General features: G+C 40.0%; 1 protein-coding gene across 1 annotated transcript; it reads left to right on the top strand.

Annotated features, from left to right (window-relative positions):
• Nucleotides 1–1,433: 1,433 nt before the first annotated feature.
• LOC118829929 (ragulator complex protein LAMTOR3-like) lies at nt 1,434–50,631 on the top strand. Its single transcript, XM_036736742.1, has 2 exons — nt 1,434–1,579; nt 50,247–50,631. Exons 1-2 carry the CDS (start codon nt 1,434–1,436, stop codon nt 50,629–50,631), a joined length of 531 nt encoding a protein of 176 aa, XP_036592637.1.
• Nucleotides 50,632–72,089: the final 21,458 nt, after the last annotated feature.

A 72,089-nucleotide genomic window follows, 5' to 3' on the forward strand; every position in this document is an offset into this window, starting at 1 on the left:
AAATGAATAATTCTGATTACATTAAATTCAAAATGTTTTGTACGAATAAAACAAACATAGCCAAGATTAGAAGGAAAGCAGAAAATTAGGGAGGAATTTTATAGACAGTTTCTCAGATAAAGGTCTCACAAATTAAGTATTTTTCTTCCCAAATTCAATCTTTGGCTTTATTAATTTCCTTGCCTCCAAGTCACCTATTTCTTCTTATTTGATCAAAGTCATCACGTCCTCTCTTGCCCCTTCTCTCACAGGATTATCCCACAGAAGCTTGAAGCTGAGTAAGATACGATATTTCTGACTACCTTAAGAGAGTCATCATTACATCATTTACCTGTACCTCATTGAATTTCTTCACTTGGGCATTCAGAGCACAGAGTAGACATTACATCTTGCCAACAACCCAGTATTTTAAGAGGCTTTGATTTAATTAAACAGTCAAAGTTCCTAGGACTGCTCTAGTTTTAAGTCAGCTCCTATGTAGGATGTCCTGGGGTTTGGGGAGGGACTTTGTAGGAAGGCCACCGTAAACAGTCATAGAAAGCAAATCACAGGGGAGGGCTGTGCTCTTAGCAAGGGGTAAGGAGACTGGGGAAGGGAAGGCAAAAGAGATAAACCTTTCCCATGGCCTCCCTGAGACTTCCCATGTCCCCATTTGTAACAACAATGCTACTTACAGCTGCTGTGGGAGTATAAGACCAACAACATCAGCACACAGAAGGGCCACTACCACAGGTTTTTGGATCTGCTTTTCTAAAGGAAAGCAACTTTAAAGGGGTCAACAATCTTACTTTAATTGAACATGTATATCATTCACTTAGTTCAGGGGAAAAGTCAGCACCCTGAACTCCAGAGAAAATACAGACACAACCCCAATTGCCCTGCCTTTCCATCCCCCCCCCAAAAAGAAAATACAAACAGAAATTACAAGCAGAAATTACAAATAGAGAAATAAAGACCAACAGAAAGGGCAAAAGCAATACATACATAGTTAACCAGAGAGAGAAGCACCAACATCTGGATTTTTCAAAGTTGGGAGGAGGCTTGTTAATGGTTACCCAGAGTCTCATCTGGCTAAATCATACCAACACTCTTCCAGTGAGTGAACCCCAAACCAAAATGCTAACCTCAGAGTATATATACACTTCTTCAGGGTCAGAGGGCATCACAACCCTCATGACCCAGGCTCATGTGCCTCAAACTCATGTGACTTAGGCTTCCATGTGACTTAAGTAGGTCACATGGGCCTATTAATGGGAAAGATCTTCCCATTAAGGAAAAATACATTAACAATACACCATTGAAGCTAGCACAATCCTCAGGAAATGCCCAGTTCACATCCACAACCACATCCTGGCACTACTGTCAGGTCCTGAGTACCTAACTCTGAAAAGGTTAAATGGCATCAAAGAGGCCAAATATTAGAAGCCTAGCACATGGTAGCCAAGAACAACCTAGTCACCACAAGACCAGTAAAGTCATCTGGCAGAGTCAATGCAATGGAAACACCTTTCCCAGAAAAGATGACGGGCCCAGTAGAAGACAACAGAGAGCAGAATGATGACATCATCAAAGAACATAAGTAGCTTTGAAGGCGTAGAAGGTATGAGTTCCCTGGTCATGTGTGGAATGTCCTCCATGGGAGTACCCTGGCCACACTGTGGGTTCCCTTCATGAGTGCTAGAGTAGTAGCCTATGGGAGAGTATGCCCCGTGTCTTGTCATTTTATTTGCTGTGATACTTTCAATTTCCTCATTTGTAAACTGAGCTGGAGGAGGAAATGGCAAATCATTCCAGTATCTTTGCCAAGAAAACCCTAAATGAGATCATGGATAGTAGAACACAACTGAAATGACTGAACAATAAAAACTGCCTTACGTGCCTTTTGTGTTGAATGAAGGTGTCCTCTGGTTGTCTGGATGGGGAGTCATGAGCTAGACTTTGAGTGAGTGCCTCCCCCCGGGGGCTTTTCTTGTGGCCCATATGTGAGGGCAATCCTCAGCGCTGTAGTTGAATGGACACCCAAATCATTTTTTTTGCAGGGGAATTTTCTCACATTAAGTTAATTGCTTGGAGTCGTGGTCTTGGTGTATGAGAACTAGAGATGAAAGCACTGGAACTGACTGAGTTGGGCTGAGAGGTGTTGGGGGTTGAAGGAAAATTTTAACTTTCAATTCTTTTATAGATGTTATCATAAATGTATTTTTTTGGTCAAGACCCAGCTGACATTTGATGTTTTATGAGTTAAGATTGAGGGCCACAAATTTTACTTGCTCAATGAACTTTTGTTTCTAAAGTAATTTCATAAGGAATGAAGTTTAAAGATAGAATTTGTATACTGGCAAATATCACCAGAAGTTGTAAATCCATTTTAAATTCTCCTAAACCCCAACCTACTCACTTGTTGCCTGAACCAGGGCAACAGCCTCCTTAAAAGACCCATCTTCCCTGATGTGGGTGCTTTCCCCCATTCTTCTTTTAAATAGTGGTTCTGCCAATCCAGCCTATTTCTCATACTCCAATTCACCGCTGAATTCCCACTGCCATCCAGAACAAATAAGCATGAGTTGCTCGATTTCCCAGCAGAGACAGATGGTGGGTAACTGAACCTAATGAGGGGAATAAGTTAGATCACAGTGGCTATGTCAAAGGGGAGATTAAAGGATGTCTGGTTCATGCATGCAGAGAGGGTTAGTTTCTGACAGCCCAGAGCTTTTCATCTTGTGTCTTTGGATCATCATTCCCCACTGCTTCCCTTGACAATTTTTCTCCCTCATCAGCTGGCCCAGACATAGGAAGGGCAAGGGAAGCACCATATGTACAACTTGGTGTGTATGGTTACTGGTGTTCAGGACCAAGAGGTGATGAAAAATAAATATTTATGCCTGGGTTGGTCTGGGCATACCAATGAAATACCTGTCTGGAGATGGTGTTAAGACCATTTACTTCTTATACTGGAGCTAAGGAATTGTCTATTGCTCATTCCCATCTTCTATCTCTCTTCTTTCAATACACAATTACCTTCCTGCCCACCTTTGTCTCTCAATTCCATTGTCAAATATTTATTGAGAGACAGTGTGCCATAATGGATAGAGAGCCAGACTTGGAGCCAGAAGGCCCTGGGATCAAGTTTCGCTTCTGACACATGTTGGCTATGTGATTGTGGGCAAGTCAATGACTTCTCAGCACTCTGGACAACTCTATAAGACTCTAAGTGAAAGAGTGTGGTAAAAGAAATTTTCTTATCTGGAAATGAAATCATAGGTCACACAGAACAGTGTGCTAGGTACTTTACTGTTCGCCATTTTGGATGAGGATCGGCCTGCTTGTAAACAACCTGAAGTCCTAGCCTTGATGATCCACCATGAAGTGTCAGAAGCAGAATTTCCTTTATTCAATCTACGTAGAATTTGCTTCTGGAGACCCTCCCTCGTACTCCTCAAGGTAGCTCCTAGCCACTGTTCCCTTCAAAGAACTGATATTTATGTATTTGTATTTCTTAACATTACATGCCTGGACGTGATCTTGGTCATGTTTTGAGCAGTCTTTTTGGGCCCCAAAAGGAGTGCTGAGACAAACACCCCAAGAAAAAAATGGGTTGGAACCTATTCCTTGAAGCCTTTGAGAATGGTATGCCTCTATTCTCTTAGATCAGAGAAATCTGATATATTATCCAGATGTACAAGCAAGCGTTACCGGTTTGGGTACTATGGTGGTGGAAGGGGTATGGACAGCTTTTTGGAACTAGTGGGCAGAGTGATGCTTTACCACTTAAATGCAATTTATTTATTTAACATATTTGGTTTTCAGCATTGATTATCACACTTAGAAGGGTACATGGAGTGTGGAAAACACTGGATTTGGAGTCAGAGAACCTAGGTTCAAATATTGCCTCTGTCACTGTGTGTGAACTTGTCGAGTCTCTTCCCTTCTCTGGGAATCAGTTCTCTCCTCTTCTCTGTAAAATGAGAGATGGAAGTAGATATTCCTTCTGGATCTCAATCTGCAATCTGCAAACCTCTGCTCTTAGACAGAAGGATGTGGACTTTTCATTTGTGGAAGTATGTGTAATGAAGTGAGGCTTTCTTTGGGAACAGAAACTAAGGTTGAAATTGACATGAAAAAGGCCTTTTTCTGATGGCCCTGGAGTCCCTGAGAAGATGCTTCTGCTTCCTACTTCCTAAGTTTACGAGGCTCAAGATAACGTATGTGAGAGTACTTTGTACGCTAGAAAGTACTACAGAATTGCAAGCATTATTGAACAAAAGGTCTGGCTTACACATATAGGCTCCAGTCTTAGAGGCTCAGCACATCTCTGGCCCATTTACTCTGCCCTAAGAACATCAAAATTGGACTCATGCCTAGATTTTTATCGAAAAGAAAAAGTTCCCTTTGCTCCAATGTATGAACTCAAGATAATAAAATACCAAAAAAGGGTGGACTTGATTTATATTGATCCTTAATCTACCTTCCCTTCATAAAAACCACGAAGGACTTACATCTGAGGCTATGATCGTTAAGCCAACTCTTTCCCCCTTTACTTCCTAAAGACCAATGTAGTATTCTAGACTTTCCCTTAAGTGGGGTAGCTAGAGACAAAGAAATCCATCCCTCCTACCTCCTAGGGACTGATACCATCCTTCAGAACAGTATTACTTTGAGAGTGGCCCTTTAACAAGGAGAAAGAATTAAGGGTCAATAAAAAAGTGAGCTCCTACTGTCTCGGACCTTTACTATTCATAAAATTCATCATGCCAGTGAAGGACATACTTAGGGTTTACTTCTCTTCACAATGGCTCCATCCCTTGCTTATCTCAGTTCTTGGACCTCCTGCTTGGCCAAGGAACTGTTTCGCTAGATCCAGGAACTGATTTTCTGGGCTGAGGAATTCCTTGGGTCATTCTGTCACTCCACTCCACTACAGCTATAGCCTTTTGTTGTTCAGTTGTTTTCGGTCACGTCTGACTCTTCGTGACTTTTCTTGGCAAAGATACCAGAGTGGTTCGGCATTTCCTTCTCCAGTTCATTTTACAGATGAGGAAACCGAGGCAAATAGGGTTAAGTGACTTGCACAGGGTCACACAGCTAGTGAGTGTCTGAGGCCAAATTTGAGCTCAGATCTTCCTGACTCCAGGCCCAATGCTCTACCCACTGAGCCGCCTAGCTGCCTCCATTCTTATGTTACCCTTTTTGATACGATATATCCTAACATATATCCTTTTTCATATGAAAAGATGGCATGTTTTAGTGGAAGGAGTCTTGGATTTGGAGTCTGGAGAGACTTGGTTTCTTATGCTACCTTTAACATGTACTAGCTGAATATAAGTAAAACATTTAGCCCCACTGTGCCTCAGTTTTTCCACCTCTAAACATGGGGATAATTCCTTTAGTACATACTTTCTATGATTATTATGAGGGTCTATTGTATACAAAAAGCTTTTTATGAATATCAGTTATTCTTTTTATAAATACCGATGTTGCTGATTGTAAGCTCCTAGAAGGAATTGACTCAGTAAATAGTATTGCATCACGCATAATTGCACATTTACTGTAATTAAATTACAGGGAATGAAGGTAGAGCTGATGCCTTCCGGGAACGAAACTTCAGATACTATGTATCTTTGTGATGTCAATTTGGGTGCATGAGCCCTATTACCCTGAAGAAGCTTGTATGTGACACAATGAAGCTCTGTTACACACAACTTGTATTTTTAAAGTGCATATTAAGTTTAATGCTGTAGTGCTAGGGGCATTTAGGTGGTGCAATGGACTTCCCCTCAATTTCCAATTTTTTGCTGCCAAAAGAGAACTGCTATAAGTATTTTGATACACATAGGCCTTCCCACCTCCCCTTTTTTTAATCTCTTGGTGAAACAGACCTAGAAGTGGTATTGCTGGATCAAAGGGTATGCACAGCTTGGTTACCCTTTGGGCATAGTTCCAAATTGCTCTCCAGAACGGTTGGATCAGTTCACAACTTCGCCAATAGTACAAGAGTGTCCCAGTTTTCCCACATGCCCTGCAACATTTATCATTTTCCTTTTTTGTCATATTAGCTAATCTCTTCAGCGTATTTTAAAAATGTTCCATTAATGCTCTTTGATGCCTTATCTCAGTTTTACTTTGGTATTTGGTATCACCACTCTTCTCTCATATTTCTCCCTCCCTCAAAAATCAAATCAAAACAAAACAAACACGTAACTCCGTTGTAAGAAATTAGTCAAGAGAAATAAATTTATACACTGGTTGTGAATGAAAATGTAACTCATTCTGTACCTCTAGGTCAGCATAATTCATCACTTGTCTTTTGGAGTTGTGGTTGTTCATTGCCTTGATTATAATTCTTAAATACTTCACAATTGTTTTTCTTTCAAATGTTATAGTCATTTTATAAATAGTTCTCCTTATTTTGTGCATTCTGCACTGCATCATTTCACACAAGGCCTCCTAAATGTCTTTATATCACATTCCTTTACATCCATATGCCATAATTTGTTCAACCATTCTCCAACTGATGGACACACACTCTGTTTCAAATTTTATCCTATAATAAAAAAATTTTGTTATAAATATTTTCCTACATAAGAGTCCTTTCTTTTTTCCTTTGGAGTAAAGGCCTAACAGTGGAATTGCTGAATCAAAGGCTGAATATGTGGGTTAGTGACTTTTTTGATATAGCGCTAAATTACTTTCCGGAATGGTTGGCTCAACTCATAGCTATACCAGAAGTTCATTAGTATGCTTATCCCCCCACAGCCCCTGAAACAATGTCATTTTTATAGAGTGACTACATTGATGGCAACCACTGCCAACACTTGTGACTCCTCCCAGCTCTGTCCCAGGCATGGAAGTTTGTAAGTCCACCCTGGTACGAGCTCCCGCAGCATAGTCCCAGCTCTGTGGTCAGTTTCGGGGAAAGGGACATGGTAAATTAAGAGCTTGCACTTCAGATAGCCATGAAAGGTGCTGCATTTTCACAGTCATAGGAGAGTTATTCGTCCTGATGATCGTTGAGAGAGCAGGAATCAGTTGCTATTGCTCCCAACAGGAACAGGATGAGGTCTGCTCATGTTCTGAAAAAATGTGAATGCATCAAGTCCCAAAGCAGGCATGGAGGCAAAGCTCATGTCTTAATAGTGCCAGCTACAATCATTATCAAAAATCTATAACATAAGTGGAAAATTCAGGCTCTCAGTATCTCAAATCTAACTCAACATGGCACAGGGATAAATCTCCAGGCATTTCCTCATCACCACCACCCACACACTATTTCTTCTTTTCCAAACCTCCGTCTCTTGAGGCATCTTGAGGCAGCTAGGTGGCGTAGTAGATTGAGCGTAGGACTTGGAGACAGGAACACCTGAGTTCAAATGCGGCCTCAGAGACTTACTAGCCGCGTCACTTTGGGCATCACTTAGTCTCTGTTTGCTTCAGTTTCCTATCTCCAAAGATGGTTGGGAAGATGAAATGATCGTTGTAAAGCACTGAGCACAATGCCTGGAACACGGTACGTGCTATAGAAATGTTAGTTTTTGTTGTTGTTGCTGCCATTATCTTTCTAAGCGATATCATACCCTGCTGTGCCTGTACAGAATTCTTGGGCATATAGTTCCCAGAAGAATACATCATCTCTCAAGCTGGGGACATGCCTACCCTCCTTACATCTAGTTTAGCCCTGAATTTGTCATGACCACATGAACTTCTCTCTCTCTCTCTCTCTCTCTCTCTCTCTGACAGGTTTTAGTTTCACCTTTATTTCCCTACTTATAATGGTTAGCATTGCTAGCAAGCATAGGCCAAGAATTTACAATAAATGTTCTTATTGCCAGATAATCCCCTCCCACTCTTGGTAAAGGTAAGAGGTTGAAGATATTTTATGGAAAATACTCCGTTAGCTAAATATTTCTGATAAAGTTGCTTTTACTTCCTTCTCTCCTTATTTTGAAAGGATTTTGGGCTTCATAGATGAATTTCATAGAACAGTGATTCATTATGAATGAAACAAGAGTACTTCCCTTAAGGCAAAGATAAGGACAGACAAGATTTAGAAAGAAAACAGATCACTTAAAAAATACTTCTCCATGATGAGAATGATGCAGGATGAGGAACCCAAAATTCAGCCCCTCACCTCTACTTAGGACCTCACTCAAGCCTTTTTGCTAAAGCTGTTATGACAAGGTGTCCCAAAAGGTCTTAGTGCAGTTTTAAGCTATTAAAGCCTAAAACTACACTAAGACTTTTGGAACACTCTGTTCACATGGAGGGGGCTTCTGTTCCTAAATAAGTTATTCTTTCTTTGACTATAATTTATCACAGCATTTCAGAGTAAGGGATACAATCACAATCTGTTTCATTAATTGTGCAACATGCTACCAGGGTGTATACACCTGGGATTTCCACTGACCTTTTGCACAAAGGTGGTTCTATGCCTAAAGCGCAATGACTCTGATCATTTTCATTTTCTTGGGCTCTTGCCTTTGTTTCTGTCCATGGTGGGGAATTTTAATGAAATGTGAGCTTGATTCTATAGTGAAATTTATTAAGCCCTTTGCCCTTCCCTGTTCTATCCATTTAACATGCATGCCGTGTGTGATCACAGATTTAGAGTTGTACAGGGACCTCTCTATTTATTTTACTCATTTATTTTACAGATGAAGAGCCTGAGGCCCATAGAGATTTAGTAACTTGCTGAATGCCATACAGGTAATGAATGTAGTCACCAAGAAAGGATTTGAACCTAGGTCCTCTGGGTTCCAGAGCCAGTACTCTTTTTACTCTCCCATGATGCCTTCATCATGTTTCTTCTTACCAGATGTAATGAATCATCTCTTTGTAAACTTTTTCTAATTCTTGTGTCTTTCTAGAGAGAGACTTTCCACTGAATTTGAATTTGTTATACAAGGTGACTCTCTCCCTGATTGGAGTTTAAGGTACCAAATGAGATGTTATTATTATACTCACCTCTCTTCTTAGTCGCCTAAGTATTTTATTTATTGGTTCCATAGAATCACTTGCCAAGGAATAAGGTGCTGTATCCCAATAAAAGCCTGAACACTTGATGGACTTAATGCTATTGTCTTAGCTCAGGAGTTCTTAAGCTAGGTTATGTATAGCACCAGGGGATGTGAGAAACTTGTCAGGGGGGTAGTCTTTGGCAAATGACTGTTTTTCAAGTTGAAATATTCCAAAAGTAGTAATGGTAATGAAAAAAATTGCAGATTGGAGAGAGAATTTTGAGCAAGTGGGGGTAGGGTGGGAACATTACACTGTATCTGGAAAACTGGAGTCAGTTAAAGGAATAAATCCCTGTTGACTAAGACCAAATGGATGAGGTTTGGATGGGAAATCATTTTCATATTGAGCTAGGAAAAATTTTAGTAAACAAGACTCAGTAAAAAAAATAAACCAATTAATCTCCACAATAATCAGAAACTTTAAGTTGATTTCCAGCTGATAAGGTTTCAAAATTTTTGTTGTACACTTGGAGAAGTATCTCCCAGTCTTACTAAATTTGTTCACAAGACTTTCTTCTGTTCATGTGCTCTTATCTCTGTGAATCAGGGTTCTCTTTCCTGTTCTCAACAAAATAAATCTAAATGAATAAACAAACTGGTAGCTTTAACAATGATATATGTACTTCTCTTTCAAGGACAATCCTGAGAAGAAAACTATAGGTTTACAAGAAACAGAATCAAGGGTCTCATTAACTTGATTGGCTGTTCTGATAAACATTTAACAATGATGTTAAAAATAATTTTACCTACAAAATAAAGCTTGTTAAATGAAAACCTAATTAATCTATTTAAAGTATTTCTTATGTGCATATGTACACCAAACTCTCCAATTTCACCTCCTATCCAATAGGGGGGACAGGAAGATTTGCAGAAAGCCAGGGGAAACAGAGACAACAGAAGTTTGGGAGCCTTTGCCTTAAATGAACATCACCTCCTTTCAGATTAGCCTTCTGATTTCACCTGGTTTCCTTCTGGTTTCCGCCGGATTTGAACTCAGGTCCTCCTGACTCCAGGGCTGGTGCTCTACTCACTGCGCCACCTAGCTGCCCTTCCTCATCTTGACTCATATATGTGGGGATGTCACAACCTCATGTTATCTTATCATCTAGGTTGTTGATACCCAGGACACCTAAGTAGCTTACCATTGGACTAGGAGTGAAGAAAAGCTGAGTTTTATTCTTGCCTCAGACTCTTACTGGCTGTGTGACTCTGGACAATCCACTTAACCTCTACTCTCCTTGGTGTTCTCTTCTGTAAAATGGGGATAATAATACTATTTACCTCTCAGGGTTATTGTGAGGATCAAGTGAGATAAAATAAGGCCCTTTCACACCATGACGTGCTATAGTATTGAAGTATTATTGTATGATTACTACTATTATTAAAGCTCCATGTTATTAGTATTACTGAATTATTAATATTATTATTAAAGTACGATATTATTAATAATAGTCTTGAATTATTATTATTGAAGTATTATTATTATTATTATGTATATGACAATTTGTTACTAAACTAACTCAGTTTGAAACTGAATCTCAAGCTCTGTGCCTAGAGAATGGTGATCATAACACTGCTTATAAACCTCTCCACCTCTAGGGAGCAATTTCCTGCTTGTAATATTTTCTTAACTTGTTAGATCTTTCTCTAGAGGGGAACAGGCCTCATTTAAAATGATATTATACCTTTCCCCTTCCTTTTAACGGATGAAATGAGCAAGCATCTTAGAAGTGATTTTTCAGTTTGAAAATCTTGACTAGAGCCCTGTCAAGTAGTGTTCTCTGTCACATAATGCCTTCCCTCAGAGGCAACATGACCTAATGGAGAGCTAGCTAGCTTCAGATTCAGGAAGACCTAGGTTTAAGTATGGCCTTTTATATACACTAGCTGTATGATCCCAGGAAAGTCACTTATTGAAATATGAAATCGTGACCAATACCTGCTCTGGTATTGGCACAGTATATGGTGGGAGGGGGAGAGGGGAAAAGGGACAGCAGAAAAGCCAACATATCATACCAGCAATAGATGAAGGATTTGAGCATTAAAGTCCCTGGCAATCCTCTAAGACTCTAGGTTGTAGAGAAAGTACAATCTGCATTGATAGAAGAAATTCCTCACTAGGAATTCTATATGCTGATGAAATTACATCTGGTTTAGAAAAACAGAGTCTTCCCCATACTAAAAAACTGATATTTGAAGAAATGCTTGGGGTTTTGTGACCTTTTAGAAAAATGACCATCCCAAAGGCATAACTATGATGTTCACTGCCCCTTAAAAATAATTTCCAAATTGAGTTGTTTTAGTATGTTTAGACATCCAAGTGGGGCCTTCAAAAACAGATACAGCCCTTAGGCTTAAAACCATATATACGAAATATGACTATAGCTTAATAATAAATAAAATAATTAAAATATATATTAAAATTATCACAGTTTATTCATAATTCATAAACTGTTCTGATGGACAGAGGGCACAATAGAAATAGATTTCCCATCTGTCTCTCATCACTCCATGTTTCATTTGTTTGGTTCTAATCCTTTCATTCTAATCCTCAGTAGGATGACAGCTAAGTCCAGAACTACAGGCCTGAATCAAGTAGCCTAGTGAGGTAGCGTTTTACACTTAGAGGCAGACAAAGAAAAGGTAGTATACTTCCAAAAGGCACCAGGCTGGGGCAGGGCAATTTTTGCATATGCACAGTAATACCCATTACATGCGAGCCAGAAGAAATGTATATGAAATTATATGGTACTACAGTTTTGGTGCTATGTGGCTCCAATCAGGCGTATTTGGCTGCCGTTGCTGCCAAATCTGCTTTCCCCTCTCTCCCTCCTTCTTCCATAGAGTGAAAGATTTCGGGGCCTGAATTCGTGTCAATGCCCTAGACGGTAAGAGAGCAAAATACTGTGACCATCTAAAGACACACTGGTCAAGAGAAAGAAGTATGGCTGACACACATAAAAAAGGAATGTCATGCATTGAGTTCCCTGAGAATGGCAAAACTGTTAGTGTGTGAATGTGTGTGTTGGTAACCAAAATGGGCTCCTTAGCACTTAGTTCAACAAGTGCCCTTGAATAGTTTGGCTTTTGTTCCATTTGAGTAATTCAGTGTATTTCATTTGAGCCTTACTAGGTGCTAAGCCCCAGGCCCAAACCCCTATTAGGTGTAAAACCTTAGTGGGTGTGGATTGGCAACTAAGGTGGGGCCCAAGGTGGGGCTAACTCCAGGGAGGGCCTAGTTTACATGTCTGGGAGAGCAGAGGCTCTTAGACCACGTGGGTTTAAGTCTGCCTCTCTGACGATTCTAGGTCACGGGTGAGTCGCATGTGTGACTCACCCCTGATGCTGAAAAAGATATAAAAACCAGGAGCTGGCTGTCTGTTCCTTGGAGCTCTTTGATGCAGCAGTGCTGGTGCACGTGACTCTGGGCCAGCCCTTGTTCTGAGCTCCCAGGCTGAACCTAGATGTTGGTAACTATGAATTGTATTGGGTCTGTCTGTTGATGTTTGTAATTTGTTTGTATTTTGTTATGAAGTTCAGGGTCCTGACTTTTTCCCCTGAGCTAAGTGAATGCTGTCTGTATCCTGGATTAAAGTAAACTTGTCAACCCCTTCACCTTGCTTTCCTTATTAAGGCAGATCAAAAGAACCTGTGCTGTTGGCAGCTTTCTGGGTGCTGGTTGTGGGTGGATCTTACACCCCCACAGAAGCTGCTAGCCGGATTGTGGAAACAATGTGTTGCTCCAACTCATCTGTTACCTGGTAACTAACCTCCAGTCATGTCCTGATTTGGCTCAGTGTTGCCCACATTGGTTATATCTGGATCAATTTGTCTATTACCACGTGAATGAGAAGACAACACTCCTACCCACTACCGACTGCTAATTCCCTAGCTTAGCATTTATTTCCTCTTATTTGTTTTCTTAGCTCAACCCTCCCTCAGCTCCCACTAAACAGTCATAATAGCAATGCTCCAGTCCTTCATCTATCGCTGGTACGACGTGTTGGCTTTTCAGCTGTCCCTTCTCCCTCTCCCACCATATACTATGCTAATACCATATTAGGTATTAGTCATGATTTCATATTTCAACAAACGTTATTTTAATTGCCTACAACGTGCAAAGCACTGTTAGGTGCTGTGGATACAAGGATGAAAAAAGACAGTCCCTGCCTTTAAGGAGCTTACATTCCGATGGTTGTTGGGATAAGCTTCTATTAACACATAAGCAAGATACCCAATAGAATTTGACAGAGGCAAAGGAGAAATCCAGAAAAATAATATAGGAAAATTAAAAATGGGAACAGAGATTTTCATCTGCGGAGGGGGAGGATGAGGGAGGCTTCATGGAGAAAGTGGTCTTTGAGTCAGGCTATGAAGGACAAAAAGGATTTTAACAGGTGGACAGAAGGTGGATACATCCTAGGCTGGGGGAACAGCTTGTGTGGATACATGGTGGGGGAAGAGAATAGAATAAGATTAGAGAGCAGTCAGTAATTCTGTTTGACTGGAACACAGAGTACACAAAGGGGAGCAGTGAGAAACAAGTCTGGAGAGGGAGGTTGGAGCCAGATAGTTGAGGATCTTGAGTGACAGACCAAGAAATTTGTATTTTATCCTATCAACAAACCATTAAAGGTTTTTGAGCAAGGAAGTTTCATAATCAGATTTGCCCCTCAGGAAAATAATTTAGGAGCTTTTGTGAACCATGTGTTAGAGAAGGAAGAGATCTGAGGCAGGGAGACCCATTAAGAAGCTATTACAATAGTCCAGGAGAGAGGTGATGAGTGTCTGAATTAGGTAGTAAAGCAAGTGGAGACAGCTGATAATAATGGTTTATACCGATAATAGTAATTTACAATTTACAAATTGTCTTCCTTTAAAAAAATGTCAAGAGGTTGGTTAGATTTATCGAATTAGGTTTTATTTTGTCTTTTTTTTCCTATTCAGGGATTATTGTTTTGCAGCAGCAGCCCTGGTTTTGGATGCTTAGGAAGATCTAGTTGACAGAAAACAACTTCGTATTGTAGTTTTAGAAACATCTGAATTTCACTTTCACTTACTGAAGGGATCAGGGCTAGTAATTAAGAAATGGCAAAAAGTCTCCTAGGAAAGAAGAAAAATTAAAAGTGTATTCTAACCCTAACCCTAACGCACTACTTTTCTGATGGACTGTGTATTGCCATCCGTTAATTCTAGGGTCAGCAATGACAGGGCAGCTTGGCAGTGGAGAGAGCATTGGTTCTGAAGTCAGAGAACTTGCCTTTAAATCCCACTTCTGATGCTTTTTCTCTCTGTAACTGAGAGAAGTCACTTAACTTCTCTGTTATTTAACCTCAGTTTCCTCATCTGTAAAAAGAAGGATTTGGACTAGACAGTCTCTGAGGTCTCTAGCCTTATGGTCCAATGTGGTGTAGTCCCACAAGGTATTGAGGACTGGCAACAGAGAAGGCAAGTAGCAGCCTGGAATCCACTTTTATAAATATCAGATGATCCAATAATCTTGTAAGATTTAGCCTGTTGAGAGACCTTGGAGGTCATCTAGATTAACTCCTTTATGGTATTGATGAGAAAACCAAGACTCAGGGAAATTAAATGACTTGTCCGAAGACTCATATAGGCAATCTCCCATGCATGGAGTGCATTCCCACCTCATCTCTGCTGGCTTATATTTTCTAATTTCCTTCCAAGTTTACCTCAAATGTCTTCCTAAGACCTTTCCCGAATATCCCAACCCCGCCCCCTCCCACCCATTACTGCCTTTCTCTGCAAATTATTTTGTCTTTATTTTGCATATACTTATATGAAGATGTGTGGTATAATAGAAAGTCAGCCTTGGAACCAGGAAAGACCCGAGTTCTGATACTGATACATAACGGCTATCTGATTCTGAACAAGGCATTTGACCTCCTAGGACTCTTGACAGCTCCCTAAGACAGAGAGTTGCAGAGAAGATGCTTTCGGACTTTGATAGAGGAAGTTTCTTCATTTGGGAATTCCCTATAAAAATGAACCCATAGCTCTACCCTTTATATCTCAGATGGAAATGATACTTGACTACCTCTTTCACTGGGTGGTTGTGAGAATCAAATGAGATCATGTTTAAATAAGAAAATTGTGCCTGGAAGGGACTTGTGCTCTGAAATTGTAAACGTCTTTATAAATGTGAGTTATTATTATTTAAGAGAATAACGTGAAATGAGATCAATGGAGTGGAAGCAATGAAACAAGCTGGTAGATTGTCCATGAACATTGAGTTTAGATTTGGACAAGAGAACCTCAAGGTCTCTTCTAACTCAAAAATGTTATGGCTTAATGACTTTAGGCAATGGAGAATTATGGTTGTTTGAGCTAGAAAGTAGAGTTGGACTTTGCATTTATATTAGCATTTTGGATGGGAGAGTAGCTGGCACAACTAATCCAGGTAGTAGATGAAGTGGACCTAACTTAGGTCTGTAAATGGTGAGATACTGTGGGGAAAAATTAGAAGAGTTTGCTAATGGACTAGTTGTGAATAGTGAAGGAGAAAGTTGTAACAAGCGTAAGGTGAGCACACTTGCATAAACCTGAAGGATGCAGAAAAAAACTAAAATATACATCTACTATCCCAAGCATGCCATACTATAAGAATCAGGGAAAGAGGTACAATTTTGTATTCTAGCATTGGGCAGAGAAGGAGTTAGTTAGAATGCTGGTAAAAGGCTAGTTATAGTGCTAGGGTGGCTAGGTGGCACAGTGGATAGAATGCTGGGCCTGGAGTCAGGAGGACCTGAATTCAGTCTGGCTTCAAACACTTACTAGCTATGTGACCCTGAGCAAGTCACTTAACCCTGTTTGCCACAGTTTCATCATCCGTAAAATGAGAAGGAAATGGCAAAGCACTTTAGTATCTTTGCCAAGAAAACCCCAAACGGGGTCAGGGAGAGTCAGATGCTATTGAAATGACTGAACAAAACAACAAAAAGGCATAAAGGATTAGAAAAGTATTCCAAAAGTCTTGTGCTTGGACGGGAGAGGTCAAGACTAGGGAAAGAAATCTGAGAATAATCTGTAGCTAAAATGGTATTTGAAAACACTTAAGAGGCTGACTTTAACATAGGGAATACTCAAATAGAGGATAAAATTATCAGTACCCTGAATATAATGCAATATTATGGCTCCATAAGAAACAATGAATATGAGTAATTTAAAGAAGCATGAGAATTGGTTCAGGGAGAAATAAGCAGAACTAGTAATGTACAAAAAGACTACAAGAACGGAAATGGAACGAACAGAATGATGAAATGCCCCAAACTGAATGCGTTGTAATCTTATGCACTTGTTTCAGTCATGTCCAACTCTCTGTGACCCCATTTGGGGTTTTCTTGGCAAAGATACTGGAGCAGTTTGCCATTTCCTTCTCCAGCTCATTTTACAGGTGAGGAAAATGAGGCAAACAGGATTAAGTGACTTGCCCAGGGTCACACAATTAGTAAGTGTCTGAAGGCAGATTTGAACTCAGAAAGATGAGTCTTCCTGACCCCAGGACCAGCCCTCTATCCACTGCAACACCTAGCTGCCCATGCATTGTAATAATAACTAAACTTGTCCTCAAAAAGGCATAAGAAATTCACCCCCTTTCCTTCTTTGCAGAGGCGGAATACTATGGATATGGAACATCAGACTGTTGATGTGTTGCTTACATTTCCTGAAATGTTTTTTCTTCTGTTTCTTTTTTGTTAAAAGCTTTTGCTTTTGCCCAGTCCCACCCCCACCCCTGCCAAGCTTAGACTTCCACCTCTTAGAGCCCCTTATTGCCTCATCCCAGTTGCCACCTTCCAAACAGAACCTTTCTTGATCCTATAAATTACTTTGCATTTGCCGTGTGTATGTGTGTGTGTGTGTGTGTGTGTGTGTTTTGTATTTACTTCTCTATGCACATGTTATCTTCTTACTTCTCCACTTTGCACAGCCCTCCCTCCCTTAAATCCAATTCACTTGCAAATCATGATGTCACCTTCCTGACGTCAGGGTCCTCTTTGAGAACAAAGCGCAAACAACAAACAACTTGCCCAGTAGAGTGTAAGCTCCTTAGGAGAGGAAAGGAGAGACCTTTTCACTTTTATTCTGCTATTCCTAGGTTTAGCAGAGTGCACAGCACACAGTAGGTGCTTAGTAAATGCTTATTGAATTGAGTTGATCCAACGAAGAACTATTTTGGAATGAGGCATGACAAACCAAAGCGGCTTTCAGACTAGCTTCTAACTTCTTCACTAATCCTAGAAATTAGCCAATTCCAGGGATCCCAAATACTTCACGTTCTTTTTCGTCATCCAGGCTTTAGTTAAATGCAAGAATACATGCCCAACCGCTACTGTATACAAGATCTAGCCTAAAGTGGTGTGAGTATTTTATTTGCAAAGATTTGGAACCCATCTATAGCTGACTTCAAGGGATTTAGCTAATACCAAATCAATTCGGAAGAAAACCACTCTATCCGCATAACAGCTACATTGGAAGGAGCCTACAGGGAAATTGACTTGACAACATCGAGAAGTGCACTGAAGGCATTAAGGTCAAGAGATATTTTTAAAAGTTATGTCTTTTGGTCAATGGTCTAATGTGATGATTGGGGAAAAAGTATTTGATGGTTGATGCAGAAAATATTAATGGAAAGCAGCTCAGATTTCTTTGGCACTAGAAAGATGAGCAGCTCATGTCTTTTCCCAGAGGCAAGGCTTGATGAGAAATGACCTTGATAAACTACTTTTTCGGCATTGTAGCTATGAAATGGACTGGGCTTTCAGCTCCTGAGTAACACATTTCGCTTTGTTCACTGTACTCTGGACTGTCCTACTTTGGTTAGTAAAGGGGACCAGCCAGAAGCTACATTGAAAGAAGCATCAGAATGTAAATCATGATTATTTAGAGAGAGTGGGAGTTATAAGTGGATATAAGTTATAAGTATAGTTGTTGTACGTACCTTCAGAACTGATTTAATGTGTTGATGAAATAGATTCAATTTCAAAGGGCCAGTAAGACCCCATTTGCCCACCAAATATCTCTCCTATTGGGTGGCTGATGTATGATATTCCAACTTTTTTTATTCCTTTGGCTGGAAGTTTTCACAGAATCTCAGAGTTAGGAGGGACCATGGAGGCCATCTGGTCTAATCTATAGTTGGTACAGTAGATAAAGAATTAGCCATGGAGTCTCACTAGCTGTGTGACTAACAAGTCACTTAAGCTCTGCCTGCCTCAGTTTCTTCACCTGTAAAATGGGGATAATGTTAGTATATAATACACAGGGTTGCTGTAAGGATAGATAGATAGATAGATAGAAAGAATGATAGATGGATAGATAGATAGGAAGAATGATAGATGGATAGATAGACAGACAGACAATATAAGCTCTGGACTTGGAGTCAGGAAGACCTGAGTTCACTTCTAGCCCTGATACTTACTTGCTGTGTGACCTGGTGTATTAGGAGGGCAGAGTTTATAATCTCAAAGAGGATCATAAACATGTCTGAAAGGTTCGGAACTGCCGGATATAAGAAACTCTCAAAGTAGAAGGCAGAAGAATCAAAACATATATTTAGGCTCCACAGTAACCAACCCATGAACCAGCAACCCCATTTTGATATATTGATCAAAAGCTTCCAGGCCCAATAAGTATGCCTTGAAAGAGTAACCATGAGGCTACAGAGAAGCATGATTGCATAAAGCAAAATTATGCTTCCCCCTCTATGGTAAAAAGATTACCCACTGGCCTGAAGTCCTTGTTCAGCTTCCTCCCGTAGGTCAGCTCTGCCACTGGCAGCTCCTGCTTCAGCTGTGGCTGTGACTGTGGCTGTGGCTATAGCAGCCTCTGGCTCCAACGGGAGCTGCTTTTAACCATCCGGCTTCTGCAGGGGTGTAAGGTACACTGGGGAAAGCACAGGTTCTTTCAATCTGCTTAAGCAAGGTGAAGGGGTTGACCAGGAAAGCACAGGTTCTTTCCATCAGCTTAAGCAAGGTGAAAGGGTTGACCGGGAAAGCACAGGTTCTTTCCATCAGCTTAAGCAAGGGAAGCAAGGTAAAGGGGCCGACAAGCTTACTCCAGTCCAACATACAAACAGTATTCAGTTCAGGGGAAAAAGCCAAACTAGTCAAGGGCACTTGTTGACTAAGTGCTAAGGAGCCCATTTTTGGTTGCCAACACACCTGGGCAAGTTACTTAAACTCTGTCAGCCTTAGTTTCCTAAAGTGTAAAATGGAGATCATAATAGCACCTATATCCTAGGGTTATTGTGTGGATCAAATGAGATAATATTTATAAAGTGCTTTGCAAACATTAAAATGCTGTATAAATGCTAGCTAGCTATTATTAAGCATATAACTTAAGAGCCTCTCTGATTGGAATGCAAATGAATTTAAGGCAAGAACTTGCAGAATATATATGCTTCGGGATGGACAGAGAACATAATCTAGTACCTTTCCTTTCTTAGCCGGAGGAAATGAAGGTCTGATTATGGGTTGAGTGAATAAATGAATTAGAATAGCCTCTTTTTCCCCTCAGTCACTGTGGCTAATACAACTTACACTTTGGTGATTTGTAGATGGCAAAAAACATCCTTCGTTTGTTTTATGTGGGTGTTTTCTGTAACCCAAATAAAATTTAAGTTCCTTGGGGGTAGAAATAGGCCTTCCTTCTATAAGAAGAAGCATAGGGTAGTGGGGTGCACACTGGAGTAGGGAGAGACATGGGTTTGCATTCTGTCTCTGATAGATGCTAGCTGTATGACTCTAGGTAAGTTACAACTTCTCTGAGATTGCATTTCTTCAGCTGTATGTAGAAAGGCAGTGTGGGCAAAGGGAAACTAAAGAGGACTACAGAGGCTTTCTTCTAAAAAAAACCACATGCTTATTTACATACAGATACAAATACATATGTAAAGTTGTATGAATATATGTAGGAGTGTGCCCTTCACCAAGAGGGTGGAAGGCAGGGCCTTTGACTTCTTCACTTAGCTGTGATTCTTGACTTAACTTATTTGTATGCCAAACATAGAAGATGTTGAGGGTGTAGCCCATTTCAGCTCACCAACCTCCACATGGCTTTTGTGGGAGTTTTAAGCAGAAATCATAGACCTGAAATAGGTTTTAAGGACATGGCTCACAGACAGAGAAGTTAAAAAGAGTTAAAGGACTGACTAATCTTAAGTCAGACAGTGGTCTGGGACTATAGACCTCAAATCAGTACAAGCTGTTAAAAGAATAGATTTAATCTTAGCCTGAGGAATTTTGCTAGGTTTTGCTGATTTCTGCTTTGCTGGTTTTGATGGTTCACAGCTTTTGGCTTTACACTAAATGAGCTGTAGCTCTGTGTGTCAGAGAGAGGATTTCTAGCTACTGTACCCAAGCCAAGAGAAGAGCTGGTAGCATAGAACAGCAACTGGCCCTGAAAAGGCTAAATAGTTGAGGTCTAGCAAAGGACAGTCCAACAATCAAATGCCCAATGGAAACACCCAGCAGAGAGCCACACAAAAATGTAATACCCAGCAGAGATGATGTGTCCAACAGTGATGACACTTCTAACAGTAAGGTAAAGACTTCACTTAGAGGACATAGGCAACAGGTCTGAAGCATTTGAGGTATGAGTTGCATGTCCCTTGGCTGCATGGGCTCCTGAAGTATTCCCCTTCATGCATGCTCTCTGCCTATCCATGTATCCTGCCTGTGGTCTTCATATATGTTTACTTACCGACAGCATGGTAATCTATGGGAGTGTGTGCACACAGGGGACTTTTTTTTGCCACTTTATTTGCTATGTTGTTTGATTAAAAGACCTTGCTTTGAATTAATGCATCTTTGGGTTATCTGTTAAAGAAAACATATCAATGGGGACTTGGAAGCAATGGTTTGGAATGTTTGCTTATGCACAGAATGCCTGGAAGCTGAGATAGAATTTGTAGGGGCTCATGTCTGAAAGGATGCTACAGGCGCTCTTTGAGAAACGGGAATAGTAATACCTGTACTGCCTCACTTCCCAGGATTGTCATAAGTTCTGAATGGTGTATGCAAGTGAGCTTGTGATCTCACCAATGTGATAATGTGTGGAAATTGCTGTATAGGTCTAAAAGCACTATATACCTTTCAGCTATTATATTCTTAGGTCATTTATACCTTTTAGCAACTGCTAATAACAGTAGGTGCTCAAAAATATTAGTGAGCAAGTGGTCTACCATTTAGTTCATTCTCTGTACAGTTCACAAGTAAAGAAAACAGAAAACTGCACATATTGAGAGAATGGCATCTACTTTCTTTCTAATTTTATAAGTACAAACACATGCCAGAGGTTCAGATGTTGAAAAATCTGCATGACCCAATCTATTGCCAGCAGAGACTAAATAAAGATCAGAAACCTAGCAAGAGGCATCAGAGGAAATCCAAATGAATCCTTTTCATTGCCTTTTTTTTGGTTCTTCTTCCCCCTCAGCCATCAAGAAATGTTTGAGCCTGACTGTGAAAACAGCTTTGCTCTTTTTAATCCTCACAGTTCTGGAGTCTAAGGACAGACTCACTGCAGATGGCCCTCCTTCCACCCATCACCCCTCTTTGCTGCAAATACTTTTGCTTAAATGGAACACTTTAAAAAAATTCTGCTGTTACTTTTAGGTAAGACCTCGGGTAAATCACTTCTCTGAGTCTCAGTTTCCTCACCTGTAAAATGAAAGTGTTAGATGATCTCTACAATCCCTTCCAATTCTAAGGTTCTCGATTTCTATGAGTGACCTAATCATTACAGCTGGTGAGCAGAACTCAGCCTCTCCTCAGGGATGACATTAATTTCTTAATTGATCCCTTCTCTGCTGTGCAGAACTGTACTATATTTGGACATGGCAAGTCATAATATGTCAGGCTGCAGAAGGGGAGTGAGTTTATGGATGGGAATGGAACTATTCCATTGCTGAAACCTTTTAGTTTAAGATAAACGCTCACTCAGGAGCCCAGGACCATAGATTTAGAGCTGGAAAGGATCTTGGAAGTCACCTTGTCTGATCCCCACATTTTTCAAATAAAGGGAAGGGGAAAGGGACATGAATTACATAAGTTCCTACTATGAGCCAGGTATAGCACTAAATACCTTATAAATATTACCTTGTTTGATCCTCACAACAACCTGGGAGGTAAGTGCTTGTATCATCCCTATTTTACCATTGAGAAACTGAGGCAGACAAAGAGTAAGTGACTTGCCCAGGGTCATACAGTCAATAAGGTTGGATTTGAACTCAGGTCTTCCTGACTCCAGGTCCAGAGCTCTATCTACTGAGCCTCCTAACTGAGACCCAGCAAAGTCAAATGTCTTATTCAAAGTCACACAAAGTGGCCTAAGTCAGATGTAAATTCAGGTCCTTGGACTCCAAACCTAGGGTTCTTTTCACTGTATCATGTTGCCTCCATTTTTTTTTTATTATCATGGTAGAATGGTAGAGAATAAGAGAGAAAAACAAAAACAAAGGAACTGGAAAAGAGGATCTCCGGGTTTTCTGTCCAAAGCAACTATTGCTTTGTGAAATGACACTGAACCAGTTCTAACTTTACTTGAACCCTTATGAAGTATAGGGTGAGTTCAGTCCCTGTGCCCTTCACTGCTTCACTGAAATGCCCAACCCCTTCTTACTCTGTGATCCAAACCGTACCCATGCTTCAAGGCCAACCTCAAGTCCCATCTTCTCCTAACAATTCCACCAACACTGATCTCCACCTTTCTTGGACTCTGCTAATACCCATTATCTATGTCAAATGTCTTAACACCTTAACTACATTCTTCTTCATATTTCCTCATTGGTTATATATTGCAACCTGTTCCCACTTACTATGTGCCTCTCTGTGGGTATTCACTTTTAATTTTCTGGAGACAGTTGTATTTCATGCTTCGTTACCACAGAGCAATGCCAGTGGAACGTTGGTACTGACGAGACAGGTCTTTGCTATCATGGGGAGATTTGGGTTAGTAAAGGTGATCTGAAATTTCCTGGAGACAATCTAGTTCACCCCGCTTATCTTATTCAAATCTAGGCCTAAGCTACTGGCTATCTATACTGTGGGTCCTAGATGTGCATACCAATAGACAAGTTCTATAGGTTGTCTGTCAAATGTATGCTGAAATCTGAGAAATAGACATTCTCTATCCATTTGGTCTTTCCTGTGTGGATGGTCAATCCAAATTGGAGTGATTTCAGATCTCTTCCAAGAGGCTCTGCAACATTCTGGGGACTTGATGCAACTAGTACAATAGCACTTATAAATAGGAGTGCCTGGAGGACCTCACCATATAGAGATAATTCCTATTTGACCTGAACTCTGGGTTAGATCTCCTCCATGGCAGTCGCAAATACCTTGGGTGAGCAGACATCTCCCGTTTATCAGAAGTTCATTAAACAGATGACCAACCCCACTTGTATCTCTGAAATAGTAAAAGAGCCAGTCTCTAACATGTTGGGTTGATCCTTTATGAATTAATGAATTAATTAATGAATTAATGATATATAGACTAGAGTCACGTAGTATGAGGTGAGGAAGGTTTTTCTAGGGGAAGGGATGCCCAGACCAGATCACAGATGCACCTAAATATCAAGGTAAGGCTTGCCTCTGCAACCTAAAAAGTTCTTTTTTCTTGATCCAATAACCATACAATATACTTCTGAATTTCCTGCACCTTCTGGCTCCATGCTCTGTATTCTCAGTTTACTCAGATGAGGCTCAATCTTGAGAAGGGAGGAATGCCAAAAAACATCTCTATTAAGATTATGTTCCTATCTAGAGTTTTCTCTGGGGATGTCAGAATATAGCTTCAGTTCAGGTTTCTATAGATGTGAATAAAAAGGCTCTCATTTTTTATGCAAACTCTCAATTCAGCCATGATATCAGGTTTTGGGTAACATTTACTTCAATCAACAAGCATTTATTAAATACTTACTGCGTGCCAGGTTTTTTTTGCAGGACATCCAACTCTCCATGATGCCATCTTGGGGTTTTCTTGGCAAAGATACTAGAGTGGTTTGCCATTTCCTTCTCTAACTTATTTTACAGATCAGAAAACTAAGGTAAACAGGGTTAAGTGACTTGCCCAGGATCACACAGCCAGCAAGTGTCAGAGGCTAGATTTGAACTCAGGAAGATGAGTCTTCCGGATTCCAGGCTCTGTGCTCTATCCGCTGTGCCACCTAGCTGCCCTATGTACTAGGTACTAGAGCTACGAATATAAAAGTGGGACAGTCTCTGCCTCAAGAAGTGTGTATTCTACTCAGAGATAACAAAATGTTTCCAGACAGGTAAATATAGGATATAAATAAAATTAACCTAAAGTGGTTGTGGCAGAGAGGAGCACCAATAAGTGGGGAAACTGGGTAAGGCCTCTTGTAGAATGTTGCACATAAGCTGAGCCTTGGAGAAAACAAAAGGTTCCAAGAGGCAGAGGTGAGAAAGGGAAGTATCCTTCATGGAGACCAGAGATGGAATAGTGTGCATGGAGATACTGGGCCAGTTCAAGTGGAGCATAGAGTACATTAGGGGGAGAAATAGATGATTAGTCTGGAAAGAGAAGACAACTTTATCTTATGGGCAATGGTGAGCCATCAAAGCTTCTTGAGCAGGAGAGTGGCATGGTTAGATAGCAGTCATTTTGGCAGCCTTGTGAAAGATGGACCAAAGAGATGCAAGGCTAAATTTAAGGAGTTTGATAAGGTGGCTATTGTAATAATCCAAGTGAGAGATAATGAAAGCTGGAGTTCTCCTAGGGCCGGGCTTGTGTGAGTGGAGAGAAGGGATGTAGGTAAAAGATGTTGTAATGATAGAATCAATAAGATTAGACAAGTGGTTGGATTTCAGGGGTGAGGGAAAGTGAGGATCTGAGAATGATCTAAGTCTGTGAATTTATACTCTTAGAGCTATGGTGGGGCCCTCCCAGAAACTGGGATACTACTAAATCAATCATCCTTAATAACATATATTATTGGAATGTAGGCCCAGGAAATGTGATCAATTCTCTCAGTAAGCCAACATAAAAAATGGACACGTCCACATCTACCATAGAGAAATGCAGTCAAATTTCTAAACATCTTACCTTCCTAAAATTTCATCACCTAATTAACCTTCTATACTGGAATTGCCTGGCACAGAGGTGTCAAGTACATGGCCCTTCCCAAGGGCAGTCCAAGCCAGATTAAAATATAATTGGAAAATATTTAACAAAATAAGTAAAGGTAAAATAGAACATAGATCATGTTAATGCCTGGTTTTAAAAAGTCTGTATGTGGCCTGTAGGGGTCTCTCTCTATGTATATATATATACAGACACACATATATTTATTTATGTGTGTATATGTATATATGTGTGTATATATGTCTATATCTGTGTACATATATATATATACATGTGTATATACATATACACACATATGTCTATGCACAGATACACACAAGTTTATTGACTTAGCATAGTGCTGGATGGTTGTTGTCCTTCCTTCTTGAAGAAGACCAAAATGATCACTATATTGGGGTCAAGCTACAGTGGGTCAGACTGTGGCTGATCAGACCAATACCAGCTCAGGTAGAGCGCAAATAGTCCAAGAGAACATTTGGAGTGGAGATGTTTCTAAATTTGTTCATCTCAGTGCTGGATACATTGTAGGTGCTAGAGGGATTTTGTTGAATGAATGAATGAAAAAATAAACATTGTCAAATACAGTGACACACTCTTGTATTCTTTGCTGCTGGGGAGGCTGAAGCTGATGGATCACTTGGAAGTTCTGAGCTGCTATGGGATTAAAGCCAATCTGGTATCCCCTCTACAGTCAGCAACAATACAGGGAACTTCCTCTAGGGGAGGACTACTAGGCTGACTAAGGAGGGGTTAACCAGCACAGGTCAGAAAAAATGGAGCAGTGGGGCAGCTAGGTGGCACAGTGAGTAGAGCACCAGCCCTGGAGTCAGGAGGACCTGAATTCAAATCCAGCCTCAGACGCTTCACATACTTACTAGCTGTGTGACCTTGGGCAAGTCACTTAACCCCAATTGCCCTACCTTCCCCCCTCCAAAAAAAAAGGAAAAATGGAGAGATCAGGCCCATTAGTGGTTGCTGTACTTCTAACCTAAGGAAGGTAGGGAGACCTGGTTCCTTCCTCACTGTTTAAATTATAGGTATAGATTATTTATAAGGGTCTATACATCTATCTATATCTAACTACCTGCCAGAGAAGTTGCAAATTAAAGATGGGAATGATGTAATAGAAAAATCTCAAACTTGAAGTCACAGACTCATATAAGATTGAGCTAAAAAGCCCTAGAAATAGTACAAATCCTTGATTTTCCAAACAAAAAAAAATTAAGACTTCAAGAAATTAAGTGCCTTCTTCAATGTTGTACAAATATTCAAGAGCATAATTGGGATTCAAACCCAGGCCCAGGGTTCTTTCTACTGGCTTATTACTTATTGGCTACTTATCATTACTATTTAGCAGCTGTATTTCTTTAGGCAAATCACTTTGCTACTGTGGTCTTCAGTTTCTTTTCTGTAAAATTATGTTGATTTATATTCAGAGGTTTTTAATCTGGGGTTAGTGAACTTAAAAAAAATTTGAGAACTATTTCAGTATAGTTTCCTAATTCTATGTATTCTATTGTATGCACTTAAAAACATTCTGAGAAGAGCTCCATATCCCTCATCAGACTGACAAAGGGATCCATGACACAAAAAAAGTTTAAGAATCCTGGAAGATGATCTCCAAAGTTCCTTAAGGCTCTAATTTTGATTCTATGACAGTGGATGAATTAAAGAAGAAAACCAAGTATGATCGGTGTGCTTGAAAAAGAAGCAGTAAGACTGGTAGAGGAGAGTTAGACAAAAAAGGATTCAGTGGAGGAAGGGAAGAGATAAGAAAAAAGGGGGCATTTGTTGCCAGTTATGAAGCGGCTAGAACTTTGGCCAAATTTGGTTATTAAAAATACATTTAGGAGGAGGTGGAGGCATTTGCCAGTGTTAAATTCCAGTGCTAGTAATGGCTTGTCGCCTTGGTGCATATCTCTGATGATTGTGTAAGGCACCATCTCTCTTGTCTTGTTCTTTAAATAGCTGGGTTTTGGCATTGCTGGGGGCGGGGGGGGGGGGGGGGGGGGCGGGGCAGGGGTGCAGAACAGGCATGAATGAAGAGGAGATAAGCCAGCATTAACCTGTAGTTTTTGTTAAATAATGAGTTCTTGCCTTAATAGCTTGGATTTTGGGGTTTATCAAACACTACCGTACTCATTTGTTTCTGTATATTATGTACCTAATCTGTTCCAACAATTAACCTCTCTATTTCTTATTCGGTGCCAAATTGTTTTGATGATCGTGACTCCATAGTACAGCCCTAGATTTGATCATTCTAGGTTTCCTTCTTTCCAACTTTTTTCCTTTAATTATCTTCATATCCTTGACTTTTTCTTCCTCTAGATGAATTTTATTACGATTTTGCTAGATTTATAAAGTAATCCTTTGGTAGTTTGGTTGGTATAGCACTGAGTAAGTAAATTAATTTAGGTAGTTTTGTCATTTTTATTATATTGGCTCAGCCTAACCATGAACAATTAATCTCTCTCCAATTATTTAGATCTGTCTTTATTTGTGTAAAGAGTGTTTTGTAATTGTGTTCACATAGACAGCCTGTGCTGCTTTGGACAAAAGAGCTGGGGACTCCAGCTTTGGTCTTTTTAGACCAGTCTCAGACCCATCTGTTCCACTTGAGAGACTGTGGGATGGTTCCATTCTGGGCAGGGGAAAGAACTTACAGTATGAAGGAGAGGATTAAAAATCTTTCTTTAATTCTCCTCCCCCTCCTTTCCCCAAAGTTTTAGTCACTTGTTCACAACTGCTATGAAAACGCAAAGGTCAGTCTAGACCTGGACCCAATACACTTTAACACACACACACATACACGTGCATGTTTCTATGTGTCATGGCTGGTAGACTCCTAAGTATTTTATGCTACCTGTAGTTATTTTAAATGGAATCTCTCTTTCTATCTCTTCCTACTGAATTTTGTTGGAAATATACAGAAACGCTGGTGATTTGTGTGGGTTTATTTTATATCCTGCCACTTGGCTGAAAATGTTAATTATTTCCATTAGTTTTCAGTTGATTCTCTATGGTTCTCCCACATTGACTGTTCTTAGCCTTTGTCATGTTTAAGCACCTCCCCCTCCATTCTTAAAATACTTTCACTCATCTTAGAGAACCCCTCAAACTACTGGTCTATACCCCTCCTCTTCTTCCCTGTCAAACTTGTAGAAGGAACTCTCCATAATTACCTCCCTCATAGCCTTGCCACCCACTCACTTTTCAACCCCTTGCAATATGGTTTCTGATCTAATCACTCCATTGAAAAGACTCTTTCCAAGGTTATCATCAATCTGTTAACTGCTAAATCAATGGGTTTTTTTTTTCTTAGACTTCATTGCCCTAGATTGTTCTGCAGCTTTTGAAACTGTCACCCACCTCTTCTCCTCTTCCTTGGTCTCCGCCATACTGTTCTTTCCCAGTTTCCCTGTCTAATTGCTCCTCAGTCTCCTTTGCTATCCATCTCCCACCCCCTTAGCAATCTCAGTCTCTCTCTTTTTCTCCCTATACTCTCCCTTGAAATCTTATCAGTACCCAAGTATTCAAATATCGTCTTTATGCCAAAGTGATATTTCTAAAGCATGGATCATTCTACTCAGGAAGCTTCCATGATTCCCTGTTTCCTCTAGAACAAAATATGGAGTCCTCTGTTGGGCATTAAAGCCCTTCACATGGCTCCAGCCTACTTACTATATATTACTTATTACATATTACTCCCTTTTATGCCATCTATGTTCCACCTAATTGGCCTATTTGATGTTCCTTAGAAAGAACAATCATTCTCCCATCTCAAATGAGATAGTATTTGTAGTAAATGGCAGATTCAGGAAGTGAACCTAGGTCTTCTGACTTCAAGTCCAGTTAACTATCACTACACTAAGCTACATCCTAATCCCCTCATTTCTCAGGTAAGGAAACTGCAGGGCCTGGAGAGGTGATATGATTCCCCTCAAGGTCTCAGTGCAGCTAGTGGTAGAGCTGCGAACAGAACACAGGTTTCTTAATTCCTTATTCACTACTCTTTCTACTATATTTATGCTTCCTTTCCTTCCAGAGATTGGATACAGGCTTGGGGAACCTGCAGCCTTGAGGCCACATCTGGCCCTCTAGGTCCTTGGGTGCGGCCTTTTGACTGAGTCCAAGTTTTATAGAACAAAGCCTTTTATTAAGGGGATTTGTTCTGTGAAGTTTGGATTCAGTCAAAGGGCTGCACTTGAGGAACTAGAGGGGAACACATAGCATTGAGGCCTCAGGTTTCTCGCCCTTGGATTAGACTCTAAGTGGGAAGACAAGATACATGTGCACGCACACGTGAAAGTTAAATAACAAGACAGTATGCAATTAAATACTGAACGGGTTGTATAGATAATTTGTAGGATAGTGCAGATAAAGAGAAGGTCATTGTGGACTGGATTAACTGGGGAGCCCCACATGGAGGTCTTGAGGCTCAGGCTGGATTTGTAAGGCTAAGCAGGATTTGTTTTATGTGGTCTTGTGTTCTCTCTACCAATAGCATATTATCTAGTTCCTCTGTAGGGGCAGGTAGGTGGCACAGTGGATAAAGTGCCGGGCCTGAAGTCAGGAAGACTCATCTTTCTAAGTTCAAATCTGGCCTTAGGTACTTATTTGTTGTGTGACCGTGGGCGAGTCACTTAACCCTATTTACCTCAGTTTCCTCATCTGTAAAATGAATTGGAAAAGGAAATGTGAACCACTCTGGTATCTTTGCCAAGAAAACCCAAAATGGGGTCACAAAGAGTTGGACATGACCGAAAAACAACCAACCACAAAAGCTCTTCTGTGGAGAACGAAGAAAAAAAGACACGGATAAGAGACAATATGAATGGATTATGAGTTGCAATGGAGTGGAGAGTATCTATGCCACTGAGATCATGAATCCATCAAAGAATTAAAGTAGTCAGGGAAATAGGGTGGATAAAAGTACGGGGATAAGACTTAACCATGGTACACTTGGGACCCCTTGGTCTAATGTTAGTAAGGTGGGGTTATTTCTGTCAGCTACACCAACTTACATGGAATAATACATTTCTATGGCACATTATGATTTACATATAACTTTTCCTACCAATAAATAGTGCAAATATGATTTTCTCCATTTTACATACGAGAAAGCAGACTTGGAAAGGTCAAGTAATTTGTCCAAGGTCACCACATCTAGGAAGTGCCAGAACTTAGAAATACATGGTCGGGTTTATCTGATCCTAAGCTTGGTCTCCCTTATTTTGTACTATGATTAAGAAGAAGTCTTAGCCAAGAGAATATAATGTGATTAACAACAACAAATCATCTTGAAGTATAGATGGTGGAGGACAAAACAACAGAAGGACACATCTCAATATGGATGGATTCTTCGAAGGAGGTTCCCAGGGAAACCAAGACAGCTTAGGAACCAACATACTGAATTTATTTGTTATGAACTTAGAAAGCCCCAAGCTATACATAATGGAGACTTGTGGTTTGATATATAATCTTGTTTTTCTGTTTTGCAGATATTGATGTTTATATTTATTGGTAATTGTCAAATGCAGAATATAAAGAGTAAAAATGTAAATATATATGTTCATACACAAGTATATATATGTATACAGGCTATAAGCAAATATAAGCTCTCTATAAATATATCCATACACACATTTATATCTATATCTATCAATATGTATATTTACAAGCAGATGACTTTGCCCCATGTAACATACATGTCTCAAAAGAACAAAACAGGGATACTTCTAAGTTTTGAAATGATCTAGCCCAGGGTTCTCCAGCCCAAGGTTTTTATGAAACAATAGACAATATATTTTGATTTGCCATTCTAGTGAGAGCTCTGGGGTAGCTCGGCTTCGTTTACTAAAGCATTTATGTAAATTTCTATGCTTGTAGGCCAACCATTGGACCACCCTGATCTAGCCTATCTTCACCTTACTTGTGAATTGGCGTGAGCCTGAGTCTTTTTTCACCTTCTTAAAGTTCTCTTTCACCTTTGTGATCTACTATGTCTCTTCCTGTTTTCATTTTAATGTTAAACTGAGCACCATGCCTGGAACTCTTGGGTGAAGTGTCGCATTATAAATCTGTGCACAGATTAAAGATACTAGCTCTTATCTGATCCTTCCATCATAGTCTTTTGGCTCAGTTCTTAGCAAAATCAGCTCCTGGTCTCAGAGATACTGAGATACTCTTTTCTTGCCCCTCCCCTTTACTTCTCATTTCAAAGCTCTTTACAAGCCTGCTCTTATCTTTACTGGGAAAATTTGGTTTAGCCCAAAGTCAAGGGGGAAAGCTCTGGTTCAGAGACCATCTAGAGGTCTGATTAATTCACACCAGGGATCTAGTAAGAAACTCTTTCACTTTCAGCATTTGCATCGCAAGATAAAGCTTCCCCTTTCAGACTGAAATTTATTCTCTGTAATATATATATAATACACATATATATTATACCTTCTTTTTATTTTAAGTGTTGTTTTTTTGTTATGGTGAATTTGACAAACATCAATACATCAATATCGCCTTATACAGAGAATAGAAAAATAGGATGAAACATGATATTGCAAGTCTATTACATATAACTTGTTTGTTTGTTTTTTTAAAAAAACATATAGATAGCTTAGCAAGTTAATTCCAACTGCCCCGATCATTCGTGTTCCTATTTAGATTTCCTTTTGCTCTTTTTTGGATATATTTTAAAAAATATTTCACTGATTTTTTCTTTTTCCTCCTCTTCTTTTCAGGAGATCACTATCATTTCTCTCTCCCCTCCCCTCCATTAATAAAAGCTTCCTCTGTAACAAATAAATATTGTCAACCAAAACAATTCCAAACATCAGATATATTTGAAGACATATGCCTCATTCTTCACCTGTGGCCCACCACTTCTTTGCCAAGAAGTCAGTAGAATCACTTGTCTGGAGGGCAGGTGGGGCCCAGGTTGGGGGTGAGGAAGGCAATAATCCAGGTGTTGGGGGTGAGGGAAGAACTTTGGGGAAGGAAGGCGTTCAGGTTGGGGGAAAGTCAAGCTATCCACACCCATATGATGGCAGATTTTATCTATTTTAAATGCACAATATATATCCTTCAAATAAATCCAATTAGGAGATCCACCTCCACCCCCTTTCCCAAACAGTGGTAAAGTGAAAAGATCATTGGATTTGGAGTCACAGCATTAAATGACCTTAGTGAAGTCACTTAACCTCTCCTGTGCCTCAGTTTCTTCTTCAGTTAGTTGGCTGGTTGTTGTTCTTCATTCTCCAAGAGGACCAAAATGACATCATTATCCTAGAGACAAGATTCAATGTGTCTGACTGTGGCTGATCAGACCAATATGAGCTCGGAATGCTCTACCGCAGATCAGGCACAAATAGCCCACGTGAAAATTTGGGGTGGATACTCTAAATTTGCACATCCTGCATTTCCTTTGAGCTGCTTCAATTCTGCTTTGTCCACAGAGCACAGCACCTTCTCTGATGAGGGCACACCATGCTGAGTGATCCCATGCCAGTGTCTCCATGTCACACAATCAATTCCAAAGTTCTTGAGAGAGACATTGAGAGTGTTCTTGTATCACTTCTGACCACCATGTAAATGCTTGCCCTGTGTGAGTTCTCCATAAAATAAATCTTTTTGGCAAGTGTATGTTTTGCATTCTAACAACGAGGCCAGCCCATTGGAGTTGCGCTCTCTGAAGCAAATTCGAATGCTTGGTAGTTAGTTTGAGTAAGGACCTGTGTCTGGTACCTTATGAGGGACTTAGACTAAATGACCGAAAGGTTCCTTCTATCTCTAAACCTTTGATCCTATGACCTTGAACTTTACAGGGGAGGATAGATCTCAGGACATACAGGTCTGGAGGCAGTGAGCATTACCCATATGTCCCCTGGATTCCCTGCCATCCTTCTTGATGGCTGATTCAGCACTTGTCTCACTGGTCACACAGCATTTCTTCCTGTGCAGATGAAACCAAAATGGAGGCAGATTCTTTTCTTTTGGGCCTGACACTGCAGAAATACACACCTCAAGCTAGGTCCAGGCTTAATTCCTTCTGGGGCTGATCTGTGTGAAGTGACAAGGGTGGTCCAACTGACCTCAAAGTTCCCCGCTGGCTTTCAGATACTGTCCTCTTCAGACTGCAATGGCTTTCTGGGCTGAGTTGCTTGGGAAGGCAGGGGAAGTATTTTCTCCTCATTAGCATTCGTGAGGATTTGTGAGCTGTTGCTCATTAGCATTTGTGAGGATTGCCCAAATCACACCAACAAAGGGTGCTAAACCCTAGTTTGTTTCTTCTTGGATTAACATCAGTGTGTTGTTCTCCGTGCAGACAGATTCTGCTCGTGGGAATGTTTACTGCTTTTTTGCTACGAGGTGAGAGGTGCTTTTCTTGAGGCCTTTTCCCCTATAAATTTACTTTTTTTTTTAAAGTAAGGAAGGGATTTTCTTTGGTCTGCAAGCCATTTAGTTCATACTTGGCTTCAAAAACAGAAAAGGCCTTTTGATGTTTTGGAGCAGAGCTTTTATTTTTATTTTTATTTTTTGGTATCATGGACGCCTTTGGCAGTCTGGTGAAACTTATAGACCCCTTTCTCAGAATAATGTTTTTAAATGTATGAAATAAAATCCACAGGACTACAAAGAAAAGCAATTCTATTGAAATACTATCATCACATATATTTTTAAGAAACCAAGTTCACCTGGACCCCAGATTAAGAATTGTAGATGGCTTTCCCCGCACCCCTACTCAATCAATAATTCAAGCTGAGTGAACTTCGGCCACGACCATTTCATAGGCAAGCTGCAAGCTTTGTTGACCAGGGAAGACAGAGAGAGAGAGAGAGAGAGAGAGAGAGAGAGAGAGAGAGAGAGAGAGAGAGAGAGAAGGACGGACAACTGAGTTGCAGGTGTATAAGGGTTAGGGGGTTTCATTTCCGAAGTTCTAGCCCATGGTCCTTTGCCCTCAAAGAGTTTACATTCTATTGGAAGAAGACAACACACAGAGGGAAGTTGTGGTTGAAAAGAAGGGAAGTAAGGGTATGTACCACTCTGAAAATAGGTCTATCTGAAAAGCTGGGGACAAAAATCAAGCATTTCCCAGCTTTACTGCCTACATTTGATGGGGCTAATTCTGCCTGATGGTGTTTGTCGTTTGATTGTCTAAATGGAATTTTCTATTCCTGTGCAGAGTGTGATTGAATTACTTAAGGCCAGTCATGGTGATGATTATGATTGGTAGATCTTGGGGAAGCCTACTTCCTAAAGTGTAATCAACCCTGGAACAACTCTTCCCCCCCCCCCAACCCCCCCCACTCCAAAGGTCTTTAGTCCAATATCTGTTACACTTAGGCTGATGTCTTTGGGGGGTAAGGAGGTAAGATGGGAGTAGGATATCTGGGGTCTAAGGTTGTAATGTTCCCTAGTGCAGATACAGTGTAGCGGGAGCAAAGAATCAAGAGTTCAGGAATTTCTATATGAGACAAACACGAATATCCCCAAACACAACCCCACCTAGAACTATCAGCATCCAGGCTGGCGACGTCCCAGGTTGGGCATTTCCTGTTTCTCAGCGTCTTAGCTTTCCTCTTTTACATGTCTCAGTAATTCCTCAGACAGAGAATGGCAATAGCACCCTCTAGTGTGTAATGATATGTCCTTATTATCAAAGTAACCCCTAATGCATCGTTTTTCCTCCAGGTCCAGCACTGGAGACAGGCTACTCACTCTTTATTCTTTGCTAAAAAAAAAAAAAAATAATGGTCTGTTCTTAATAAAACAGGCAAGCATCTCCTGGCTGTAAGAACTGAGCAGGTGGAGGGTGGAGGGGGGTGGTGATGCAGCAGGAAGAGAGGGTTGGGGTTTAGTTTGCAAAAATGAGAAGGGTCTCTGGGGAAACTTGCAATTCTTCCAGAGTTTTAAAAAAAGTTGCTCATGGATCAAGGGTAGAAATGGGTCCTTATTCCCCAAATCCTGCTAATATATTTACTCATACCTGAATTCCTTATGTAGAAGATGGGAACTTTCCCTAATTAGAGAGGAGGTTTAAAATGCAAATATCCCAGGGAGAGGTAAGGCAGGGCTAGGAATCATGCTGAGCACTAAAATGATTATTAACTAGCCTGGAGGGTAGGTTTTATTGGGGGAGGAGGAGGAGAAGGAGGAGGAGGAAGACTCAAAGTCTCTAACTCTCAAAGAAAGAGGTGGGGAGAGGGAAAAAAACGGGGCTTAGAAGGCAAACTACAATTTTGCCAGAACACCTGCATTATTCACCTGTCTTTCTCCATTGGAGTGAAAGCTTCTTGAGGGCAGGCACCACGTTTTTGTCTTTCTTTGTATTGCCAGAGCTTAGTATGGTGCCTGACACAGAGGAAATAATAAATGCTCGTTGATGATCCAGTATTTTAGCCATTAATGCATTGTGCAACCCCTTTTTGCCTTAACCCCCTGTTTGCTGCAGTTCCTCATCTGTAAAGTGAGCTGGAGAAGGAAACGACAAACCACTCCAGTGTCTTTGCCAGGATAACCTTATGGATAAATCTGTGGGGTCACAAAGAGTTGGACACAGCTAAACAACATCAATAACATCGGATAGCATTCTGGGATCCAACTTTCTGTCCAATGGTAACATCTGTTTGGATGACACTACAAGACTAGTGATGTACTTCAAAACAGCTAGAATTAATTTCTCCCACCAATGACAGATGTCGAGCCACTGTTTTTGTTAGTAGGTTAATGAGTTCATAGGATCATAGATGAAGATTTGGAAGGGACCTTAGGCCCCATCTAACCCAACTCCCTCATTTTACAGGTGAAGAGAGGGTGAGTGACTTTCCAAGGTCACACAAGGAGGAAATTGCAGAGCCAGGATTCGAAACTAGGTTCTCTGACTCAAAAACAAGCCCTGTTTCCTTCATAAATGATCATGTATTGCTGATGCAACCCTCTGAAGTTAGGGTGTTCAGCAGTCAATTCAATTAATCAACAACAATTAAGTACCTAATGTGCCAGACACATTAGGTAAGACACAGATGGTAAGCTCTTTGAGGGCAGGAACCACCTGTTGTCTCCTTCTGTATCTCTGGCACTTAGCACACTGTGTGGCACGTAGTAGGTGCTTAATAAATAGTAATCAAATTGAATGAGTGCTGAGGATACAAGTCAAAAGAATGAAACCATTTCTCCTAATAAACTTACAGTCCTAATTCTAATTCCTCGGAGGACAGGGCAGTGGAAAGAGCGCTTGGCTTAGGTTTAGAGAATCTGGATTCAATCCGGGGTCTGCTACTGACTACTTGCATGACCTTGAATAAATGACTTAACCTCTCTGGACCGCAAATTTCTCACCTATAAAATACGGGGGTTTGACCAGATGACTTCTGAGGTCTCTTGTAACTCTAAATCTATGGTTTTCTGATTCATAGGTTCAACTTCCCACTCTCAAAGCATTTGTAGTTTGGTAAGGAGTTAGAATTTGAGAAGTCTAGTCAGAATGTGAAATAAGGAATTAGAATTTGAGCCACCCTGACATCCCTTCCAGAAGATAGAGCGTAGGGTACGCTCTGCAACCCAACAAGATACCTGAGTAGGATTATGGTAGAGTGATTATAAATTGTAAATTTATGTTAAATTCCTTGTAGGTCTTTGGAAAGCATGATCTCTAACTACAAGGTGGGGACTGACTTGTGGAAGATTAGTGAAAACTTTGATTTATGAATATATTTGAAGTTGGAAAATGCCATGGTTATTTGCTAGCATAATTCAATCATGACATAAAGAATTGTGCAATCCCAGTCTTTGCTGATTAATGAGGGTAATTTCTTTATTGATAATCTCTTTTTGGTAATTGGTGTTGGAAATTTATTGGTAATCTCTTTTCCTCTCTTTCCTTCCTCCCTTTCTTCCTTCCTTCCTTCCTTCCTTCTTTCCTTCCTTCCTTCCTTCCTTCCTTCCTTCCTTCCTTCCTTCCTTCCTTCCTTCCTTCCTTCCTTCCTTCCTTCTCTCTCTTTCTTTCACTCTTTCTCTCTATCACTTTCTCTCTTTCTATCACTCTTTCTCTCTATCACTCTTTCTCTCTATCACTTTCTCTCTTTCTATCACTCTTTCTCTCTTTCTATCACTCTTTCTTTCTCAATTTCTCTTTCTTTCTCTCTTTACCTCTTTCTCTATCTCTTTCTCTCTACCTTTCTTTCATTCTTTCTTCTTTTCAGTAAGGAGTTTTTCTTCTTGTCAGGGAAAACAGAGTATTACATAAATAGAATGACAGAATATAATGTAGGTGAAGTCTTTGAAGAGTAAAGTTTTTCTTTAAGTTTTTGTTGTTGTTTTTAAATCCAAGGACTGACTTAGAAGATGAAAATTTTGCATGGCTTCGGGTTTTTCTATGTGTGTGTTCTTTCTGCCACCTTGTGGAAAAGGATGACCACACTTGGTAAGCTAAGTGGCCAATCATGGGAGATGACATGGGTTTCAGCTGCTTCCCTTTCCCCTTGCAGGCACAAATGCTCAGACCACAGGCACAAAACATTGCAAAGGAAGACAATAATCATGACTTTTTTTTTTTTGGCTGGTTCTCTCTAACCTTTGGACTTCAGTCACCCCAGGTGAGTTTTTCAGTCCAGGTGCCTACCTGGATTTGTTAACTCCTGTATTGCCCTACTCCTCCTCTTCCAGGCCAGTTTGGCTGATTTGTATGGTGCCATTGTCCGTTCCTTGTTCTCATTCCATTCAACCACTATTTATTGAGCACCTAATGTATGGAAAGCACTGTGAGGGGTGAAGAGATGGTAAGGTATGGACCTGGTATGGAAACCCTACACCAAGGGAGAATCAGCAACTCCTCTGTAATTTGTAACAGTGGTTTTATATATACATATATAGAATATGTATGTCCATATATATTATACACACATATATGTATATGTATATCTTTTTTGTCATGACTCCAAACATTCTGAAGCCTATGTAATCTTTTTCAGAATAGTGTCTTCAACTGTATAAGATAAATCAATTGATCAGTAGCCATTTATTCATCACCAGGTACTGGTGCTAGGTACCAGGGATACAAAAAGAGGAAAAAGACCGTCTATGCCCACAAGGAGTTTATCTTTTCTGAGAGGTTTAATGATTTTAGATGAAGTAGTTTGGTCATCAGCTTGATTTCTTTCTGAATTTCTATTATTTTGTTTGTATTTGATTTGACTTTGGCTGCTTGGTTGAGTGTAATTATGTGTAACAACAGAAAAAGGTTGATGCTGACAGGCTTCAACAACTGCCTCCCTATTTTCCCTTGAAAATTCCTGGTTAATCCTGAGTTCTGACCCACATAAAATCATGAAAATATGAGTCCTGTAGAAAGAAAATAATTTCACTAACTGGGTCATGGTTTGGAGATGAATTTTTGTATCCAGCACAGGCTTGGCCCAGGACCCACTTGAATCATTTTCTCTTTGTCTAGAATGTTAACTTCCTGGTTGGGAAGGGTTTGTTATTACACCTGCCTGGGTGAGCCATACCCTCCTGTATATATTTAAAAATATACAGTGTAACTAAAGCATTTGAGGGCCCAGACTTTCCTCTTTCATTTGATAGTTTTACTGAAGCAAAGAAAACTTATAGCTCTGTATAGTGGAGAGGGAGCTCGCCTTCGAGTCAGGAAAACTTGGGCTCAAAGCCTACTTCAGTTACTTAACCCATTTTACATAACTCCAGGCAGTTTCATAAATTGCAGATGAGTAGAAGGAGTTTCTACTTGGAGTTTCTTAGATGAACTATCCCATCAAAAGTTTTGTGGTAGTGTTTAAAAAATTTTTATGGATAATTTCAAAACTGAAATATGTTCTAGTAGTTTGAGCTAATGGAATATATTCTCTTTGTTAATAGTTATTAATCAGAGCAGGAAACCTGAACTGATACCAGTTTTTTCAAAGGATTTTTAATTTCAGATGTTTTTCTTTGTCATTAAATTCATAACCATCCATTCCTGCAAAAGATTTAAGAGGGCAAGGTCCTTGACAGGTGGGGATTGGATAAAAAAAGATTCCACTGTTGTATAAAGAATCAGGTTGGAATGATGGGCAAGGAAATTAATTCAGCAAATATCTGCATTCAGGTCCTATCTCTGGCACATACTAGTTATTTGACCCTGTGCAAATCACTTAACCTCTCAGTGGCCCAGGCAGCTCTCTAAGACTACAAACTGCAGAATGGTTTCTGATCTGCATTGATAGAGGGAATTTCCTCCCAGGGAATTCCCTACACAGGGGAATCACAGGCCTGCAATAGTTAATAATGACTAGCATTTACATAGCACTTTAAAGTTTGCAAAGTGTTTTACAAGTATTATCCTATTTCTTCCTCAAAACTACCCTTGGAGGTAGGTGCTATTATTATTCTGTCTGCCTGTAATTGCAAAAAAAGTGGGACTTTTTACTGTTTTTTCTTTTGGAGTGCATCTCAGCAACAAAGCAATCAAGTGCCTTTGAGCCTTGCCTTTGTTTGTAGGAAGGCCCACACCCTTTTGCTAATTAGGTCATGAGAGGTGTGAAGCACTGACCCTGAAGAAGTGTATATATACTCCGAGGTTAGCATTTTGTTGGGGAGCTCACTCATTGGAAGAGTGTTGGTGTGGGGACTCTGGGTAGCCATCAAGGAGCACAACCCCCCCCCCCCGCCCCCGCCCCCGCCCTTGGAAATCCAGATGTTAGCGCTTCTCTCTCTGGTAACTGTGTATGTATAGCTTTGGTCAGACAGCTAGAAGCCTGTCTGTTGAATTGTGTTATTTGCTCTGTTTATATTTTCTCTGTTTGTAATTTCTGTTTGTATTTGCTCTGAAGTTTAGGATGCTGACTTTTTCCGCTGAACTAAGTGAATGATATATGTATGTTTAATTAAAGTGAGATTGTAAACCCCTAAAAATTGCTTTCCTTAGAAAAGCAGATCAAAGAACCTGTATTAGCAGCCCTCCTGTGTGCCGATATTATTGGTCTTACACAGCCGCAGTAGCGACAAGTAGCATTGTTGTTACACTGCCCCCCCAACCCACCCCCCCCATTTTACAGATGAAAAAACTGAGGCAGACAGGTTAAGTGATTTGTCCAGACTCTCATAGCTAGTAAGTGCCTGAGACTGGATTTGAACTCAGGTCTTTGACTCCAGATCCAGCATTCTATCCACTGTGCCACCTACCCTCTTCAATTGTGTTTCCATTGGAGAGAAATACTCATAAAGCAAAAAAGTGTATGTTGTAAAGATTGCTTCTGATCAAGAAAGCACAGTTGGGGCTACGGGGCATCTGCTGAGATAGAGCCACCTACAGAGTTTCACCAACGGTCACAGAAAGAAGGTGGGAAAATCCTCCAGAACAAAATTTCAGCGGGGCCAGATGATTATTGACTTTGTCATTGTTGATACAGCCCAGGAGGGATTTTTATAAAACTTTGGAAACTTGGCTTAAAACCCCTGGCAGCTCTGTGTCATCTGGGACCTCTTCAGGTCTTGATGCTTATTCATTTCAAGGAAAGAAAATAAACTGTAGAATTTTTTCTTCCCTCAAGGAAAGAAAAAATAAATAATTTTGTGTAGTTCTATGGATTTCTTTCTTAGTGAGAAAAGTTTCTGCCAGAAGATTCTTTTTTTTAAGCTTCCAATTCTGATAGAATTAGGCCTCAACACATTCTTATGTTTTAACACAGAACTTCCCACTACTTAGCTCTCATTGTGGGTGACAGCAGAAAATTTTGCTGGGATTTTTCCTTTTGGTCATCCATATATTACCAAAAGTTAAGTTGATCTCATATGGCAGTTTTTTTAAGCCTCTGGTATTATATCTATATTTATATAATTTCTAGATCATTTGCCTCTCAACATAATAGAAAAGCATTTATTGAGTGCTTGTTGTTGTTCCATTGTGTTTAACTCTTTGTGACCCCATTGGGGGTTTTCTTGGCAAAGATACTGCAGTGGTTTGCCATTTCCTTCTTCAGCTCATTTTACACATCAATAAACCGAGGCAAACAGGGTTAAGTGACTTGCTAGTAAGTGTCTGAGGCCAGATTTGACCTTGGGAAGGTAGTCTTCCTGACTCCGGCCCAGCACTTTAATCACTTCACCACCTAGCTGCCCCCATTACATGCTTACTGTGTGCTAAGAATTGTGCTAAGCACTGAATGTATGAATAGAGAAGCAAAGAGCTCATGTTGGAATTAAGAGTGACAGAGGTACGTAGGATTCCCTGAAGGACTGTTGGAAAGACTAAGTAGACTTTAGGGTGGAGTTGAAGATCTGAATATACTTTGTTAGGTATTTAAATGATCACAAGACATAATAACACAGAGTGAAGCAAAATGAGGTCAGCAGAACCAGGGAAATAATATACATACTACAACAACACAAAGGGAAATAACACAAACCAGAAATGATTTTTGTGTAATTACAGTAATCAAACTTACTCTTGAAGAAGAGAGGGGAGGATGTACTTCTCTCCCCACTCTGTAGAGGTTTAGGATAGTGAGGGTGGAATATTGCATATCATTTTAGACTTGCTTTCTTTCTCTTTTTAGTTTATCTTTCTTGCATTGGAGAAAAGCGGGGCAGGGGGAGGAACGATATTTGGAAATAAAAGTGATACAAGAACAAAAGATATCAACAAATGTTGAAAAGAATGGAAACCATTTGAAGATAAAACTAGAAGAAAAAAACTTTGAGAAAGGGATACAAAACTATCAGCAACATCAAATAGATTAATTTCTCCATTGGAATAAATGCAATTAACCATTGTTAAGTTCCTACTTAATATAGTCAATGCACTTGTCATTGGTGTTAGGGTTATGGAAGTGAAAGACTACACAGTCCTTGCCCTTAAGGAGCTGATAATTTAATAAGTGGGATAAGAAATCTATACAAATAATGCTCAGTTACATTTATGTAGTGTTTTGGGCTTTGAAAAATGCTTTGCTTCTTGTTATCTTATTTGAACCTCATAAAAACCCTCAAGGTTGATACTACAGGTATTCTTATCCACATTTTATGGATTTAATTAAAATTGGTAAGTCTTTATTAAGCACGTGTGTATGTGTGTATGATTGGGAGGTGTCTTTTCACACTAAGGTATCACCAGTTCTGGGCTTAAACATACCAGGTTCAGTTTTGGGGGAGCTCCAAAAAAGGAGTCAGGCTTTTCTTGATCTGTCTTTGCTTATTGTTCCACCTTTAGGACTCAGCTGCCGTCTGTCTCTGCCTCTGCTGCCCCATTCTTTCACTGGTAGATTCTTCTTAGATCACCCATATTGAGGAATAGTCCAGTTCAGTCATCCTGCATTTGCTGGACTTCACTACCGTGACTCAACCAGTTTCTCCTTCTGCCCCTGTGGCCCCTTATCCTATTGGCAAGGTCTTCATTCTCCAGACTTTGCCACCATGTTCTCCTGCCTGTCCTTTTCCAGATCCCTTTTCTGAACTGTCTTCCCTTATTAGAATAGAAAGGAAAGAGAATAAGCATTTATATAGATCCTACCATATAGGGTAGAGAGGTGGTACAGTGGTTAGAGCATCAGGCCTGGAGTCAGGAAGACTCCTTTTCCTGAATTAAATTCTGGCCTTGGAGACTTACTAGCTGTGAGACTCTGGACAAGTCCCTTGCCTTGGTTTCCTTCTCTGTAAAATGAGCTGGAGAAGGAAATGGCAATCCACTCCAGTATCATTGCCAAGAAAACCCCATGAGGAGTCACAGAGAGTCCAATACAACAAAACAATTTGCCAGGTGCACTGTGCTAAGTACCATTACAAATATTATCTCTTGTGACACCCACAACAACCCTGCAAGGTAAGTGCTGTTATTAATCCTACTTTGCAATTGAGGAAATGGAGGCAAACATACTTTATTAGGGTTAAGCAGCTAGTGTCTGAGGTCGTGTTTGAACTCAAGTCTTCCTGATTCCAGGCTCAATACTCTACTGTGTTGTCTAGCTGTGTCCTGTATGTTCCTGGAAGGTAGAGGCTATTTTACCTTCTCATGTTTCACCAAAGCAGGTGCTTAATAAATGCTTATCCAGCCTGGAGCCTTGGGGGAAAATGATGTAAAGTTTAGGTATGGCTCATGTCTATAATCTCCCCAGAAGAGATTATCAGGGTCTGTTCTAGAAAAGTACTTGATGTACAAAGTAAATCAGGTATTGAATAGATACCTGTCTTAGATGTCTTAGAAAAGAATTGCTTAAAATTAAAAAAGCCCTACAAATGTTCAACAACAAATATTACATGATACAGTAACATGTCACTCTTATACTCTGACAGGAGAGTGAGATTTAAAACATCAAAACAAAGTATTTTCTATTTCTGCTGAACAGTCATCTAACCTTCACCTTGGCCCTGCACTGTCTAAGCAACTCCTTTGAGGGCAATAACTTCTGTCAGGACAGGCTTGACTTGGGCTGATCCTCCTCTTTTTGTAGCACCTACTGCTGCCAGTCACTGGAACCTATCAATGACTTCACACCTCTCAAATCTATGACGTAATTGCCAAGGCTAGAATCCTGCATCTTGGGATTAATATTTAGTCGCTTGTGTTAAGGCAAAGAAACACAAAGTAGAAGGGGTAGCTGGGTCTTTGAGATCCAGTTGCAGGCTCACCTAGACAAATACATGTTCCTGCTGCCCTACGTGAGCAGCTGCCAAAACGGAGGGGAGGGGAAGAGTTGGTCCCTCCTTTATAAAGAGCCTGTGGGAGAGCTGTCCCTCTGCCAAGCCACAGGGCTGCTGAGAAGAGAGCTAGAGTAAAAGTAATCTATTGAGTGGACAATTCTTGCTGTTCACTTGGCCAATCCTCTTTGACAAAGTGTGTTGTAATAGGGGCAGAAGGAAGCACAAAGGGATGCATCGGAAGTCTCTGGTGTTGAAAGTTCTTTTGCAAGGGGGTTGTCTACCAGGAAGGACCAGGGCTTATGCTCATACTTTAGGGGGTGTTCTAGAAATCCCTTCCCTTAAGGAGTTTATACTCTTCTGTGGCAGCAGACAGAGACAATGCACACACAATTAAGTAAATAAATATCTATATTCTGGTGTCTTTTGGGGTATGGGACATTAATAAGTTGGCAGGAGGGACAAATCAGGAGCAGCCTCATGTATGTAAAAAGTGGCACTTAGTAGAGGCTATGGATTCCAGGGGTCAGAGTTGAAAAAAGAGAAGCTCAAAGAAGTTAATTAACTTGTCCACAGTCACATAGCTATTAAGTATGACAGGATTAAAATCGATGTTAGAGGCTAGTTGCTCTTTAAATGTCCAGGTCACTTGTAAGTCCATCCGGGCCTGGTATTTATTATTTTTTGGTTGAGGAAAGGGAATGGGAAATTTATGGTTTATTTAATTTCTATTTCTTTTAAGAGTTTATTTAAAATATATACTATTTATTTTTAACATTCTTTATAAATTTGAGTTCCAGATTTCCTCACTCCTTCTTACCCTTCTACCACCCACTGAGAAGGCATACAATATATCAATTCCACATGTGAAATCATGTAAAACATGTTTTCATATTAGCCATAATTTTTTAAAAGCAAAAGAAAATAAAGCAAGAAACTTATACTTCACTTTGCTCTCAGAGTTCATCAGTTCTCTCTCTGGAGGCAAATAGCGTTTTTTTCATCACGAGTCCTTTGGAATTGTTGGGGATCACTGTATTGATCAGAGTAGCCAAGTTTTCCACAGTTGATCATCATTATAACATTGCTGTTACTGTGCACAATGATCATCCAGTTCTTTTCAATTTACCTGGCATCAGTTCATATAGGTCTTGCCACATTTTTTTTGCTGAAACTACTCTCTTGGCCATTTCGTATAGCGCAATAGTGTTCCATCACAATCACATGCCACAACTTGTTCAGACATTCCCCCCTGACCCTCAATTTCCAATTCTTTGCCTCCACTAAAAGAGCAGGTATACATATTTTTGTTCACATACATCCTTTTCTTTTTTCTCTGGTCTGTTTGGGATATAGACTTAGTAGTGGTATTGCTGGATCAAAGGGTATGCATGGTTTTATAACCCCTTGGGCATAGTCCCACATTGTTCATTGAACCAGTTCATTACTCTACCAACAATTCATTAATGTACCCATTTTCCCTCATCACTTCTAGCATTTGTCATTTCTGATAGGTGTGAGGGGGTACCTCAGAGTTGCTTTAATTTGCCTTTCTCTAATCAACAGTGATTTAGAGCCTTTTTAACATGACTATTGATAGCTTTTATTTCTTCATTTGAAAACTGCCTGTTTAAATCCTTTGACTATTTACCAATTGGGGAATGACTGATATTCTTATAAATTTTACTGAGTTCCCTATATATTTGAGAAATGAGGCTCTTATCAAAGAAGCTTGCTGTGAAATTTTTTGATGTTACTTCACGTCTATGGTAACTTCTAGCAAAATGTATTTTCTCTGATTATCTTTTTTGATTAAGTCTAATTTTGCATTTGCTTTGTGTGAGATCATAATTGCCACACCTACCCCCTTCACTTCAGCTGAAGCATAATGGACCCTGCTCCAGCCCTTTCTCTCAACTCTGTCTCTTTTCTCTGCCAAATGTGTACACAACATATTGTTGGATTCTGGTTTCCAATCCATTCTGCTATCCACTTCTGTTCTATGAGTTAGCTCACCCCATTCACATTCACAGGTATGATCCCTAACCATGTATTTCCCTCCATACCATCAATTTTGCTAGGTAGGTTATTCTTTGTTGTAACACTAGCTCCTTTGTTCTCTGGAATATCATATTCTAAGCCTTCTACGCTTTTAACATGGAAGCTACTAAATCTTGTGTGATCCTGATTGTTATTTAATGATATCTGAATTGTTTCTTTCTGGATGCTTGCAATATTTTCTTCTTGACCTGGGAGCTCTGGAATTTGGCTATGATACTCCTGAAAGTTTTCATTTTGGGATCTCTTTTAGGAGGTGATAGGTGGATTCTTTCAATTTCAATTTGACCTTCTGGATCTAAGATACCAGTGTAGTTTTCCTTGATGACTTTTTTCTATCCCCATTCAGTTTCTCCATAGGTCTACCATATCTAACTTTTCTAGAATTCTATTCACCTCCTTAACTTCTTTCTTGTTTATTTTGAGGTTAGATTTATCTAGTTCAGGGAGGGGGAGGTTGAGGTCCCCCACTAGTATACTTTTGCTGTCTATTTCTTCCTATAACTCACTTAACTTCTCCAAGAATCTGGATGCTATACCATTTGGTATATGGATTGCTAATCGTGCGTTTTTACTTCAGCTGAACCGCAATATATTCTACTTCAGCCTTTTACCTTTACCCTTTGTGTATCCCCCTGTTTCAAATGTGTTTTTTGTAAACAACATATTGTAGGAGTATGGTTTTTAATCCATTCTGCTATTCGCCTCCATTATATGGGAGAGTTCATCCCATTCACATTCACAGTTGTGATTACTATCTATGTCTTTCTCTCCATCCTATTTCTCCCCCTGCTTATGCTTGATGATTTCTTGAATTATGATGTCCAGTCACTTTTTGTCATGGTTTTTAGGTAGTGCAATACTTCTTAAATTATCTCTCCTGGATCTATTTTCCAAGTTGGTTTTTTTTTTCCCAATGAGATAGTTCACACTTTCTTCTATTTTTTAATTCTTTTGATTTTGTTTTACTGTTTCTTGGCATCTCATAAAGTCATTAGCTTCTGCTTGCCCAATTCTGATTTTTAAGGAATTATTTTTGTCATTTTATACATCTTTTTTTTTCCATTTGGACAATTTTGTTTTCTAAGGAGTTCTTTTCTTCAGTGAATTTTTCTGCCTTTTTTTTTAACCATTAGGCCAATTCTGTCTTTTAAGGTGTTATTTTCTTTAGTATTCTTTGTTCCTCTTTTACCAAGCTGTTAATTCTCTTTTCGTTATTTTCTTGCATTACTCTCATTTCTTTTTCCAATTTTTTTCTACTACTCGCTTCTCTTTCTTTAACTCTTCTAAATGTTTTTGCTGGTCTTGGATCCAATTAGCATTTTTCTTAAAAGCTTTGCTTGTAGCTATTTCCAATGTTATTTTCTTCTGGGTTTGTGTCTTGGTCTTCCCTACCTCCATAATGGCATTTTATGGTGAAGTTCTTTTTTTTCATTGTTTGCTCATTTTCCCAGTCTTTTTTTTTTGACTTTGAACTTTATTTTAAAGTTGAGCTCTGTTCACCTGGGGATGGAGAGGCAGGCACTATACCAAGCTTGAGGTTTTTTTGTACTGCTGTTTCAGAGCTAGTTCTGGGGTCTGCAAGTTTTCTATGTTTCCAATGTGATGTTATCCTAGGAAATATATGGTCACTGTTTTCCTTGTCTATCCTCTGGTCTTTAGCCAGGAAGGGCTCATACTGTCTTGCAGTCACAAGTACTAGTTCTGTCTTGGTCCTGTTCCCTTGTGACTAATCACAAGGTCTCTACTCCATCCTAGAACTGTGACCCAGAATGGCTTATGAGCAGTAGAGCTGCCAATTAGTGCCAGCTGCACCCAGTGCCAACAGAGGGTCCCTTGTGATCTCTTTCTGACTAATTGCCTTACCCACCCTTACCTTTCCTGGGCTGAGAGATCCTGAAGCTGCTGCTGTCGCAGGCGCCTCCAAGGACCACTATCGGTGCTCCCATCACACTTTAGGCCTGTGCCCACCCTGTTATTATAGACTTTTCCCTCGAACCTCCCAAGTTGTCTTAGACTGGAAAAATGTCTCCCTGTGAACTTTTGTGGCTCTGCCACCCCAAAACCTGATTTGAAGTGTTATTTTAAAGTTGTTGGAGGGGACTACTGGGAGAGTTTAGCTGGGTCCCAGCCTATACCCCATCATCTGGGCTTTTCCTCTAATTTCTATTTCTGAAACCAGACTGCTATTAATCTGACATTTTATATTTTTATAAGTATTCATTCAGTTTTGGGAGCAGAGAATTAGGCAAAATAGTTTCTTAAAATTTCCTTGTTTTTCCTTTTTCAGTATCCCCTTTCAATTTTGATTTTTAAAGTGGTTTTTCTTTTCCGTGTGTGTGTGTGTGTGTGTGTGTGTGTGTGTGTGTGTGTGTGTGTGTGTATGTGTGTGTGGTGTGTATGACTCACATTAGCTAATAGTTTATTTTGTTCTTGTTTGCTCTTAGTTTTATTTATCAAGTCTTCTTTTTCTCAATTTTGGGGTGTCACTTTCAGAATTTCTGATTTTTTTGCTTCTGAGTTATTAACCAGTGGATTTTTAGGTTTTCTGTTACACTCTCAATTCGTTGATTTCTTCTTCATGTCCCTTTTTGATGTGATGTGTTTGGAGCCTTCTTTGGCCCTATCATCCAAATGTTACCTGATTGGTATTGTTTTCTGTCATGTAGTTAGTAGTATTTGTGTTATTCTTTGTACTTATTCTTTAGGATATTATTTAGTTTCCATTTAGCTTTAAATCCTTTTAAAAAATTTCCCTTATTGGGGCAGCTAGGTGGCGCGGTGAGTAGAACCCTGGAGTCAGAAGGACCTGAGTTCACATGTGGCCTCAGACACTTGACACGCTTACTAGCTGTGTGACCTTGGGCAAGTTTTCTGCCTTTTTTCTCATTGTTTATAAGATCTTTATATCCTAATATCTAGTTAATTTCTATAAAAATGGCATTCAGAACTTTAAAAACATATATACCTTATAATTTCCATTTAGTAATCACCAAAGACCTATCAAATAAAATTTTTCTAGTATTCTATTAGGATCCTCAACATCTTTCTTGATGTTATATTTTTTGTTACATTTCTCTAGATCTCAAAGGGATCACACTGAGACCCCTAATAATTATTTTCTACTGTATACCACTTTTTTTATTTATTTGAATGCCATGCTATTCACTACCTACATATTAAATATTGATATTGTTTCATTAGCAGTAGTATTTTTAAGCAAGAAGTAGTTTCTCTTTTTATCTCTGTTACCCATGTCTATTTACACCATGGACTTCTCTGAAATCGTGATCCCCACTCCTCTTCTGCATTCAGCTGAGGCGTAGTACATTAAAGTAGCGTCTTCTGTTTACTTGAACTTGGTTTCTTTATATTTGCACCCTGCTTTCTGACCCATTCTGCCATCCTGTTCCATTTTTATGAGCGCATTTATCACATTCCTATTTGAGTTTTATAATTGTTAGGGTTGTTTTCTCTCCGTCATCTATTACAATGTTCCCTTACTTTGCCCATCTTTCACTCTTTCAAAGGAAAGAAAGTAGGGGTGGGGGAAAGGAATGAATTTTTTTTGTTTAGTTGCATCTGCCCCATTTGGGGTTTTCTTTTGGCAAAGATCCCAGAGTGGTTTGCCATTGTCTTCTTCAGATCATTTTACAGATGAGGAAATTGAGGCAAGGTAGGTGAAGTGACTTGTTCAGGGTCACACAGCTAGTAAGTGTCTGAGATCAGATTTGAACTGGGGAAGGTGAGTCTTCCTGAATCCTACCCACTTTGTCACCTAGCCGCCCCAGGAATGAAATTAGTTTCTGTACCTGGAGCAGTCTGACCCTGGTCTCTCTTCTCCCAGATTCTAAATCTTTTTTCTGCTTCTCTGTCTCTCCTTTTTTGTAATCAGCTCTCTCTGTATGTGCTTTGTTTTACTTATGACTTTCCTTCCTCCAGCTCTTTCACCCCCTTAACCCCTTCCCTTCCCCAAATCCCTGTTATGTTATTGTATTTTATACTATACTCTTTCCCACCAACTTTCCAGCACCTAGTTCTAATAAAATGAGGTTCGTTAGATTCCCGTGCCCTCCAACCTGACCTCCATGCTTGACTAACATTCTACTGGCATCCTGATTGTGAGAATAGCCTCTTCTTCCCTAGTGTATTTCTTTACTCATTTCATCTTGTCTCATCTCATTCTCTTCTTTCTCTCATCCTTCATTTCCCCCTCTGCCTCATCCAAGACATTGAGATTGTCTTTCTTTGTTTCTTCATTGGCCACTATGCTTGGGATTCTGAAAGGATGAGTCTTTTTTTCAACCTTTCAAAATGTAAAAATTTTATTGATGTTGGAAGCAGCTGAAGCAGTCCGAGCTACCTGCGGCCAAGGACAGCAGAGACCTCGGCAGCCTGAGCCAGGTGTGGGGAGGATCCCCATGGGAGGAAGGGGCTCATTGTGGCAGATGATTTGAAGAGATTCCTCTACAAAAAGTTACCAAGTGTTGAAGATCTTCATGCCATTGTGTCAGACAGGGATGGAGTGCCTGTTATCAAAGTGGCAAATGATAATGCTCCAGAGCATGCATTGAGACTTGGTTTCCTGTCCACTTTTGCACTTGCAACGGACCAGGGCAGCACACTTGGCCTTTCAAAAAACAAAAGTATTGTTTACTACTACAACATATACCAAGGCGTCCAATTCAATCGGTTACCATTGGTGGTGAGTTTCATAGCAAGCAGCAGTGCAAATACTAGACTGATTGTCAGCCTACAAAAGGGACTTGTCCCATTACTTGAAGAGTTGAGACAGGTTGTGAAAGGTTCTTAACCTGACTGCGGCCTGATCCTGGCCATATTGTGATCCCAGTGAGTCCAGTCCAGCAACCTTGACTTCATTACATAACGTGACTCTGCACACTCAGAAAAGACAACTTTCCCCAACTTAGACTGAAGAAGAAGATTGTATTTATTATTTCTAAATCCATGGACTGTTGTATTGGGTTTTAGATCAATTCTTCTGTGGTATGATTTCTGGGGAGACCACTAAAATGGTTCAGCATCTATCACAGCTCCCATGGAGTTTAGCTCAGGTGCCAACTAGGGATGAGATTCTCATCCAGTGGATCAGAATCAAAATGAGCCACCTAAAGCTCCCCTCTTGTGTACAGTATATACAGGCTTGCACTGCTCTGTATTTCCTAGTGCTTTACTGCAAATAATAGGAAACTTATTTTTGTATGTGCTATGTCATATGTCCGCACCAAGTGAGAGGAAGATAGCCTCTAACAGCAGTAATAAACCAGTACAATCACTAACTACCCCTGTTTATATCACTGTGAAGTAGAGATTTAAGAAAGCGTTACTAATTGGTATTTCTCTTTAAGATGTTATGTCTAAAAAGAAATCTGTTGCTTTGGATTTACTTTTACATTCAGTTATCAATAACCAATCAGTATTTTGATGTTTTTCTCTTTGTACAACTTAAATGTGAAACTCAATATCAAAGCTTTGGTTTGTGACATATATATGAATACCATAGTACAACAGTTGTTTTTCTTTTTCCTAAAATAAGGGTCTAAATTTCCTAAATAAGAGTCTAAATAAAATAATATTTTGTAAAAGTAAAAAAAGAAATTATTCCTCATTTGGTCCTTTAAATATGTGCACACTTATTTATCTTTCTAGGTTTATTTAATTTCTTCCATTTGTGTTTTAAAGATTTTACTTAGTTCTGATTTTTTCAAGAATGCTTGGAAGTCATTAATTGTATTAAAATATCTTTGATTTTATTTAATTTTTAACTTTTATTTTCAGTTCTTTCCCTCCACTTCTCCCCCACCCATGGAGAAGGCAAGAAATATGATATTCATCATACATATGAAGTCATGAAAAACATTTCTGTATTAACCATGTGCAAAAAAGAAGAAAAATAAAGAGAAAAAAATGCTTCAATCTATACACAGAATCCATTAGTTTTCTATCTGGAGGTGGATAGCATTTCTCATCATGAGTTCTTTTCTATTCTATTGCTATAGAATTTATGCTCAGCTTTGGACAATGAATTATTATTGGGGGTAGAGCCCTTTCACTTTTTTGCCTTTTAATATATTTTATCCCAATCTTTTCTTTCCTTTTTTCCTATTTGCTATGTAATGCATTAATTTTGATGGAGTTCTTTGTTACTTGATTTGCCTCTCCTTAACAACTTCCAATTCTATTTTGTTTATTGACCTGGAAAGCCCAGAATTTTTGCAGTCACATTTCTGGCCGCATTAAATAACAGACTTCTTTCAAGGGGGTGATAAGTGCCCAGGATCACAGTGTCATAAGGTCATAGCTTTTGAGTCAAAAAGGATCTTAGAGATCCTCTGTTCTATCCTTAACCCACAGTATTTCTTTATTGCATGAAGAATTGTCTCGCTTTTGCTTATCTTGTCAGTTTCCCCACTTGGTTCTACCTCTCCTCCTTCCCCATTACTTGTTTCTTCTGAACTTCTCTTGGCTCTGTAATTGCTGCAGTTACTTTCAGGTTATTGGTCAAGATGTATATCTGTTCGGAGTCACCTAGGACTCTATCTTTAGCCTAGAGTAGGGAAGCCAGAAAACCCAACTGATAGTAATTTCTGGGCCTTTCTTTTTTTGGTGACAGTCATGAATGGGGTGAAAGTTGCGCTAGGATAAAATGGCCTTCGGGCCCTTCCCTTTACATATTGTCTTCTATGGCACAGACACTGAACACGGGAAAGGCGTTCTATGCTTCTTTCCCCTCTTATATAGTCATCAAATAGAACGACAGCCAAGCTGGGCAAAAGTGGCCTTTAGGCCTCTCCCGTTGCAGTCTTGGTTAGCCAATGAGTCATGTATAAGTGACCTTTAAGCTTTTTTGTGAGTTGGACAGAAGTGTCTTCCCAGCCTCTCCTGTTGGGTTTAGTCCTTCCCTCTTGGCGTTGGTCTATGAAGGGACCAGTTGTGTGTGTGTAACCAGAATGGCTTTTGTTTTCTTTGAATGACTCAGCTTACCTCATTGAGCCTCTGGACACTGTGGCTTGCTCTTCCGGGGCAGGAGGCCCGGGGAGAATGCCGGGAAGCAGACAACTTCCTGTGTGATGAGTCATGGGGCTGGCTGAGGGGAGGTGTTAACGGCTATGCTAGGGGGAGGGGCCAACTCAAGAACCAATCAGCCCTGGTCATTCGGGCGGAGCTTGATGATGTCAAAAACTCTATAAGAGGGGAGAGGACAGCTTGAAGATCCTCTCTCTCTTCCTTTTCCGGTTGGAGCCAGCGACAGTTACAACGACAGTTACAGAGGCAGTTACGACAGTTACATCAGTTACAGCCACAGCTGAAGCAGGAGCTGCCAGTAGCAGAGCTAACCTACGGGAGAAAGCTGAACAAAGACTTCAGGCCATTACAGCGACAGTTACAGCGACAGTTGGAGCCAGAGGCAGTTACAGAGGCAGTTACGACAGTTACGTCAGTTACAGCCACAGCTGAAGCAGGAGCTGCCAGTAGCAGAGCTGATCTACGGGAGGAAGCTGAACAAAGACTTCAGGCCAGTGGGTAATCTTATTACCATCGAGGGGGAAGCATGATTTTGCTTTACGCAATCATGCTTCTCTGTAGCCTCCTGGTTACTCTTGCAAGGCGTACTTATTGGGCCTGGAAGATTTTGATCAACATATCAAAATGGGGCTTCTGGTTCATGGGTTGGTTACTGTGGAGCCTAAATAAATGTTTTGATTCTTCTGCCTTCTACTTTGAGAGTTTCTTATATCCGGCGGTTCCGAACCTTTCAGACATGTTTATGATCCTCTTTGAGATTATAAACTCTGCCCTCCTGATACATTTGGCGTCACGAACAGGATCGCTAGGTATAAGATCTCTATTTAGAAGCAGAACAATTTCAGAGGAAGAGATGAATATCCCAGGATGGGAGGATCCATTTTATTCCTCCCTAGCAAAAGAATTGGCTAAAAAGCTGGACCCTGTGAAAACTGGGAACCAAGGCTACGGAGAGGAGATCCTAGGGATTTGGAAAAGTGTTTACGAGAAGTTGGGATTCAGTCAGGGGCATCACTATCTAGGCAAAGCTGGATAGTGTTATCAGCCTACCGGCTAGTATACGAAAGATTGAGATTAAGTGAAAGACATGGGGGCACTCCTACCCCACAGGAAGAAGAGGAATCTCAGATAGCAGGAGACCAAACTGACTCAAATGAGAACTTTTCTATTAATGTGGCTAAGAGCAACAGGAGACCAAAAAAGCCCAGAGTGCATTTCAACCCAGCCCAGAAAGAGCCTGACTGCCTGCTTCGTCCTAGCCATGGTGGCAGAGGAAGTGAGTGGGGGGAGAATGAGACAATGTTAGGGGCTGAGGCACAAAACACTACTGGGGTTCAGGATGTGCCTCACACAGAGAATAGGAGATGGTTAAATGATCAGACAAGGGCTCGACCCATACAAAGGAGGAAGACAGAAACCCGAGGTGAAGATTCAGTTACAAGGGAAATTCAGGAAGATTTCTCACCGCAAGAGGTCACAGATATTTTGAGTAGATTCAGCCAAAGAATAGGAGAACCATTGATATCTTGGATGGTAAGACTCAGTGATCAAGGGGCCGGTGGAATATCAGTAGATGGGACAGACTGCATGAGATTCATAGGTATCAGCCATGATCCTCTAGTTCAACAAGCTTTTAGGGAACATCATCAGCAAGGAGATGGTGATAGCAGGACTACTCTGTTGGCATTAGCCGCTGTGGGATGCAATAAGAGATATGCTACTGATTCTATGTGGCCCACTGAGCACAGACCCTGGTATTCACTTAGAGATTGTATCATGAGACTAAAGGAGGAGGTAATGAAGACTGCCATTATGACAGGAACTGCAGACAAATATTACAATGATTCAATGGAACTGCCTCATAGGAATTTAATAATTAGGACAGCTCCCCCTGCTTATAAACAACTAATTTTGAATTTATTACTTGGAGAAGTAGGGAGCCGTCTTACAACAGTGATAAATAAGATTTTACAGTTATATGACTTAGGTGACTGGGGAAGGGATAGATCTCCTCAAGAGAGAAGGGTGAATAACCAGCAAACTTGGCGCCAAAGGAGAGTAACAAGGAAAGAAATGTTTACTGCTTTATTGAGAGCAGGAGTAGGTTTTGAAATGATAGATGGAATTCCAACCAATGAATTATATAGAATGTACAGAGATAAAGGCCTTGATAACAGGAGAGATAGGGAAATCAGAACTGCTCCTGCAAATGCTACAGATGTTGAACCTTCATACCCAAGTGAATCACATGAAAGGGAATACTAGGGAACAGGCCAGGCCCCAGCCCAAATTAAGGAAATACACAGGCTGGATTGTAGACCTCACATTAACTTGACCATATATTGGAAAAATGGGTCAAGTACGGTAACTGAGGCATTAATAGATACTGGGGCCGAGGCCACCCTTATTTATGGAAATCCAGACAAGTTCAGCCATGGAACTCCTATTACCATCACAGGACTAGGAGGGACTGAAATATCAGCCAGGCAAGTTAAATTAATGATGAAAATTGGACGGTTGCCCAAGAAAGAATATAGTGTGGTTATTGTGCCTATTCCTGAATACATCATTGGAATAGACATTTTGAAGGGTATGACCTTAAATTTACCTGAAGGGAAATACCAATTTGCTGTGAGGAAAATAGGCATTAATGCAGTCTTAGTGGGGAAAATCAAGATGGATCCAATCACTTTGCCCGAACCTTCTGAAGTAATTACTTTGAGGCAATATCGTGTGCCAGGTGGGCAAGATGAAATTGCCAACACTATAAGAGAATGTGTTGAGGCAGGAGTGTTAGTCCCTACAACTACTCAATGGAACAACCCTGTCTGGCCAGTCCGAAAGTCAGATGGAACATGGAGGATGACAGTAGATTATAGACAGCTGAACAAAGTGACTCCTCCCTTGTATGCTGCTGTCCCAGACACGGTTACTTTAATAGAGAGAATACAAAAACATGAAGGGACTTGGTATGCAGTTATTGATTTGGCCAATGCCTTCTTTACAATCCCAATAGACCCCAAGCAATGGAATCAGTTTGCTTTTACTTGGCAAGGCCGACAGTATACATTTACATGCCTGCCGCAAGGATATATTCATAGCCCAACTATTTGCCACAGGATTGTAGCTGAACATTTGGATGAATTAAAGTTACCTGGTGTACAGCTTACACATTACATAGATGACATCATGATACAGGGAAAGAATATAAAGGAGGTGGAGGAGAGTTTAGTATTATTAATTGACCATATGAAAAGCAAAGGATGGGAAATCAACCCCGCAAAGGTTCAAGGGCCAGCTCAAACTGTAAAATTCTTGGGGATACAGTGGAATAGAGGACTGCGAGAAATTCTCCCACAAGCTCGACAAAAAATCCAGGATTTTCCCACCCCTACCAATAAGAAAGAGGCCCAAAAGTTCATAGGGCTGTTTGGTTATTGGAGACACCACATCCCACATTTGGGACAGATTTTAAAACCCTTGTATAAAGTCACCAGAAAGAAATATGAATTTGACTGGGGACTTGAACAAAGTAGAGCTTTTGAGGAAGCAAAGGCTGCTATTCAATTAGCTCTAGACTTATGGCCTATGCAAAATGGGCCAGTGGAGTTACAAGTGACTGTACAAGATGACTATGCAAATTGGAGTCTGTGGCAAAAACAACAAAGCCGAAGTGTACCTTTAGGCTTTTGGTCAAGGAAACTGCCCTCATCTGGAGTGCAATATACACCTTTTGAGAAGCAGCTGTTAGCTGCATATTGGGCTTTAGTAGAAACTGAGCAACTAACTCTGGGTCATGAAGTGGTATTAAGGCCTGGAATTCCAATTATGACTTGGGTAATGAGTACCCCAGCTTCTCACAGAATTGGACATGCACAAGAGGCAAGCATAATCAAATGGAAGTGGTATATTCAGAATAGGTCCAGAGCAGGCAAAAATGGAGTTTCTGCTCTACATGAATCTGTGGCGAACATTGATACTGAGAGCAATGAAAAGCCCCTTGAATCTAAGCAACAGATGGTACCATCCTTAGTGAAATGGAATAATGGATATGACGGACTAAATGAAGAACAGAAGAAACATGCTTGGTTTACTGATGGGACAGCAAAATATTTAGGACAGAAGAGACATTGGAAAGCAGTAGCCTATAACCCCTGTACAAGGAGAACTCTGGAAAGTTCTGGGATAGGTGGAAGTAGCCAATATGCTGAACTGATGGCAGTGCATCAGGCCATCAGAGCAGAGAAAGGAGGACAGTGTCATATATTTACTGACTCGTGGGCGGTAGCTAATGGATTAGCTACGTGGATGCCTATATGGAAGAATCAGAATTGGGAGATTCATGGCAAACAAGTTTGGGGTAAAGAGTTATGGGAAAATATATGGGACATGTCTTTGGTTACAGATCTGTCAGTTTTTCATGTTGATGCTCATGCAACCCTGACCACACCAGAACGTGAGTACAATGCACATGCGGATCGACTAGCAAAGATTGCTACTGAATGTATTGTCCCTACTCCGACTCCAACTGATGACCCAGCCTTAGCAAGATGGGTCCACCAGACTGCTGGCCATTTAGGGGTCCAGGCCACCCATCGATGGGCACAGGATCGAGGTATCAGTATTTCTCATGCGTTGTTAAAACAAATAACAGAGGAGTGTTGTATATGCCAATTAGAAAAAGAACGAACTCTTCCTAGGATAGTTACTGGAGAAATAGCAAGGGGAAAAGTTCCAGCCCAAATTTGGCAGATAGATTATATTGGCCCACTACCCCAGGATAAAGGATGTAAATATGTATGTACGTGTGTTGACACCTATTCCGGTGTACTAGTGGCTTGTCCTTATAAAGACGCAACTCAGAAAAACACCTGTAAAACTCTAGATATTGTAAGTTTATATTATGGAACCCCAATGCAGATTCAAAGTGACAATGGGTCACATTTCAAGGGCAAAGAAGTGAAAAGATATTGTGTGTTGAATAATATAGAATGGATATATCATATTCCATATTACCCACAAGCATCTGGGCTAATTGAAAGAATGAATGGATTGTTGAAAGAACAGCTGAGAAAATTAAGCTCAAATAATTCATATCGACATTGGAAGGATAATTTGTCTATTGCCTTACGTAATTTGAATAATAGGCCCTTAGGGGGGAGTACACCTCTAGCCAGAATGATGACCCCAAATCTGCAGATCAGAGAACAGCAAACATGTGAGATCCAAAACATTGAATTTTGGACTGTGAGGGAAGATGTCCCACTACCAAGTCCAGGAACACCTGGTTCAGCAGGATATGATTTACATTGTATAGAGAATTTTAGGTTAAATAGGAAAGAGATAAGAAAAACCCCTACTGGAGTATGTATGAGAATCCCCAAGAATCATCTTGGACGGATATTACCTAAACCAGGATTAGCGGCTCAAGGAATACATGTATTGGCTGGAGTGATAGATTCTAATTATCAAAAAGAAATTGTTGTGACACTCCAGAATATGGGTAAAAAACCTGTACAATTTTGTAGAAATGATAGGATGGTTCAAGTCATTATTATCCCCTGTGAAAAAATACCCTTTGTGAAAACTGACCCTCCTCCCAAAATAACTACTAGAGGGGCAAAAGGGTCTTGCTCCATTGATAGAATAAAGTCAGGAGCTAAGGTATGGGTAAAACGGAAGCCAGATGATATTCCAAAGGCTGCAGAAGTTATAGCCCATGGGAAGGACAACACTGTAACAGTTGTTTATTCAGGGGAAAATAATTACCAAATCGTACCCCTGAACCATATATTTTACCGTGAATAGGTTATAATAATAGATTCACAGACTATTCTTTTTGTCCTTTGTTTTGGCTAACCTTGTTGCTAGTTTTGTTTCCTTCAGGCTTAAGCACCCTGCACTTTCCGGTGACTGCCTAAGCATGTAGCATTCTTGGAATTCCTGCCAGCTCGTTAAAGAAATGACCTCTGGAATGGGACTTTTTGGGGGCAGGGCCATCTCTACATCCAATTTCAGCATGAAGAAGCTATGGAAAATGAGACCTTCACCCCTCACCCCAAGATTTTGAGCCCCAATCGTTCAAGGGGGGTGGAAATGATGATAGTGTTCTGTTTACTTATTTTGTGTTATCCTTGCTGTGTTGTTTTATTGTTATGATATTATTGATCCTATGTAATGGATACAAGGATTTAGGGGTGGACATTTGAATTATTAATAATTATTTTGGGGATGATTGATTGAAGAGATTATTTTGCTGGGATCTAGGGGTGGATCGCATTTGAATCGTTAACCAATGTTTGGGAATGTCACTGAATGATATGTTTTAGTTTCCTTTGTAATTGGATCACAATGTATGTTCTAGGATACATGGCTGATTAGATTATGTATCCTATAACAAGGGGTGGAGTGTAACCAGAATGGCTTTTGTTTTCTTTGAATGACTCAGCTTACCTCATTGAGCCTCTGGACACTGTGGCTTGCTCTTCCGGGGCAGGAGGCCCGGGGAGAATGCCGGGAAGCAGACAACTTCCTGTGTGATGAGTCATGGGGCTGGCTGAGGGGAGGTGTTAACGGCTATGCTAGGGGGAGGGGCCAACTCAAGAACCAATCAGCCCTGGTCATTCGGGCGGAGCTTGATGATGTCAAAAACTCTATAAGAGGGGAGAGGACAGCTTGAAGATCCTCTCTCTCTTCCTTTTCCGGTTGGAGCCAGCGACAGTTACAACGACAGTTACAGAGGCAGTTACGACAGTTACGTCAGTTACAGCCACAGCTGAAGCAGGAGCTGCCAGTAGCAGAGCTAACCTACGGGAGAAAGCTGAACAAAGACTTCAGGCCATTACAGCGACAGTTACAGCGACAGTTGGAGCCAGAGGCAGTTACAGAGGCAGTTACGACAGTTACGTCAGTTACAGCCACAGCTGAAGCAGGAGCTGCCAGTAGCAGAGCTGATCTACGGGAGGAAGCTGAACAAAGACTTCAGGCCAGTGGGTAATCTTATTACCATCGAGGGGGAAGCATGATTTTGCTTTACGCAATCATGCTTCTCTGTAGCCTCCTGGTTACTCTTGCAAGGCGTACTTATTGGGCCTGGAAGATTTTGATCAACATATCAAAATGGGGCTTCTGGTTCATGGGTTGGTTACTGTGGAGCCTAAATAAATGTTTTGATTCTTCTGCCTTCTACTTTGAGAGTTTCTTATATCCGGCGGTTCCGAACCTTTCAGACATGTTTATGATCCTCTTTGAGATTATAAACTCTGCCCTCCTGATACAGTGTGCTTTGTCCTTTGTTCTTGAGGAGGATCGTGACGTTGTTGTTGCCCTGACTTGCAAGTGAATTGGATTAAAGTGAGGGAGGGCTGTGCAAAGTCACATGGCTAACGTTAATATGTGATTTCTAAGTCAATATGAGGCCACAGGGTTCCTTATATATGGTTTAGTGGCCCTTTATTTCTATTTGAGTTTGATCTTGCTGGTCTATTGAAACAGAATTTTGTTGATCTGGTCATAAAGAATTTTTTCAGTAAGCAATTTTGTTGTTCAGTTGTTTTCAGTCATGACTGACCTTTCATGACCCCATTTGGGGTTTTCTTGGCAAAGATGTGGGAGTGGTTTACCATTTCCTTCTCTAGCTCATTTTACAGATGAGGTAACTGAGACAAATAGGGTTAAGTGACTTGTCCGGGGTCACACAGCTAGTAAATGTCTGAGTCCAGATTTGAACTCAGGAAGACGAGTCTTCCTGACACCAGGTCCAGCATTCTTATCCACTGCGCCACCTCGCTGCCCTTCATGAGGAATAACAGGGAGCGTATGCTTTCTTTGGTCCCTGTCCATGTAGCATATACTTGCCTCAATCAAATAACTCAGGTGTATTTGATTTATATTCCAGGTAGAGAAGAGGAGGTAAGATCAGATATTCATTCCCTTTCCGTCTACTTTTTGTTTTGTTTTGTCCAGACCCATGATTTCAAAAATGCAGGAATTCCCACTGGGAAAACTCTTCCACTGATACAGATTGGTGACTCATTTTAAATTTATAATCACAAAGCCATGGGATTTTAGTCTTGGAGCTAGGGGGGAATCTCTGAGGATGCCTCATCCCATTCTCATTTTAGATGAGGAACCGAAGCTACGTGGGTAGCAAGTAATGGAGCCAAGGTTAGACTCTAGATCCTCTGACTCCAGATCCAAGATTCTTCCGACTTTTCCTTCCACTTTGACCTGGGGGACAAAGAAGTTTATGTGTCAGAGACCGGACTCGAACCCAGGTCTTCCTTGCTTGAAAGCCAACCATCTACTCAGTCCCCTTTTCTTTGTGCTATCAAGTGGAAATCAGCTTTTTAATTTCTGCCACTGCCCTTCACCAGCCACCCATGAGAACCAAAGCTCTATGAGTTCAGAGGAGCAAAGGGGTCAGTGGGGTGTTGAGTTTCTCCTGCCTTTTTCCTGAACTGCATGGTAAGGAGTTTTGATTGCTAATTCCCTGAAGAGAAGATGGACTTTAGCTTTGTTTCTTTTCCAGTCTTTGCAGACTGGGAGTATAATTTCTAGCATCATATTTAAGAGAACAAAATTCCATTATCATTAAACATTTTGGAAGTCTCAAAGAGTTCATTATCATAGTCCTTCCTTATATAAAGTAACATCTAGTGAGGTAAAGTCAAGAAATATTTGTTTTTGTTGTTTAGTACGTGTGTTTGCTTCTTGTCACTCCCTTTAGACTGTGAACTCCTTGAGGGCAGGGATTATCTTTTGCCTCCTTGTCACATAGTAGGTACTTAGTACATATTTGTTGATTGCCTTCAGCTGTTCTTTAGTTCCATCCAATGAATCCAAAGCACTAACAACTCTTGGTTATTAAACACCACCATATCGGGTAACTTCCAGGATTGCCCTTGGGTTTTGTTTTCCAGTTTTTAAAAACTCAGCAGGTTTTATGTACATATATACATATACACATATATAAGAATATATGTGTATACGTGTGTGTATATACATATATACTTACCTCTTTGACAATATTCTCTGATATAAGTCGATATATATTAACGAGACATTTCCTTTTGCCTAAAAATTGATTTTTTTTAACTTAGTGTAGGAGGTTGATCAAGAGAATTCCCTAATTAACTTGAGGAGCATATGAGGTTTGTCTGAAATTTTGTAATCTTCCCATGAAGGGTCTAGACAGGCTCATTGGCACAGCTTGGCAGTGAGGTTCTCTGATGGTTCTGACTCTCCGTAATAGTATCTTTGGTTCTTCAGAGGCATCCATATTATTCCACCTCTTAATGCTATGTAACAGCACTAGTCAAATATTAATATTGAAATTGTGAGACATTTGAGAGCAGGGACTGATTTTATGCCCCGCTCCATTTTTTTGTATCTTCAGAGGTTAGTATGGTAGTTGGCACATAGTAGGGCTCAATAAGTGGTCATTTCATTGCTTTCATGGGAAACTTTGGGTCAATAAAGCAGCTTTGTAATTTCTCAGAATCACTGTAGCTCTATCTTTTCCTTTGTACATTGAACTAGGTCCATAATTGAAATGGTAGAAATAGCTAAGATTTGTGTAACTCTCTAATGTTATCTCATATGATCTTCACAATAATCCTAAGAGATAGGCGCTATTACCACCTCCATTTTACAAACCACATCACCAACCCTGAGCCTAGAATGTTGGAATTCAGGTTACATTAATATAAATTTTAATATCACTTGGTAAAACAAAGAAAATATTCATAAATTTCATTCAAGATTTTTAATCGCCTCTCAGGATCCAGTAACAATTCAAGGTTATATTGCCATTCCCCAAATCAGTATCTTTAATCCTTGCCACAACAATGTTGCTAGCAGCTACTGTGGCTGTGTAAGACCAGTAACGCCAGCACACAGGAGGGCTGCTAGCACAAGTTCTTTGATCTGCTTTTCTAAGGAAAGCAATTTTAAGGGGTTTACAATCTCACTTTAATTAAACATACATATCATTTACTTAGTTCAGGGGAAAAAGTTAGCACTTTGAACTTCAGAGGAAACACAAACAGAAATTACAAGCAGAAATTATATAAACAGAGCAAATAAACACAAATCAACAGACAGGCTTCTGTCTGGCCTTATATACATAGTTACCAGAGAGAGCACCACCACCATGTGGGTTTTCAAAGCCAGGGGGATCCTTAACAGCGACTCAGAGTCTCCACACAAACACTGTTCCAATGAGTGAACCTCAAAAGCAAAATGCTGACCTCAGAGGATGTATACCTTTTAGGACCTTGGGGTTTAGCGCTACTTAGCAAAAGGGTATAGGCCTGAGGCTTAGCATCTACTTAGCAAAAAGGTGTGGGAAAGATCTTTAATCATGATTAGCACCTCATCATATATATTGTTTCCAATCAATGACTCTTGATTCAAACAAAGACAAAGCTCATCAAAGGCAAGTGATTGCCTTAGTGCTGAGAAGCACTCCAAAACAAAAGACAACAAAAAGTCCCACTTAGTTTTCTATCACAATCCTCTGACTAACTACTAGTCATGGAGCCCCTTAGTCTGGGGTAGCCTGTGGAGCCCTTCTTAGAATGATGTTTAAGCACAGGATTAACAAGGGAAACCAATTATGTTGCAATAGCTATCAATAAAAAAATTTTAAGTTCCTGGACCCCAGTTTAAGAATTCCTACCTTAAAGCAATGCTGAAAAAACTGGGATTTTTTGGTGTAAGACCTTTTTCATTTCACCTATTTGTAGTTGATAAATCAAAGGAATGTTATTTAAAGCTACTATGTTTTGGGGGTTATAGATGTATCACCCTAAAAGGGCATTTAGAATCAGGATTTGAGTGTGGATACTAACCTTACTGGCTGAATTCTTGGCATTGTAAGGTAAAAGCTTTTCTCATAAGGCAAGGACATTTTGGGGGTGTGTGGTGGAACATAATAGAATAAGATTCGTGTAATTTGCTGGTTCTTTTTCATGCACTCTCTGTGTTAAACTGAATGGAATTTTCAACATGTATATGTTGAAATGTAAAAATATATAAAAAATGACTTCACAACAATACTTTAGTGTTGTTTTCCTGAGTCCGGCCTGTCATACTCTGTCATACTTCTTTTTTTTTAGGATCTCAAACTGGTTGAGGGATAAAGCAAAGAATTCTGGTGGGGATGAGAAGCTCAGAAGGGATTCTCCCTTTTGTTTTTACTTAATAAAAAGGCCTTCTGCATGAAATTAAAGTGAATTTTGAAGAATGGTATGAAATTAGTCTCTTGTACGTGTATGTGTATATATGTGTTAAGGGGGCAGGTAGAGCTGTATACGTTGCGTTTCAGATACAGGGATGTTGTGAGAGCATCTGTTCTGAGAAGGATGCTGAACAAAAAGGAATAGGAGTAGAAAAAGAAAAGAGAAAGGATAGGTGGATAGTTTGTATTTTTGTTTTTTAAAAATTTGTAACCCTTTTAAGAGACATACTGATCCTGTTAGAACATAATGAAGGAAGCATGAATATTTTCTTGTTTTTCCCTTGATGTTTTTTTCCTTGTAACACATAAACTAGCACCCAAGAATTACAATAACTAATAAAACCATCAGATCACTCAGGATTTTATTTATTCTGAAATGTTTCCCTTCATCCACCCAAACAGTGCAGTCTAAGACTTAAAATGGGGGTAATAAGATGTCATTTATTTGGAATAGTATAATCAACCTATTCTTCAAAAATGGAAAGATAATCCAACTGGTAATGGATTATGATCGTAAGACAAGCTTCAGACTAAATTCTAATTTTACCCTAGGGCCAATTTTATGAATTTTTGTAAAGAACAAGTGTTATTGGCAATACTGTACTGTAAAGAACCTCTGATATGTTCTGCTAACACTACTAAATGTGGTAAAAGGTAAAAATAAATTTGATGGGACCCCTTCTAAGAACTTAATGGTAAGGAAAAAAAAGATGCTTGTTACCCACCCCACTCCTGCCCTGCCTTTCTCCACCCTAACCCTAAATGCTAAGAGTATGTTTCTCAGAATTTCATTCAAAATGACAAAATGATCTAAGAACGACAATATTTGAGATGGTGTGAGTTCTTTATTGTGAGCTTTGTGCTTGCATTACTCAAAAGTATTTGAGTGGATTTCTTTTCATCTCTTAAGTTTCTTGGTGTAGAAGTCTGTAGCTGAAATATCTGTGATTTTTTGTTGTGCCCCTTAGGTGTCGATAACAGAAGACCTGAACAGATGTGAGAAGGAAAGAGTCAGGAGTCTCTTGGGGATATGGCTTTTTAGTTCTTCAAATTTCATTTGGAGAATATAGAGATGAAAGGATCTTGTGTTAATTACAGTAGCTTTGAAGGACGTTTTTTGCTAAAAATGTTGTATTTAATCTGAAAGAGAAAAAAATATCACCTTGTAAATTGTTTAAATGAATAGAAAAAAAGAATGTTGTTAGGGGAAGTTGAGAAATAGATAAAAAATAAATTTCCTTTTACTTTAAAATGGTCATTTCCTAAAATTTTTAATCACCTACCTTCTACTTCTTCTTCCAGAGGAAGACGAGTAATTGCCTTTTCTTTTGAGACGTGAATGTGTTCACTGATGCCTTTTCATTCGATTCTTGAAGGTGACCACTTCCCAAGAAAATGTTTTCGCTTCCACCAACTTGACAGTATTTTGTCTGTCTAGACATAATGGTAGTATTTCTGCATTTTATTCTGGCGGACATCTGACGTCAAAACCAAAAACCAAAAGCAATCCAAACAAACTCTGAAAGCTTACCTCAACTTCCTTGCTTGTATAGAGGGCATAGGATTTATTCCATTTTTACTCAAAAAAAGTTTTCTTCTCGTCTTCTCAGGAAGTATGGTCTAGTGGAAAAAAATGCTAACATTGTAGTCAAAGCAGACTTGAGTTTGAAGTGTGTTCAAAGGGAAAAGCACTGGCTTTTGAATCAGAGAACTTAGATTCAAATCTTGTGTTTGATACTTACTTTGACCTTGGGAAAGTCAACTTTACCTCCCCCTTGACTTGTTTCCTTATCTGTAAAATGAGTGGATTCCACTAGATGGCCTCTGAGGTCCCTTCCAAAGCTCTTGATCTATGAACTAGGAATCCTTGTACGTCTTTTTGAACAAGTGACTTAATTTCTGAGCCTTATTTTCCTCATCTATAAAAGGGAGATATTACCAGTAGTTCCTACTCAGCCTCCTTCTACAGTAGAGTAGTGAAAATCAAATGAGAATAATGTATGTAAAGGACTTTGCCAACCTTAAAGCGCTAGCTAGTTTTCTCATCTCCAATCCAGCTAAGTGACGCAGTGGTGAGAGCCTCCAATTAGTGGCTACTAGAGGTTGCACAGGTGAATGGAGATCTGGGCCCAAAGTCAGGAAGATTCAAGTTCAAATCCAACCTCGGACATACATATATGTGCATGTGTATATGTACATACATAAACACACACTAGTGGTGACCTTAGGCAAACTACTGTTTGCCTCAGTTTCCTCAACTATGAAATGAGGGTTCTAACAGCACCTGCCTCTTAGGGTTGTTGTGAGGATCAAATGAGATATTTGTAAAGCACTTAGCACAGTGCCTGGCACACAGTAATAAATGCTTATTTCCTTCTTTCCTTCCTTCAATCCTTGCCTCTTCCTTTTGAAAAAATCATTATATCCTTTTCTCTTCCTGAAAGACATACACACCTACCTCTTTCTGGAATATCTTTGGTTTGCATTTGTTGCCACTGTTTTAGTCCAATCTCTACGATCTTGGAAACTCCATATCTAGACTCCTAGATGGTCTCATTATTTATATTCCATCTTGTCCTCCTTATTGTGTCATACTCCTTTCTCTTCCTTCTGAAAAACATTTGACCTACCTCTTCTTGGAATACTTTTGGTCTCATTTGTCTCTCTCTCCAATAGCAGAATAAATATTTCCAATTCATCACTTGAAAGAACTATTCATTCTTTGTGTTCTCCCTGTTCTCTCCATTAAGAATTCTCAAATTTGTACCGGCTCTTTCTTCTGAAGACCATGATGTCTCCTTGAGACATTTTTCTCTATTAGACCAATTACCAAGTTGTCTCTCTGAAGTACAAAGTCACTTGTACCTTTTAAGGTATAAGTATTAAGATACAGAAGGTTACATACCCTGCCTCTTTAAACACCAACTTTCAGTAGGAAGGTATAAAAAATAACTAATCCAAATTCCTTTTGGATTTAAATCCTTTTGGACCATTGATTTAGCTGAACTAAACAACTTACCTTTCCACCATTTCTGAATTTCATTTGCTCTGAGGTTTGGTTGCTGATTTTCCTCAAAGAAATAAATTTGAATTTTCTGCCCCTCTGGACCTTCATTTCCAACTTTCACCACACTGACAACTATGTTATTGTGTTTACAAGATTGTCTTCTGTGTCAAATACATGATTTCATGCCGAATATTTCACATCATCCCTAAATGTCAATTAAGAGCCCTTTGAAAGCACAAATACATTCCAGAAATATCTACTGGTGATTATGGATTACATTTGGGAACCACTTGCCTGTTCTGAAACTTTCATCAGCCTGCAGGAACAGAAATTTTCATTAGGAGTGGTGTTCAAATATTATTTGTTGTAATAGACACACCTCTCCATTTCTTCAGGGTCCTTTTCATCGTCCTGCTTTACTGGATTCATCCTTAAAACTGTACCGCCTCTTGATTTCAAGAACTGCCTCACTGAAAGAATGACTCATATTACATTCTCTCTTTTTGAAATATGTCATATGATCCTCTTCTTCCTGTCCTTCCTTATCTTACATGACAAAGCCCTGGATTATGGCCTCTCTATACAAAGAAAAAAGTTTTTAGGGTTACCTCTTCCTCTAGAAATCTCTCTTTGAGTATTTCTCTGTATTTATTTCCCTTTTCTCTCCCTCATAGTTTGCACCTATTCCTTCAGGCTCTTTAGACAGAATCTATTCTGACTCCGACTCCTCTCAGTTTACGAATAAATCCATCTTTTGACTATGCTTACTACAGAATGGAGTTCACCTGTGTACCACCTGAGAAACTGGAATTATTTGATCTCAGTGTATTTGTATTTAAATGAGTTTTAAGGTGATAAACTCTGAGAACATCTGAAAATAGCTCTTTGTACTTTTCTGATTAGGCCTTGATCAGTAAATTCAACAGGAGAGAATAAAAGTTCTCCTCCTTTCTTCCTACTGAATTGTCAGATTTAGTGGCTAAATGGGTTATATCCAGTATCTCCTTCCCCCCCACCCCACCTTACCCTTTAGCTACTGTTCTGGACTTGGTGTGAGCCTTGAGCTACTGTTCAATAGACAGCTTTTAGTGAGGATGGCGTATAAGTTCTTAAGGCCTCAGATGGATGGGATCATTTTGGAAAAAGGGACCAGGGTGGGAAATGCCTGGTCCTGATAGGGAAGCCAACACTTTTGGACACCATTGCCCATTGTGGTGGTCAGGGTTGGAACCCTATAAGCCTGAACAAGGGCAGGAAGCCACCTACCTTGGGTAATTTGAGAATTTGTTAGCTTCCAAATATTTGCTCCTTCACTGCCCTGACTCGGTGCCTGAAATTTCCATAATTAAAGTCATCCCTTTAGTTAAGGTATTGTTTTCCAGAAGTCAGGACCTGTTAAAATACCCATATTGATCAGAAGGTGTGATGCATATATATATTTTTGGTACCTATACTCTCTAGCATCTAATTCCTTAAGACTTTTAGCTATTCCCTATCAAGACAACAGGTCCCAGAGCAAAAGGGACATACAATAAATTGTTCTAGGCTGAGAAAGGGAGAAAGGAAATGTATTATAGAAATAAGGAACCACAAGGATGACCAGCTATAAGATTTTTGGATTACATAAAATTGGGAGGGATACTTAATGAGCTAATGACCTAAACCCAAAAAGAGATCTATCTACGGACTAGGACTATAGGCAGAAATGAGCAAGATGAAAATCCTACGTGAATACTTCAAGGATCTGTGTTTTCATGGCTGCGGGAATTCCAGTGATAGAAATTGCAACCCCTCTAGGAATATAGTAGATGGTCTTGGAGAGTTGCTTGTGTTCAAAAAAGTCATCTCCCTGCCTGCTAATTTAGTGATGGGCCTCTCTGAACTTAACTAGGCTGTTCCTTAGACAACAGATATATCACCAGGCCCATACTTCAAGGCCTTTCCAACTTGGTAGGTGGAGGCAGACAGAGTTTATGCTCCATGTCTTAGCTGTCAAAAGCCTAGGGTTTACCTCCATTCTATGATGAGGAAGGAGGGCTTTAGTGGATGAAGAGAAAATATAACCAATTTAAATACAAATTTCTACATTGAAGTTAAGAAAAATCAGTTGAGCAGGTGAATACATTGGTGAGACCAGGCTTTATAGTATTAGTAGTTTGTGTAAAAACTAAAACTGGAAATCTTAGTTGATTGCTTGAGATGAGCCAATAATGTGATGTGGCTGCCATGAAAGCTAATGGAAGTAATAAGCTATGTTTTTTCCCTCTTCTTAACATTTCCTAGCAAACCTTAAAGTGGACTTTGTTTTCAGAATGTCTATGGCTTTGACTGAGCCAGAAGCCTTGGAATCATCCCAAACTAAAACTCCCTAATGCTGATGACTAAACAAGTAAATAAGCATTTATTAAGCACCAATTGACTGCCCAAACTCTGAAGAAACACTATTCCAGATTTTAAGCAAAGGCTGGATGATCCCTTTCCGGTTATGCTGTCGTATGGTGGTCTCACTTTCTAGTTATGCTGTCTTATGGTGATCTTGTTTGGGTACAGGTTGTACTAGAGGGCCTCTGTAGTCTCTTCCAATTCTGATATTCTGAGGTTCTGTGAGATATCCTCAAGGGTTGACACACACAGCTGATTCCCTCCCCAGAATGGGTGATGTCCCAGGATGATATCCTGACATACTGAGGAAGAAAAATACATAGTAGGGATCCTAAACCACTGCAACTGTATTGCTTTGAAAACCTACCTGACTCCTTTCATGCTGGACATGAGTCAACACAATTGTAAGGAAGTATATCTCAGATATACCAGTAATGATGGCCTTGCCTCCTTTGTTTAAATGCCTTGACTTTGTGCAGGCACAGTCTGGGCAGAGTTAGTTGCTGTCATACTCTATCATTGCAAATGACTGTTTCTGCTCCCATACCCCATGGCTCTTCTGAGTTTCCTAATAGCATTAATCAAAATGGAGTGTTCAGATCAAGGAAGGTCAGAGACACAAGAACACTGGACATCTGCATGGAAGGGATATGAGTTAGAAGTACTGAAGGTAGGGAGAGTGTGAAGAAATTAGAGCCCAAGGCAAAATATTTTTACCTCATAACTGCAGACAGTACACAGGTTACCTTGCTAATGTTTCCCACTGACTTCCTGTTGGTTAGAACATACCTGGAGCACTATGGTCACTTTTGGATGACAGTATTTTAAAGGGGAACGTTGTCAAACTAGAGTTGTCTAAAGCAAGGGTTCTTCTTAACTTGGGGTCCACAGACTACAGATTTCAGTGTCCTTGCATTGATTCCAAGTGTCTTTGGATAGATTTCAGGGGGTCCATGAACTTGAATTGGAAAAACAAACAACATCTTTATTTTCACTAACCCCTAACTGAAAATGAACAGTTCCTTCAGTTATTTAAAAACATTATTCTGTGAAAGGGCACCATACATGGGCTTTACCAGACTGCCAAAGGGATCCATGGCATACAAGTTAGGAACCCCTGATCTGGAGGGAGGCGATTAAGACGATGAAGGGTATAGACATCAAATCACATGAGGAGAGGTTGAGGCAGCAGGACTTAGTTTGCAGAGAAGAATTTAGGTGGTTGTGGGGGAGCATTATAGTTCCTGGTATGCTCTAGGGAGCTTAACTGGGAGCAACCAGTAGAAATCACAAGGGGGAGGTTGAAAATAATAACTTTCTAATGATGAAATTTTCCAGCAGTGGAGCAGGCTACCTCATCAGGCAGCCTGGGAGTGTTCAATCATAGTCTATGTGACTGTCGATGATGTCATAGAAAGGATTCCTGTGCTGGGAAAGAGGCTGAACTCAGGTTCTTTCTAAATCTCAGATTTTATGAGGGCTCTGGGTTGGAGAATGGTAGAATGTGAGGAATGAGGACTGGAGGGGAAGGTAGTGCAGCCTCATCTAAGACAGAGGTATCAAATACTCCTAAGTAATGGAATGAGATTAAAATGTAACTGGGAAATATTTAATAAAATAAAACTACAGTAGGACATATCAACTTATGGTTTTCTAAGTCAACATGCAGCCAACAGATATCCTTATGTATGGCAGCTCTGTTTCCACTGGAGTTTGACTCCACGGATCTAAGACGCTTAGAATTCGTCACTTCTGCTAGTGATGATACTAACCTCTTTCAGGACTAGCTCCAAGAACACCACTTTCCCCTTAATCATGAACAGATTTTTCTTGTGACCTTGATGTTATATGAGATTCTTCTTGCCTCAGGCAACCCATATCCTTTAGGTATCAACAAGTGTTATTTTGTTGCTCCCTTTTTGTTTCATAGGTTATGGGTTCATCCTAGTTTTCTTGCTGTATTAAGTATTCTAACAAATCCTTTAGTAAGAAGATAGTTTACTCACTTAAATAGAATTTTGATGGTATTGATGATGTCCATTTATCACCTTTAATACTTGCCTTAATCTTAGATCCCTTTCTCAGGGAGTGGGTTTTTTTTCAGCATATAAACTCTTTGAAACATTAGAAAAAAACAGCCCTTTTCCCTTCCTTCTGTAAAGTGATAGATTCATCATTTAAGATCACAACAGAAATATGACTCAGAGTTAAAATTCATAAAAGTTCTATTTTCTTGATACAACCCCAAAGTCTTTGGTCTCTATCCCTCATGGCATGATTTTGTCCGTTTAGCTTCTCTTGGTATTTTTTCATAAGCCATCCTCATATATTGGCAGAGAAGGTGGTTGCCTGTAGTATATTTTTATGCAGGATACAAGGAAGTCTCTCCCCAACTCCTGGAAAACATCTTTCTATACCCAGAGCTATTCATTCCATAGTCTTTCTGCTACTCCTCCTTAAAAATACAAGTACATGAAGTTCATCAAATTGCTTTCCTCTGTGACAGAAGAGATTGAGAAATGAGAGTAAGTGTGTCTGTGGGGAAGGATGCCCCTGTCCGTGTTAAAGGTGCTGAAGAGAGAGAAGAGGTGGG

Source organism: Trichosurus vulpecula, chromosome 8 (genome assembly GCF_011100635.1).
Source record: "Trichosurus vulpecula isolate mTriVul1 chromosome 8, mTriVul1.pri, whole genome shotgun sequence".
Lineage (NCBI taxonomy): Eukaryota > Metazoa > Chordata > Mammalia > Diprotodontia > Phalangeridae > Trichosurus > Trichosurus vulpecula.

Coding starts and splice junctions, on each gene's coding strand:
- LOC118829929 (XM_036736742.1), top strand. CDS start 1,434: ATGGTAGCCAAGAACAACCTAGTCACCACAAGACCAGTAAAGTCATCT. Junction 1,580..50,246: donor GACATCATCAAAGAACATAA/GTAGCTTTGAAG, acceptor TCCCCATGGGAG/GAAGGGGCTCATTGTGGCAG.